We start from the raw sequence: 72,089 nt of genomic DNA, 5'->3' as shown, positions 1-72,089 counted from the left end.
GGCAGAGGGAGAGAGAGAATCTTACACAGGCTCCATGCCCAATGTAGAGGCTGATGCGGGGCTCAATTTCACAAGCCTGAGATCATGACCTGAGCCGAAATCAAGAGCTGGATGTTTAACTGACTGAGCCACCGAGACACCTCTATTTTATGATACACTTTCATTTTTTTTTTTTTTCAAGAAAATGTGAATAGGCCTGCTGAGTGCTTAACACAATGTCTGGCCCAGAGGAAGTATTCGGTAGTGTTAATCTCACCTGAAAAATGAGTCAAAAGAAATCATCATCATTATTGCCATCATCAGTAGCAGCAACAAGACAGAGCCTATGGGTCATCACCATATGTGACAGCAGCTGCAGGGAGTGAAGAAAACTGGTTTGAATTTAGGGCATGTGTTGTCTGATACATTCTGCAATGTGTTGTTTCTAGGGGGTGATTACTAGAACCCTGATTCTTTCAAGCAGGACTCAGGCTAATTCTTCCTGTGAGCTATGCAGGAAAGGCTCTCCCATCTCTATTGCTCAGCCGAGGGTAGTGAAGCCTCAGTGTGGGTTGGGGTGGGGGGAGGGCATGGTGCTGAGGTCATTTGTCCATGAATACAGCTGGTAGAGGCAGAGTCAAGAATAGAAGGCAAATCTCTACACACTAAGATACTTCAATCTGTTTCAAGAATTTCTTTCAAACTATTTAGAGATTTTCATTTCTTAGCCCTGAAAGAAGATATAAAAACTGGTTCTTTTTTTATCTGAAAGAGTTCTTCCACAGAGAAATAGACCTCCCAGTTATGAATGAACAAAACTAAGCTTAAGTGCCACCTGCAGCCTCTGTGACATCCAGTGGCCATAGAAACAGGAGTCTGAGGTCTGAGGCATAGTCAGTGTCATAGTTCCCACTGCCCCCGGCAGGTGCAGCAGCGGGTAGGGTCATGGGGGCAGGAGCAGTGGTAGGAGACATACGTGGTCTCTGAAAAACTCTAGAAGGGAAAAGACTTGGTTCTACCATTAGGTTCAAGAGTAGAGAAGTGTAAGTTCCCTATGACTTCAGGCTGATCTGGATAAAACAACATTCTGAGGCCTTCTACCTTGTATCTAGCACTGTTAAAGGAGGTCAGGATACACAGCACTGCCCAAAACAAAGGCAGATCCTGCCCTTATTAGACTGATGTTCTAAGGGGAGTGATAGATAATAAGAAGTAATATAACAGAGAGGGGGTGGTACAATTAAGTGGAATAAATAAGAATGGAGCAAGTTAAGGAAATAGAGTGATGGTGAGGGCGAGATACATAGGGCATTCAGAAAAACCCTCTCCAAAGAGTTGATATTCAAACAGCAACCTTTCATAGGGCAACCTGGGTGGAGTTACAATTCCTATGGGAGCAGCCACATATACATATGTTGGGTCTCATAGAACAAGTTTTCTTCTGGTCCTGTCTAACTACATCACTGAAAACCAATCACACTTTATCATCCAAGCATACCATTTGCAATTAAATCCAATTCACTGGGCTATGAAAAAGTTATATCTCTTTGTTATATCATAGGTCTTAAAGGTTTCAAATAATTTAGTCACAGTTACCAGACTAAAAGGAAAATGTCCTTTACAAAAAGGGTATATGCCTGGAGTACCCATGTCCCTAGACATCTACCAATACTAGCCTATGTTTTTTCTGTTATGTCACTAATATATGCAGAGAGACTGAGAGACAAATGAATGAGACAGCTTCTGCCTTTGAAAAAAGACAGAACTGAATAGATGGACCAGTCACATGCACGACTACAAGAGTACGTCGTAGAAAGTGCTATAATTATATGTATCAACAGTGCTGAACCAATGTAGGGTTCATATTTTGTCCTAAGCCAAGCAATGCAAAGATAAGGGTGTCCATTCCAAAGCACAAAAAAGTCAAAATCTAGGCAAGAAGATGGAATGCAAGCTAGAAATAAGTTTTACCACAAAAATCAGTATCATAGTGCTCAATGAGTCTTAAAGAATGGAGTCTTCTTTACCCACCTATGTAAGATACATTTACTGAATGCCAACAATGTGCCAAATACTTAATGGGTGCAATGATGAAGAGACCAAGGCCCCTGCTTTAGGGAGTTCAAGTCCAATAGAGGGGAATGTAGTTAGACATTCACAATGTATAGTCATGAACATATATGAGAGAAGCCTGGGAACAGGGATAAAGGGATCTTATTTCTAGGATTTAGCAATGCTTTAAGGCAGAGAAGATAAGTACCTGGACTTTGCATTTTAAACAATAGAGATAATTTTATTCAGAATCACAGAAGTTTAGAGAGAACCTTAGTAAACTGTGGTGTAGTTAGAGTACAGAGGAACTAATGGGGAAGTGGAAGAGAGGCAGTAATAAAAGCTAACATTTATTGAATACTTACTGAGTGCCAGACACTATTCTCAGTGATTATATATACATGTACATAATATAATCATATAAAGTCATCTCATCTTTTGGGTAAATATTATCATCATGTCTATTTCACAGAAGAGAAAACTGAGGAGGTTAAGTAACTTGCTCAAGGTTTCATTTATTTGGACATGGGGATCCACTTAATGCTTCTAAATTGGGAAATGACATAATCAGACTTAAATTTTAGAAGGATTGGACTGGCTGCAAAGTGGAGAATAAGATTCAAGGGGTACAGAAGCAAAAGCAGTTAGAAGGCCTTACAATGGTGCAGGGAAGAGAGGTTGAAGACTCAAAGATAAGAGGGCTCAGTTTATCTTTCCTTCTATCCTGAATGATAGCCTTGCTGGTTAGACTATTCTAGGTCATAGGTTTTTATCTTTTAAGCACTTTGATTATATCATGCCACTCCCTTTTGGCATGCAAAGTTTTTGCTGAAAACTCAGCTGATAGTCTTATGGGGTTTCCCTTGTATGTAACCATTTTCTTTTCTCTTGCTGCTTTTAAGATTCTCTTTCACCAGAAACTAATATAACACTGTATGTTAATTATATTGGAATTTTAAAAAGAAGTAGGAGGTATCAAAGGGTACAGAGGGGCTGAGACAGGCCATTTAAGGGGAAGAGGTAATGCCACTTAGTGACAGACATGATGCAGGGCATCAGAGAGAGTATGGTGTAAAGCGATCCTTCAAAGTGCAGATTTAGCCTTGACAGGCAGATCGTGCCCTTAAAATAATGAGAAAAGAGGATAGCCTTATCATGGCAAAGAACAGAGTTATACAAGACTGATGACATTCTTGTCAAATCTCTGAACCCAGGTGTGTGAATTCAGAAGGCTGATCCTTAAACAGCCTCTCAGTCCCACAATGATGTTTTTTTTTTCTTATTTCTTCTTTCTCCTCCCCACTCTCCTTCTTTCTTTTTCTTTCTTTCAAATGAGTACAACCATATTGTTTTAAAAAATGTAAAATAACAAATGCACATGCAGAAAATTCAAGCAATACAGAAAAATACAAAAAGAATAAAAGTTGCCTGAAATCCCACCACCAATAACACCTTGGTTAAAGCCTTTCCAGGCATTCATGACTGCATAGCACATACATGGACACACATTCACATACTCACATGTGTTGCAACCCTTATTTTTATTTTGGAAACCTGCTTTTTTCTTTTATTTTCTTTTCTTTTAAGATTTTATTTATTCATTTGACAGAGAGAGATCACAAGAAGGCAGAGAGGCAGGCAGAGAGAGAGGGGGAAGCAGGCTCCCTGCTGAGCAGAGAGCCCGATGCGGGGCTCGATCCCAGGACCCTGAGATCATGACCTGAGCCAAAGGCAGAGACTTAACCCACTGAGCCACCCAGGCACCCCAAGGAAACATGCTTTTTTCATGTATACTAGTATGGAAATATTTCAAAGTCAATGAATTTGGAGCTAAGTCATCTTTTTCAGTGGCTAGAGAGTTTTCCACTGCCTATATGTTTCACAGTCAACTATGAGTTCTAAAGGTGGCCCAAGTGAGGAAATGGGTAAATCCTTTTCCTCCAAACCACTGATAAAACCAGACAGAATTAACAAAACCAACCATTTAAAGCATTCTGGAAACTGACTAACAACATGTAACAATCTGAGAAATATTTATGCTTGAAAATTTGCTGAACTTGGAATCACAACAATGGGAATCTGTTGCATTCTTATTGGGAACTGTCCATTCCTACCACACCTCAGGGTCAGTTATCATGGAAGTTCTAGGAGGGCAAGGCAAGCCTCAAAGATCAGCAGCTTCTATCTTGGGCAGAACAGGGCTCCCTGGATTTGAAGTGTTGGAGATACCTATGCTCAGGGTATTTTCAATGGAAGCAATGACCCATGAGGAAACCAGCAGGCACAGTTAGTGGTTCCAATAATCTGATATTATAGTCATGTTTGAGAAAAGCATATTCCTGCCTGGCACTGCTTACATGGCCCAACTGTTCACACACTCTTGGCTAATCTTGAGACTGAACACACACACATACACACACACACACACACACACACACACACACACACACAGGTCACAGGAAAGGGCAAAGGAGAAAGTCAAAGCCAGTGCAACTTTGAAAAAAAACCCGAATCTGAATGTGCTCTCCTCCCAACAAACAGTTAGTTTCTAGGAAGTCTTCCTGTCTTGAACTGAACATTTGTGTCTAGTCACTGGATAACCACTAACCTATGCAAAGACAGAGAAAGCCTTGGGCTTAAAATTAAAAACAAGAATGAAAACAAAAATTACACACACAAAAGAGTGAGCATAAACATAGTGGCTGTACAGTGCAGGACAGGGAAGGTAGATTTAACCCATGCAAGTTACTAAATAAATGACTAAAAGGACAAAAACCAAATATTCAGAATTTAGAGTTGATAAAATATATTACTGAAAAAGTCCATATTTCAACAGCAACAACAAAAACATAATCATGAGATGAGAAAAGCAATAGGAAAGTACAACCCAGACTTGGGAGAAAAAAAAGCAGTCAGTAGAAACTGTCTTTGAAGGTCTTAGATGTTGGATTGAGCAGAACAAGACTTCAAAGCAGAAATTATAAATGATCTAAGAATTAACAAATTTCAAAACTTTGTAACACATCTCTAAGCAACAGTGAGCAGAAATAACTGCTTACATTTAATTTCTTCTCTAGCTTCCAAAGTTGGCTTGGAAGGGACTGAAATTGGTGGTGAATTGTATAAGTAACACAGGAAAGAGAGAAAGGGCAGGGAAAAAATATTTGAAGAAATACTGGCCAAAATTTTCCCCAATTGGTGAAAATCTACAAACTTAATCTACAAGCGTCAAGAAGCTTAATGAATCTCACGGAAGATAAATACAAAGAGATCCACACATACACATATCATAGTCAAACTGTCGAATGGTAGAGACAAAAAGAAAAATCTAAATAGCAAGAGAAAATCTATTATGAGTCCTCTGCATTCTAGCATGTATTATATTTCCAATATTTTATTATCATAAGCAATGCTGGGGTAAATACTTGTCTGATTATCTGCCAAGGAAAAATTCCTTGAACTGGAATTTGTGAGCCAAAGGTTATCCTCATTAAACAATTGTGTTTGCTTTCTGACCCAGGGTTAGCCCTCTTAAGTGGTACTTGATATTCTCTCTACTTTTTTCTTTTAAGTTTCAGACCCATGCTGTTCCCTCTACTTGGAACTCTCCACCACATCCTTTCTTTCATAGCTGATTGCTTCTAGTCCTCCAGGTCTCAGTTTAAACATTTTCCTGAAGAGAATTTCCTTGATCACTCAACCAAAAGCACAGTCTACCTACCCAGGCTATTTTTCACTCTTACGGAACTCATTATTTCTTTTATACCATTCACCATATTTTGCAATTGTCCATTGTATCATTCCTTATTTAATGTCTCTCTACACCTATGAAAACAAGGATATTGTCTTTCCTGTTCACCACTGTATATGAATATTTAATGCAATTCCAGGCATATAACAGGGACTTAATAAATGTTCATAGAATAAATTTGCTTTCCCAAAGCAAACACATGCTAGAATTTTTAGAATAAAAATCCCCGCTTCACCCAGCATAGTCCCAACCCCACTATCAGTCTCCATCTTTGTTTTTATTTGCTTACTTCTTGTCCTTCCGTCTTTGACATGAAATGCCTCTTCTCATCTCTCCTACTATACTGGCAATAATTTGACCCTACACCCGGGTTTTGATAACCTGCTTTGGACACAGCATCTTCTGTTGGATATACTGGCATGCTCCTCCAACAGACAAGTCACTCTCCAGCAAAACACACCAAGTCTCTGATTAGTAGTAATCTGAGTTTTTCCTACACCAGATCTTCAGGTCAACTAGCAGAACTCAAGACTATAAACTCAATGTGTTGAATAATGCTAACTCCAAGGCTGGGACTCTCACTGGTCTATAGGAGAGATCATCCTTCCTGCAGTGCAGAAATTATGCATGTCTGGAAGGTTTGAGATAAGAGAGGAGGCTATACATTACCAAAACTGACATTAAAGAGTGCGTCATTTTTTAAAGAACAATAGCAGATACCAGAGTGGGTTTATGAATAGACATGAGCATTTATGTGTGTCCACTGTTGGCATCGACAAGTGATGGCATAGCACCAGCTGAGGGCTTCATTTCTGTCATTAGTTTTATGAAGTGAAAATGGGACTCTATGAAGAGGTATGTTAAGAATCACAAGAGCAATTTTACTCTCCTTGCCCATGAAGGTGTAGTAAGTAAAATCACACTTGTTCCTCCTGATGATGATGATGATGGCTGCTATCATGCATCAGAGCATACCACGTACCATTTCAAACTGGGTGTGCTTCTTGAAAGCCCTACCTATCACTCAGAAGTCACTCAACTGTTGACTCAACAGAGTTCAATTTTAAAAAAAGATTATAAGTGACCAAAGATGAGAAGAACTGATTTTCTAAATTCCAAATGTCATATCCAATTTCAAAGCTTTGCAACACATTTCAAAGCAACAGTGGATGGAGATAACTTTAATTAATTCCACGTAAGTTTTTTCTCCATTTTGCAAAGTTGGCTGGGAAGATATGAAAATCAGTAGTGAATGTGTGTCAGCAAAAATATGCCAACAAGCTGATAAGATTTCCTCAAAATCATCTCCCTAATCTGAAGTACAGGTGAGCACATCCATTCAGAACAAGCACTTAATGCAAAGGCTTTTCCAATCAGCTCTGATTTTTCAAAACCCTTCTAAGTTTTGTATTTTATAATAACCTTCTTTTTTATTTTTCATCTTGTCATTATTAAAATATAGCATGCTAGTAAATGGAAAACTAATATAATTCTCATGCACACATTAAAACTGACATCATGAAAAGCTATTGGTGACCTCGCCTTTTAGGGACTGCCAGAATATGACTTCAGCCTTGGCCCTGGATGCTACTCGTGGTCCTCTGATATCACAGAAGAGGGAGAGAAAAAAAGAAGGAACCTTAATAATAGTCTAGCCCACACTCTACTAAATGTAGTAATCCCCTCTACTTCATCTTCATGGGCTCCTTTCAGCTTCTGCTTGAATACCTATAATGAATGCAGGAAGCTTACTGGGGTCATGTCCAACTGGTAGATATAGTTTTTGTTACCTTTTTAAATTGTAAGTAATTTTTTAAAATTAGGGGATTTCAAACAAAAACCTCAATGTCTAACTGCTTCTCAGGAAACTTATTTCTGACCCCTCTGGGCCCTATTCCCACAGGAAGTAACAGAATGTGGCTGATGAATAGATCCTCACTTTGAAGGGAGCATGGGCCCTCTAGTTTACCACAGTCCCTACCACTCCCTGATGTCACCTGACCACATTAATCACCGAACTCACACTGTTGTCTTTCCTAGTACAACTAAAAAAAAAAAAAAGCACATGTGTCCCCAGACATCTCTGAGGGAAGAAAGGCAACCCGAAAGAGCTCTGATTTCTTACACTGAATCACTCACTTCAGTGAGACTCTCACTCTGTGAAGAGACCCGAAGGGCCTCCTTCCCATCAGTTACCTCTCTCCATCAGTTTGCCATGCAATTCCTGCAGATCTCTTCAATTCTCTGTGCATCAATTTACCAGTCTGCAAAAGGAGGCTCTCTCCTCCATCCTTGCTCCCTCCACCTGACAGGAAAACTGTAGGAACCATTTGATAATATCTGTAAAAGGGTAGTGAGCTTCCCAGATGTAAGTATCCGTACAACAGAGTATGCATGTTAACACGGTACGTGCTACTAAAGTTGCTTATCTACCTCCAGGTGACACTCTCATGGAAGTGGTGAGACACCCATGGCCAGATAATGCTAAGCAGTATTTCAAGCCCAGACTCTATTGTGGACCAGTAAGTCAACTAAATTCTGTAAAGAAAATGCCACAATTGTGTGGGGAGGGGGAAGGGGAGGAGGGAAGAAGAACTCTATTGTAACTACTGTTGCTAAGGGTGAGAAATGAACAGATAGGAAAAGAGGTATCTGGAAAACAATGCTGCTATCACTTACTTGGTGTTTACTCTATGCTGTATACCTTTTATGTGTGATCTCATTTAATTATTTTTTAAAAATCTATAGCTATTATTTTCAGTTTTCAAATGAAGAGCCTGGGTTTCTGAGGGGTCAAGTAATGTTGCCAAGGGCACAAAACTAGTAAGTGAGTGAAAAGGCCAGAGCTCAACTTTGGGGCCTGAATTCTTAATTGCCTTGTGATTTAGCCTCCTTGTACTTAAGGGAGATGAGAAGAATTTACATTTATTAAGTAAATACTATGTGCCAGGCTAGGACTTTTTTTTTTTTTAAAGTTCTATTGAATTATATTCAAATGCCATAAAATTCACTGGTTTTAGTATACAATTCCAGAATTTTTAGTAAATTTCCCAAATTCCACAATCTACTTTTAGAACATTCCCATCACCTCAAAAAGCTGTGTCTGTAGTCAATCCTTTTTCCCAGCCCCTGCTTCTAGGCAATCATTAATCAACTTTTTTTCTCTATAGATTTGCTTTTCTGGGTCTTTCTTATAAATACAATTATAAAATATGTGGTATTGTGCATGTGGCTTATTTTACTTAACATACTATTTTTGAGGTTCATCTATGTTTTAGCAATTACTGGTATTTAATTACTTTTTATTCCACTGAATGGATACATTACATTTTGTACATCCTTTTACATGTTCATGTGCATTTGAATTTTTTTTAATTTTTGGTTTTATAAATAATGTTGCCTTATACATTCCCAAATAAATATTTTGATAACATATTTTCATATAGATAGATACATGAGTGGGATTTCTGGTTTGTATACTAAATTGCCATTTAACTTTTTAAGAAATTGTAGGCCGTTTTACAAAGTGGTGGTACCATTTCACATTTTTGCTGGCAATATATGAAACAATGTATATTCCAGTCTCTCAAAATCCTGGCCAACACTTGTTAAAATTTGACTTTTTGACTGTAGCCATTGTTTTCAGTATCAGGTAGAAGTGAATTTGGTTTTAATTTACATTTCCCTAATAACAAATGATACTGAAAATCTTTTCATGTACTTATTATCCATTTGTACATTTTTTCTGGTGAAAAATGTACCTTTTGCCACTTTTTAAATTGTTTGCCTTATGGTAGGTTTTACCCATATCTTTTCTTACGACTTCACTGGGAAGAGTTAATACTATCTTCATTTTTGTAGATAGAGAAACTGAGTCAGATAGAGGTTAAGTAACATATCCAAGATCATTCATCCAGCTAGTAATGGAAGGGGTTCTTCTAACTTGAAAGCCTCAGGGTTTTTTTTCCCCTATTAAAATTACGGTCTTGTGGTCAGTGGCTGCTTGCAGCCTACAGTCATGTCTGTATGATCCACACCATGAAAAAAATACAACCAAGAGAATTGGAGATCAAAACAAATATAGAAATCCAGATTTCTGGCTTCTTGTGAAATGATAGCATTTCTAACAGCACTGACCAAATTCCTGAACAAAAGCCTTCTGTAAGAGCTGAGTAGCCTTCACCAGCTTCAGACAGACCATGGACTCACCAAGGAGACACATACAGCCCACAGGCCACCTTATTCATTGACATTCCCAGCCCTATAGGCACTCGAGTTTGTAACCTTCACCCTGAAACAGGCTGTGTTCTGTGCCGTCATGGGAAACTCTTCATCACATGGGTAAAGAAAACCCAACTCTACTAGAATATATGCACTTAAAAACTATACAAAGGCATTTGTGGCAAAAAGGGTCTATAATTTGGGACATTCACTGTAGAACAAAGTTCCCCTGGGACGGTGGTAAAAAAAAAATGGCTTCATATACAATACATAAAACAATATTTAAAACTGGAGCTGTTCTGACTGAAAAAAGATAAGGTTGGAGTTGTGTTATTAATCCTATATTACAGAAAAAGAAACTGAGGCTCAGAGAAGTTCAGTGATTAACCCAGAGTCACACAGCTAGTGGGGAAATGATACAGATAGAACTCAACCTCAGGTCTTTGAGAACTGAGGTCTGGGCTCTTCACTATCCTGGAGCTGCCCTCTGGGAGCCATTTTCCTCATTTAGAGTAAATCTGCCTTTTTAGCATCTGTGTTTCCAGTCCTGGCACAATATCTGACACACAGAAGATGCTCCATAAATATCTGTTAAAGGAATAAAAAGACTCCATAAATACATTTGTGATAAAAAGGTTACCATTTAACTTGGTAACCAATATAAAGGTTGAGGTGAAAGAAAAATAAAATAAAAATAGTTCAGTATAACTATTTTACTGTAGCTGAGCATTCAAGTAGTATTGGAAGGGAAAAGATCAGACATTGACTGAGCAAGTTCTAGGTACAGAGTGTTGCGTTTGTTGCTACTCAAGGGGGTACAAGTCACAATGCCGGATGCACACTGGATTAGAGAGATCCTGGGAAGGAAACTGATTTATTAAGTGCCTAGCTGCCCCACTTACTCTGTTTCCCTTAAGCCCTCCCAACCTGTAATCTATATATAACCATTCCCATCTCAGATCCGGAAATGAAAATACAAATGACCTGCTCAAAGTTACCCGTACTTGGTGAGGCCCACTTCTTGGTGCTGTACCACAAAAGACTTAAAATTTATATTTGTGACCCAAGAACTAAATAAGAACAGAGGAAAACAAGGCCTGAACTATTAAGGCAGTTCAAAATTCACTTTAGACGTTCTGTTCTGTGAATTGAAAGGAGAGGGACTCTCTGAGCCTCGATGCCCTCACCTATGAAATGGGTCATAAATGTGCTCTTGTCCCAGTGAGGCTGTGAAGAGCAGCTGCCTCAGTGTATGTGGAGGGACTTTTGAGATAGAAAATAGAAGATGTGTTGTCCCAAGCCTTTGTGCATGGCCTCTGTCCTCTCAACATTTCCAAAGCCGTTCTTTCTAATACCACCAGTGACCTCTTACTAATCAAAGCAGTAACATATTCTCAGTCTTCCAAACATCCTCACCCTGCAATCTCTCAGAAATATATTTGATACTAGTACCCATGCCCCCCCACTTTATTTTTCTGAAACAGATTCTCTCTCCATCTCTCTCTTTGCCTCTGTCTCTGTCTCTGTCTCTCATGTACACACACACACATACACACACACACACACACACACACACACACACACACACACACACACACACAGAGTTACGGGTTGAATTGTGTCCCCTCCCCCAAGTTCATACATTGAAGTCCTAACCTCTAGTACCTCAGAGTACTGACCACTTTCGAGAATAGGGTTTATAGACATAATCAAGTTAAAATGAGGTCATTAGTGTGGGTTCTAATCCAGTCCAACTGACACCCTTATAAAAAGGGTGGACACAGGGACACAACTGTATATAAAAAAAATGCCATGTAGAGACCAGGGTTATGCTGCTGCTGGCCAAGGGACTACCATAAGCTAGGAGATAGACATGGATTAATGCAAACTCATTGATCCCAGACTTCTAGCCTCCGGAACTGTGAGAGAATGATTTTTTATCGTTTAAGCCATTCCATTTGTTTAAGCCACTCCATTTTTTAAAAAGATTTTATTTATTTATTTGACAGAGAGAGAGACAGGGAGAGAGGGAACGCAAGCAGGGGGAGTTGGAGAGGGAGAAGCAGGCTTCCCAAAGAGTAGGGAGCCTGACGTGGGGCTCAATCTCAGGACCCAGTGATGATGACCTGAGCCAAATGCAGACACTTAATGTTGGAGTCACCCAGGCACCCCTAAGCCAAGCCATTTGCAGTGCAATCCTAGCAAACCAACACGCACTCACACACACATCACATCTCCTCAGATCATGCCTTTTCTGGCTCTTTTTCTCTCCCCCAAATTTTCATATACCTCTTCTCCAAGGAGATGCCTCCTATCTCTGATTTCCCTCTATACTTTCTCTATTCTGTGCCTGATAATCCAGTACCATTGCTCCAATAATCCATTTACATGAACAGCAAATTTATTTCTCTTATTTGATATTTTCATTTCTAACAAGTATTGTCAAAGAGCCTTTAAAAGCCCTTCCAACAGGTATCTGAGAAAGTTCTAGCATATTTCATCAATAGTTATGAAATAATAACTTCCCTCTTGGGATCCTTTACAGGAAATGTGGATCCTTTACAGAAGCCTGTTGAAAATTTTGGGCTTTGAAGATAATCAGATCCAAGTTCCCAACCTGATTAAGTTTCTTCAACTATAAAATGTAAATTAAAAATAACTTTCATAAAAATTATTATGAAAAATTATATTATTATTATTTTCATTAAAACTATTATAATGACTGAAATAATGTACTCCAGGGGCTCATCCTGGTATCTGATTTATAGTAAGCACAGCAATTGCAGCTATTATTAGTTAATGTAAGTTTTCACATGTACTATAATCAGAGATCAGCAAACTTTTCTGTAAAGGGACAGCAATAAATATTTAGTCTTTTTAGAACACATAAGGTCTCTGTCATATTTTCTTCTGTGTTATTCGTTTGTGTATTGGTCAAGGTTCTCCAAAGAAAAAGAACCAAACGGAAAGAGGGAGGGAGATTATAAGGAATTGGCTCATGTGATTAATGGAGTCTTGAGAAGTCCTAAAATCTGTAGTTGAAAAATTGGAGACACAAAAGAGCCAAGGTATAGTTCTAAGTCTAAAAGTCAATGATATATGTTCCAGTTGGAGACCAAATCAGAAATCTAGAGACTTATCCCCCAGCTTGAAGACAATCAGGCAGAGAAGGCAAATTCTCCTTTACTCAACCTTTTTCCTCCATTCAAGCCTTCGACAGATTGGATAAGGCCCACCGACATTGGGGAGAGCAATCCGCTTTACTCAATCTGTTAATTTAAATATTAAACTCATCCAAAAATACTTTTACAGATACCCAGAGACTGTTTAACCAAATATTTGGACATTCCATGGCCTAATCATGTTGACATATAAAATTAAACATCACAATTAATTTCTTTGTTTATAACCATTTACAAATGTAAAATCCATTCTTACATGGTAGGCCAAATTTAACTCTTACCACTTCCTGGGCTAGAACCTCCAATACAATGTTGAATAGAAATTGTGAGACCAGACTTCCTATCTTTTTCTTGTTCTTAGGGTGAAAGCTTTTAGTCTTTTACCACTAAGTATGATGCTAGCTATAGGTTTTTTTTTTTTAGACACAGTTTACCAACTAGAAGGAATTCTTTCTGTACCTAATTTTTGGGAATTTTAGTCATGAATTATTTAATTTTGCCAATTTTTTTTTGGCATCTATTGAGATGATCTTTTTTTTTATTTTATTCTATTAATATGGCATGTTACATTAATTAATTTTTCAATGTTGAACCAAGCTTGCATTCCTAGAATAAATTCTACTTGCTTGTGATATGTAATCTTTTTTATATGGTTCTGAATTCAACTTCCTAATATTTTCTTAAGGATTTTTGCATTTATATTCATGAGGAATATTGATCTGTAGTTTTGTTTTCTTGTAATATCTTTATGTGGCTTTGGTATCAGGTCAATACTGGCCTCATAGAGCAAGTTTAAGGGTGTTTTGTCTTCAAGTATATTTTGGAAGAGTTGGTGAAAGATCGGTGTCAACTCTTTTTTTTTTTTTTAAGATTTTATTTATGAGAGCAAAAGAAGGAGAGAGTGGAAGCACAGAGGGAGAGGCAGGAGGAGAGAAGGAAGCAGACTCCTCACTGAGCAGAAAGCCCAACACAGCATTCCATCCCAGGACCCTGAGATCATGACCTGAGCCAAAGGCAGATGCTTAACCAACTGAGCCACCCAGGTGCCCCATGCTGTTAATTCTTCTTTAAATGTTCGTTACAATTTGTCAGTAAAACTATCTATGTCTAGGCTTTTCTTTGTGGAAAATTTTACTAATTCACTTTACCTGTTAAAATCTACTCACATTTTCAAACTCTCTTTGAGTTGGTTTGTTAATTTGTGTCTTTCTAGGAATTTATCTATCTCATGTAAGTTGTCTTATTGGCATGAAGTTGTTCACAGAATTCCCTTAAAACCTTTTAATTTCTGTAATCTCATTAATAATTGCAATAGACTGAATGTGGCCCTCACTTCTGCAAACTTTATGTTAAAACTTAAACCCTGATGTAATGGTACTTGGAGGTGGGGTCATTGGAAGGTGAGTAGATATAAGGGTGGAGCCCTTATGGATGGAATTAGTGCCCTAATAAAAGAGACCCTAGAGAGCTCTCTAATACCTTTTGCCATGTAAGGATACAATGAAAATCTGCTATCTATGAACCAGAAAGTAGGCCCTCATTGGACACTGAATCTGCCAGCACCTTGACCCTGGACTTCTTAGATACCAGGACGGTGAGAAATAAATTTCTGTTATTTATAAGCCACCCAATTTATGGTATTTTGCTATAGCAGCCAGCACCAATTCAGACAGAACCAACCAACTACCTCTTTCATTTCAAATATTTGTCAATTTTCTCCCTTTTTTCTTGATCAGTCTAGCAAAAGATTTATAAATGTTGAAAATTTCATTAAGCTCTTAGTTTTGTGATTGTCTCTATTATTTTTCTGTTTTCTGTTTCATAGTTTTCTACTCTATTTTTTAAAAATTTCCTTCCTTCTGCTTGCTTTGGGTTTGTTTTCTTATTTTTTCTAGGTTTTTTTTTTTTTTTAAAGTAAACACTTAAGCCATTGATTAGAAAACTTTCTTCTTTTTTCCCTAATATAGATATTGGAAGATATAAATTTTCTCATAGGCATTGTAGCTGTACCATACAAATTTCTGTGTTCTTCATTTTCATTTTCTTTCAATGCAAAATATTTTCCAGTTTCCTCTGGAATTTATTTTTTGACTCATGGTTAATTTAGAATTGTATTATCTAATTTCCAAAGATTTGTTGATTTTCCAAATTCTTTTCAGTTGTTGATTTTTAATTTGATACCACTATTGCTGGAGAATGTACTTTGCATGATTTTGATTATTTTAAGTTTATTAAGACTTGTTTTATGACCTAGCTATGTTCATCCTGGAGAAAGTTCTTTGTGTGCTCAAAAAGAATATTTTTTCTGCCATTTTTGGATGGAGTAAAATTGGCCAAATTAAGTCAAATTGGTTGATAGAACTGCTCAAGTCATCTATATAATTGCTGGTTTTCTGCCTAATTCATCTACCAAGTATTGAGAGTGGGCATATTAAAGTCTTCAACTACTGTTATTGAATTGCGTATTTCTCCTTTTAGTCATTTCCAGTTTTGTTTAATATATTTTGGGACTCTGTTGTAAGGGGCATATATATTTATAATTATTATATTTTCCTGATAAATTGTCCCTCTTTGCCTCTAGTAATACTTTTTTTCTTAAAACCTATTTTGTTTGATATTAGTTTAGTGACCCCAGCTATCTTTTGGTTATTTGCATGGCATATCTTATTCTATCCTTTTGCTTTAGAACTATTTGACTTTTGAATCTAAAGGGTATGTCTTACAGACAGCAAACAGCTGGATCTTCTTTAATAATCCAGTTTGATCATCACTTTCTTATAAAAGTGCTATTTGTATTTAATAGGAGTACTTTACATTCAATGTGATATTTACACTCAATGTACTTATTGATATGGTTAGATATATACCTGCATTTTGCAATTTGTTTTCTATGTCTCATGTGTTTTGTGCCTCCTTCATTTCCTTTTGTGTAAAGTAGATATTTTATTTTTCTTTTCTTTTTTTAATTAAAATTCAGTTAGCCAACATATAGTACATCATTAGTTTAGATACAGAGTTTAGTAAGTCATCAGTTGCATAGAACACCCAGTGCTCATCACATCACATGCCCTCCTTAATGCCTGTCACCCAGTTATCCTATTTCCACACCTACCTCCCCTCCAGCAACCCTCTGTTTCCTGTAGTTATGAGTCTCTTATGATTTGTCTACCTCCCTGATTTCTTCCCATTCAGTATTTCCTCCTTCTTCTATGATCCTGTGCTATTTCTAATATTGCACATATGAGAGAAACTATATGATAACTGTCTTTCTCTGATTGACTTATCTCACTCAGCATAATATCCTCCAGTTCCATCCATGTTGATGTTGATGTAAATGGTTAAGATTTCATCCTTTTTGATGGCTAATATTCCTGTGTGTGTGTGTGTGTGTGTGTGTGTGTGTGCGCGCGCACGCGTGTGTGTGTACCACATCCTCTTTATCCATTCATCTGTTAAAGGACATATGGGCTCTTTCCATAGTTTGACTACTGTGGACACTGCTGCTGTAAACACTCAGGTAAGATGCCCCTTCAGATCACTACATTTGCATCTTTGGGGTAAATCCCTAGTAGTGCAATTGCTGGGTCATAGGGTAGCTCTATTTTTAACTTCTTGAGGAACTTCCACACTGTCTTCCAAAGTAACTGCACTAGCTTGTATTCCCACCAACAGTGTAAGAGGGTTCCCCTTTCTCCATATCCTTGCCAACATTTGTTATTTCCTGACTTGTTAATTTTAGCCATTCTGACTGGTGTGAGGTGATATTTCATTGTGGTTCTGACACTGATGCCAAGTGATGTTGACCATTTTTTCATGTGTCTGTTGGCCATTTGTATGTCTTCTTTGAAGAAATATCTGTTCATGTTTTCTTCCTATTTATTGACTGGATTATTTGTTTTTTGGGTGTTGAGTTTGATAAGTTCTTTATAGATCTTAGATACTAGCCCTTTATCTGATATTTCATTTGCTAATATCTTCTCCCATTCCACAGGTTGTCTTTTAGTTTTTTTCAATTTCTTCCTCTGTTGTGCAAAAGATTTTTATCTTGATGAGGTCCCAATAGTTCATTTTTGCTTTTTTCCCCCTTTCCTTTGGAGACATGTCTAACAAGAATTTGTTGAGGCTGAGATTGAAGAGGTTGCTGCCTGTATTCTCCTCAAGGATTTTGATGGATTCCTATCTCACATTTAGGTCTTTCATCCATTTTGAGTTTATCTTTGTGTATAGGTGTAAGAAAATGGTCCAGAAAATGTGGATCCAATTTTTCCAATACCGTTTGTTGAAGAGATTGTCTTTTTCCCATTGGATATTCTTTCCAGCTTTATCAAAGATTAGGTGGCCATAGAGTTGAGGGTCCATCTCTGGGTTCTCTATTCTGTTCCATTTATTTATGTGTCTGTTTTTGTGCCAGTACCATACTGTCTTGAGCAATCTACACATTTAATGCAATCCGATCAAAATACCATTGACATTTTTCACAGAGCTGGAACAAATAATCCTAAGATTTGTATGGAACAGAAAAGATCCTGAATAGCCAGAGGAATGTTGAAAAAGAAAACCAAAGCTGGTGGCATCACAATTCTTGACTTCAAATTATATTACAAAGCTGAAATCATAAAGTAGATATTTTTTAGTGTATCATTTTAGTTCCTTGTTTGATTTTATTTTTTACTGTATCTTTTGTTTTCTTAGTGGGTTTTTTTTTTTTGAGAGAATTCAATATGCAACTTTCAGAATATACTCTGGGTTAATACTAACTGAATTACAATAAAATGTAGCAAATTTTTTTCTAATGTATCTCCATTCCCTTTCTCCTCCTTTGTTCTATTATGATCATAAACATTACATTGTTTATGTTATCAGACCCAAAATAGTTTGTTTGTTTTCAGTTTTTTAATTACCATTTTCTGCAATTGTCTTTTAAGTCAGTTAAAAGAAAAGTATATATTGACTTTCTTTTGTATTTACCTACATAATTAATTACAGGTACTCTATTTCTTCATGTGAATTCAAGTTATCATCTGGTGTCATTTCTTTCCAACTCAAAGGATTTTATTTACTATTTCTTATAAGGCAGGTCTGCAGGCAACAATTCTCTCAGCCTTTGTTTATCTGAGAATATCTTTATTTCACCTTCTTTTATGAAGAATAATTTTGCTGTATATAGAATTCTCAGCTGATAGGTTTTTGTCTTTCAGCACTTTGAATATGTCATCATACTGCCTCTGGCCTCTACTGTCTTTGATGAGAAGTCAGTTATTAACCCTACTGTGGTTCTTTGGTATTTAATGGGTTGTTCCACTCTTGCTGCTCTTATATTGTCTCTTTATATTTGGTTTTCAACTATTTGACTATGACATGTCTAGATATGGATTTCTTTGTATGTATCTATCTTACTTGTAGCTCACTAAGGTTCTTAGATGTGTAGAATAATTTGTAAATTTAATTTGGAAAGTTTTTGGCTATTAGTTCTTCAAATGTTTCTTCTTCCCCTTTCCCTCATCTTTTTCCTGGGACCCTGATTAAATGTATATTGATATGTTTAATAGTCACCCACAGGTTTCTGATGCATTTATCTTTTTCCTTCATTTTTCTGTTTCCAAATTGGATGAATGCTATTTATATATCCTAATGTTTACTAATTCTTTCTTCTGATGTCTTGAATCTGCTCTTGAGTGCCTTTAGTGAATTTTCCTCTTTGATTATTGAATTTTTCAATTCCAGAATTTCCATGTTTCTTTTTTTAAAATAACTTCTATCTCTTCGTTGATACTATCTACCTTAATGAGTCATTGTCAACATATTTTCCTTTAATTTTTTAAACATGGTTTCTTCTAGCTTTAACATTTATAATAGCTGTTTTGAAATCTTTTTCTACTAACTTCAAATTGAGGTCCCTCATAGATAATTTCTATTGACTTCTATTTTTTTTTTTCCTATATCCACAGGGGTCACACTTTCCTGCTTCTTTTCATGTCTCAATTTCTTGATTGAAAAACTGACACTTTAGATAACATGTACCAGGAATTCTATTTTAAATATTTTTCATATTTCTTTATAAAATTACTTGATTATTTGGTTATTGTTAAACATTTTATATTTCAGTTAAAATAGTTATTCTTCTTTTATAAATATCATGATACAGAATTAATGAGAGAAAACATCTAACCTAAAATAAAAATCTTTGTATTCCTTTATTAAAAAAAAAAAAAAGTAACAGAAATGAAGCAGGGGGTACCTAGGTAGTGCAATCAGTTAAGTGTCTGACTCTTGGTTTCAGCTCAGGTCATGATCTCAAGGTCATGAGACTGAACCCCATGGAGTCTGCTTGGAATTCTTGCTCCCTCTCCCTCTGCCCCTCTTGTCTGTGCTCTCTCTCTCTCTCTCTCAGAAGGAATAAATCTTCAAAAAAAGAAAGAAAACAGATTATTGATATACTAGCACAAGAGGACATTCTTTTTTTTTTTTTTTAAGATTTTTATTTATTTATTTATTTGACACATAGAAAGACAGCAAGAGAGGGAACACAAGCAGGGTGACTGTGAGAGGGAGAAGTAGGCTTCCCGCCAAACCAGGAGCCCGATGTGGGGCTCAATCCCAGGACCCTGGGGTCATGACCTGAGCCAAAGGCAGGCACTTAATGACTGAGCCACCCAGGCACGCCACAAGAGGACATTCTTATAAAACTAAATGGCATAAGAGAAACTTTCTGTGAAAGTTCATATCCAAAATAATGCATATGATATATTCTTAGAGATATGGAAAATAAAGACAGATTTGCCCTTTACATGAATTGCTGAGTATGACTAAAGACTTCAGATGCAGGAAAAACAAAATTCTTTATTCCAATTCCCCCCAGGGGTTATTTTGTTGCCAGAGTTTTCGTTTTAGTTTATTTGTTTAGTGATTACACTGGACTAATTCTACAGAATTTGTCTCTCCCAAATTGCGCAATTACTAATGTTTCTTTTCAATTTTCCTTTATTTACATTTTCATTTTCAATCCTGGCTTGCTAGAGTTTGCTCCAGGTGGCATAGCATAATAATCAGCCATTGATTGGTCAAAAGTAGTACTTAAATATTATAATTTAGTAAGATTTCTGCCCTTACTCAAATGCAAATTGGTGTAGCCAATGGGGAAAACAGCATGGATGTTCCTTTAAAAATTAAAAATAGGGGTGCCTGGGTGGCTCTGTGGATTAAGCGTCTGCCTTCATTTCAGGTCATGATCTCAGGATCCTGGGATCGAGCCCTTCGTGGTGCTCCCTGCTCAGCAAGGAACCTGCCTCTCCCTCTTCCTCTCCTTCTGTCCCTCTTCCTTGCTCACTGTCTCTCTCAAAATGAATAAATTAAAAAAAACTTTAAAAATAAAATTAAAAATTAAATTGCCATATAATCCAGTACTTCTACAACTGACTATTTCCTTAAAGAAAATGAAAACACTAAAAAGATATATGCACCCTTGTGTTTACTGCAGCATTGTTTACAATAGTTAACATATGGAAGTAACCAAAGTATCCAAAGATAAATCAATGTATAAAGAAGATGTGATATATACACAATAGAATATTACTCAACCATAGAAAAGAATGAAATTTGCTATTTGCAACAACATGGATGGAACTAGAGAGTATAATGCTAAGTCAAATAACACAGTCAGAGAAAGACAAATAGCATATGATTTCGCTCATGTGTGGAATTTAAGAAACAAAACCACAAAACAAATGAACAAAGAAAAAAAAAGGCAAAGGAAAAACAGACTCTTAAATATAGAGAATGAACTGGTGGTTGCCAAAAGGGAGGGGGGGCGAAATAGATAAAAGATATTAAGAGTATATTTTTCTTGATCAGCATGGATATAAGATTGTTGAACCATCATATTGTATATCTGAAACAATATAATCCTGTGTGTAAATTTACTAGAACTTAAAAAAAAAAATTTTTTTTTAAATTTCCATCCTGGCTCCATAGCTCAGGGGTTAGAGCACTGGTCTCATAGGATTTCCATTCCTTGCCAATGGATCTTTATGTGTGTTGGAGAACACATTCAAAATTCAAGCAATTTCTAAACCTGGCCAGTTTACTTTTTGATGGGCCTTCTTACGTCTCCTCTGTAAATTCACTAGGCCTCGTATTCCTCCTCTCTAGTGTCTGCTCAGTGTGCCTGTAGCCCTGCATGTATGGTTAGCCTTCCAGAACAACGAGGATGTGTGTCAGCTTATCAAGGTCCCTTACAGGCTACCTCATTTCCTGGAACTCCCTGTTAAATATCTTGCCCATCCTCTGACCTTTGGCTCGCCACAACCAGTATCGCAAGTTGGCTCTCCTATTGTTTGCCACTGAAATGGCTATTGTTTTAAAAACGCCCCTGGATATGCATGCTGCCCCAAATCAGAGCAGTCTCCTCTAGCAACAGAGCTACTGGCTTCCAGTTTGCTCTGCTATTATAAATCTACCCTCTAAAGTTCATAGAGGTAGTCGTTGCTCTTAGAGGAGTAGGAGAGACCTGCCCTCCTGTTGTACTAGCCTGGGATTATAGGGGAAGTCTTTCGTATTCTATAACTCAGTATTAAGGACCCACTTGCCTACAGATATAAACCACATTCACCAACATCATATTTATTAGAAGTAAAGAATTTTAAAAAATGTAACATCTTCTTTTCCTACATAACTAATCTCAGAATTGATTAGTTATTATGTGGAGAAGCATTCTCAGTAGTTGGGATTCAAAACCCAGGCCCCTGAATTCTGGACTGAAAATCTTTCAAATATTTTTTCATGTGTCTGTTAGCCATTTGTTAAAAAAGAAAAAAAAAAAAAGGAAAAAAGAAAATCTTTCAAATAGAACACTCCCCTAGTCTCCTATTCAAGTCTCTTATTTTGAATGATAATAACAACAAACAAAATGGAAAAAGCAAGCGCTCTCTGATCTCTAAGTCCACCATCCAAATACATGGAAAAGCTACTTGATATAAACCTCTTGAAACACAGTAACATCAGCTAAAAACAATGCGCTGTCTTTAATCCAATTTGATGCTCATTCCAACTGGCTGGAGCATGAATTCTAAGAAATCACTGGTTGTTCACAGCAGGTGCTAAGGTGAGCACATGTTGCGAGGAAGGCCATGTTTTCTCTGGCTAGCAGATGTTTTGCTAGCTGACATTTAGAAATAAGTCAAAGTTGCTCTTTGTTATTATGCATAATAGATCTCAAAGAATAAATGAAAAGCCTCTTACTCTAAGTCAGAATGCATTCTGCCTCTCTGAAGGCTACATTGGTTGAGCTCTTAAAAGCTCAGGCGTGGGGACACACAGAAGAAAATGATATGACTGAGTCTGTGTCTATGGGAACAGTCAAAGAGATTGGTTATGTTTAGCATGAAGAAGAGCAGACTGCACCCAAATCAGCCTGTTACACTAAAGAATGGAAAAGGCTCCTTATTGTCCCCTCAGATGGGTAAATCCTCTTATCCCATATTCTGAGGCGGGGGGGGAGTCAGTTATCTTTTCTATCCCCTGGTTATAACGTAGGAAAAACCATTTGGTTTGATGAGACCTCACTGCTCGTTTAATGAGAATTTCTAGATAATCACCATATTCCAGTTCTGGTCCAACTCATCAATCTCAAAGTTAGCCCATACCACTGGTCTGAAAAATGAGAGAGATCCAGGAGAAGAGAAGGACAGATAAAGTGCCATGGGCTTATAGTCTCATTATCTGCAGAGATCTGTGGTTTCCAGTTGTGTTGAGGAAACACATAAATGAAACCCAAGCAGTATTTTCCTGACATTATCTCTAGGGCCTGCAGTAAATTCATGCTGGGCAGGCATCCTGCTACCATATAACATGGCGGTCATACAGATTGAATTCTTCCAGCATGAAGCCCTACTGACGATTCAGGAGACAGGAATGCTTTTCTAATTGGGCAACTGGCCTGGCTATAAGGTCTTGTTTCATGCTGGTCCCTGAGGTCTACCACGGCCTTTTTGAAGAACTTGAATTTCTTCTGTATGGTTTCCCTCTGCCAATACTTCTTGCAAAGTGGCTTCATGCTGGAACTTCAGTCTCCTGGAAGCTCAGACCAAGCCAGCTGCGCCTCTCACTTTCTCAGCTGGCAGTGTTGATAGCACCTAGACTAGGCCATCCTCCAAGAGATGAGGGAAGTTGCTGTGCTATAGAAAGGACAGAGCTCTTGATAGCTGAAGGCTTATGTTTGCTTTGGGCTTCCTTCTAAAACCTATGACTTTGGACAATCATCGAGTTTTTGTGAATGTCAAGTTGCTCATCTGTGAAGTATGATTGGAGTCATACACCCCAGAATTTGTGTGTCAGAGACTATGGTTTACCTCACAAAGCAATCCTTTAAATGCATTCTAGCTTGCATTCTGTTCTACAAGCAAAAGCTGCATTTCCTGTACTCTTCCAGCATGGGTACAGTCATGTGACATAATCCCTCACATTTATACACAGCCACACAAGATGCCTGTACAGACAAAGAGCCACATGAGACAGTGGCTACAAAGGGGAGAGCAAATCTTCTGGCAATTGAAGCGACAGAGGCCTCTGGTTCTTTTAAAAATTGTTTTATTCAAGTATAATTATTTATAATTACAAGTACAATATTAGTTTCAAATGCAAGTATAATGACTCAACAGTTCTACACATTTTTCAGTGCTCATCAAGATAAATGTACTCTTAATCCCCTTTATCTATTTCACCCATCCCTCCGCCCTCCTCCCCTCTGGAAACCACCAGTTCAATCTCTGTATTTAAGAGTCTCCTTTCTGTTTGTCTCTTTTTCTTTGTTCATTCGTTTTGTTTCTTAAATTCCACATATGAGTGCAATCATACGGCATTTCTCTTTCCCTCACTTACTTCACTTAGCATTATACGCTCTATCCACGTTGTTGCAAATGGCACGATTTCATTATTTTTTTATGGCTGAGTCCATCCATTCATCAATCAATGGGCACTTGGGTTGCTTCCATAGCTTGACTACTGTGAATAATGTTGCAATAAACACAGGGGTGCATATATCTTTTTGAATTAGTGTTTTCATTTCCTTTGAGTAAATACCTAGTTGTGGAATTACTGGATTATATGGTAATTCTATTTTTAATTTTTTGAGGAATGTCCATATTGTTTTCCACATTAGCTGTACCAATTTGCATTTCCATCAACAATTCACAAGGGTTCCTTTTTCTGGTGTAAAAAAGTGGTCAAACCCCATTCTTTTGCATGTAGCTTTCCAATTTTCACAACACCATTTGTTGAAGAAATTGTCTTTTTCCCATTTTTTTAAAAAAGGTTTTATTTGTTTATTTGACAGAGAGTGGGAACACAAGCAGGGGGAGTGGGAGAGGGAGAAGCAGGCTTCCCACAGAGCAGGAAGCCCAATGCAGGACTGGATCCCAGGACCCTGGGATCATGACCTGAGCTGAAGGCAGACGCTCAAGGACTGAGCCACCCAGGCGCCCCACTTTTTCCCATTTTTTATTCTTGCCTCCTTTATTATAAATTCATTGACCATGAAAGTGTGGGTTTATTCCTGGACTCTCTGTTCTTCTGATCTATGTATCTATTTTTGAGCCAGTACCACAGCTTGGATTACTACAGCTTTGTAGTACATCTTGCAGTGTGGGATTGTGATACCCTCTGCTTTGTTCTTTCTCAAGATTGCTTTTGCTGTCTGCAGTCTTCTTTGGTTTCATCCACACTTTAGGATTATTTTTTGTAGTTCTGTGGAAAATGTTTTTGGTATTTTGATAGGGATTGCATTAAATCTGTAAATGGCTTTGAGTAATAGGAACTTTTTAACAATATTGGTTTCTTCCAATCCATGATCATGGAATATTTTTCCCTTTTTGTGGTGTGTCATCTTCAACTTCTTTCATCACTGTTTTATAGTTTTCAGAGTACAGGTCTTTCACCTCCTTGGTAAAGTTTATTCTAGGTATTTATTATTTTTGCAATTGTAAATGGGACTGTTTTCTTAATTTCTCTTTCATTATTAGTGTATAGAAATGCAACATATTTCTGTAAATTAACTTAGTATCTTGCAACTTTACTGAATTCACTTATAGGTTCTAGCAGTTTTTTGGTGGAGTGTTTAGGGTTTTCTGTATATACTGTAAATCATCTTCAAATAGTGAAACTTTTGCTTTTTCCTTACCAATTCGGATGTCATGTATTTCTTTTTCTTATCTAATTACTGTGACTAGGACTTCCAGCACTATGTTGAATAAAGGTGGTTTTTTTCCTGATCTTATAGGAAAAGCTTTCAATTTTTTTTTTTTTTTTACCACTGAGTATGAAGTTAGCTGTGGGTTGTTCATATATGGTCTTTAATATGTTCAGGTATGTTTCCTCTAAGCCTACTTTGTTGAGAGTTTTTATCATGATTGGATGTTGTACTTTGTCAAATACTTTTCCTGTGTTATTAAGATGATCATATGGTTTTCATCCTTTCTCTTGTTAATATGATATATTACATTGACTGGTTCGAGAATATTGAACCACATTTGCATCCCTGGAATAAATACCACTTGATCATGAATGATTTTTTAAAACGTATTATTGATTCAGTTTGCTAGCATTTTGTCGAGGATTTTTGTATCCACGTTCATCAGAGATATTGGCCTATAAGCCTGTAGTTTTTTTTTCCTTTTTTTTTCCCCTTTCCTTTTTCCCGGTTTTTGCATCAGGGTAATGCTGGCGTCATTGAATGAATTTGGAATCTTTCTTTCCTCTTCTATTTCCTGGAATAGTTTGAGAAGAATGGGCATTAACTCTTCTTTAGGGTTTATGGGCAAAATACAGCTAGAAGCCTGTTGCTGCTGTTTTTCAAAATGTTCTGTGAGACAGCAATGGTTTTTATACTTTTAAAGTTTGTAAAGTAAAACAAAAACAAAAAACAAAATACATGCAATACAGACCATATATGACTAGTCTGAAGCCTAAAATATTTATTAGATGATCTTTCACAAAAAAAAAAAAAAGTTTGCTAGAGAATGGACGCAATATATGACTTGTTGATCCAAAAGCTACACTTTGGACCAATGTGTAGAACTTACAAGAAACTCTCTATTAATGACAATTCTCCCCAAACAGAAAGGGCTGATTCTTCAGGTCCTGAGTTTCTCAACACTGTAAATATTCAAGTATAAAGTGAACATTCGTAAGAAATAGCACATTTCTGCTTTGAATAGGAATAAAACCAGAGAACACCAAAGGCCTGTCTAATGTTAAGATCACATGATTCTAAATCATGGAGCTAGGATTTGATGCATAAAGGGTGACTACTAGAAGATCTAGTTGCCCAAAGATGAAACAGTCTCTCCAGCAGAAATGTCATGGTCCAAAAATAAACCATCAAGCCATGGAATATCTTAACAACTTGGAATTATTCAATTCTATCATTAACATGTTAAAAATTGAAGGTGGTGCTCATATATACCTGTCACCATCAAAGACTAGGAAAGGTGTTAATTCATTTTTGTTTTTCCCCGTATGCACACATACAACCAGAACTAAAGGTAGCTTAGCTTTCAGTAAATGGAAGTTTGCTTGTATACCTGTGAATTTCATGGGTCTTGAATGTTCCACAAGGGAACCAAGCACAGCAAAAGTATTTATACACTAGGACCACTAATCAGGGTTTAATTAGCCTTATAATTAGAAGGGTAAACAGAAGTACAATTCCCAAATTGCTCATTGGTTTTTTTTACATGTCTATGGAGCACTATTTTATTTGCCTTTGCACCTCCCAGCATTTTAACACAAAATTAATCACTAAAATTTGTTAAATATTGAATGAATTGCTTGCTTGCTTTTTATAAAATTCAGCTTTATCATATTTGCTTAATTACAATGTCCAAGTGTATCAACCAGAGGCACAGTCTGTGAGTGCTACTGAAAGAAAGGAAAAGAACGTTTTTATTCCTGGTCATACTGTGATTGTTCTAATGCAAAATAATGGTACAGATTTGTATAGATAGCTATCATTGGAGTAGTTTTTCCATGACGTTTATTTAGTTTTCTCTTTAGGAAAGTGGGCTTAAATATCTTTTTCTCCATTTTACAAACAAACTGACATACAAAGGAGTTAAGTGTTTTGCCCTAGATCACTCAGTCTAGGACAAGGTTTCTCAAAGTATATCTCAGACCATTCTGATCAGTATCATTTAGGGTTTATATCAGATACCTTGTATGTATCACTAGAAATATACTTGGCTTTGCCTCTCACATTTCACCCCAGCCATCCCTGCAACAACCAGTTCGCCCACGACCCTACAGAATTCCCATGAATGTAATCTGATGATGCTTTGGTTATGCCAATGGCCTGTGCCTTCATCTCTCACTTACTGCCGTGGTTGAGGCATAAGACTTCACAAGATCCACTTGTCACCTAGACATTTTGAATCTGGAAGTACAGGAGAGTTCATGCTCAATGGGGCAAGATTTTAACCCATGGGAATGGAAGATAGTAGGACAATTCCCTGTTCTTCCCTCTGGTCTGACCATCCTGAGGCATAATGGGTCCATGAACTACTGGAAGACAGAACTGTTAGAAACTGTTTTCACAAGAGAGCTCAATAACGTACCCTTCTCCTAGTAGTCCTTCCTTGCCTTCCTTACTCCTGTCGCTCTCCTGGTACTTCTCTAGGATTGCAGTTCCCAAGTAAGTGGTAGGATACAAGCTTTTGCCTCAGGCTTTGCTTCCCGGAACCCAGGCCAGATATTCCTGAATTGGAATACCTGGGAGTAGGACATCCGATTAAGATTCCCAGATGATTTTCAAACACCCTGCAATCTGAGAACCACTAGATCTAGAATGTCAACCCAGTGCAAAGGTTTTAACCTCAATCATCTTTCCATCTTCACATATGCTGGATAAAAGGAAGGCAATGCTATTCTTAGGCTGAGTCAAGGAGGGAGAGAAACTCCTGACTAACTGCACCACATCTACCCCATGCTTCAACTGGCTGCTGAGTGGCTCCTGACCCCTGAGAATACCCGCTCCCACATAGCGCACCAACTCATCTGCCCATCAGGACATCTGGTCCACCCTGTCATGTCTGTACTGATTTTTGATGTCAGATAGGCTCCACTCTGTCTTCCTTGCTGGGTCACAAACAGTCAGACATACTTCTTGGATATTTTGTCCACAGCCATCTCTGTACCTTACTCTCACTCTCGCTCTCTCTCACACACACTCTTTCCTTTTCCTTTCTTTCCTTCCTCCATACCTCTCTCCTCCATAAACTACTCCAACCCTGAAGGCCCTAATTGCCATCCATTGACTCTTCGTTGGGAAAATGTCATGTTAAAAATAATAAAAATAATAATAAATAAATAATGTATAGACCTTTTTGCCCCCAAAGTGATTGAGACCCAGCAGTCTCTGGTGCTTTGTCATCATTGTTTTCACCCTTAATATCACATCTTTGAGGCTGGATTAAAAGGGACATGGCCAGAAAACATCTTTGAGAATGCTATAAATAGCAAATCAGCAAGATCAGGGAACAAAAGAGAAGCACAGTCAGTGTAATTAGTCCATTTACTGAGCAAGTTGACTATTCTGAGGCTGAAGACTGTGTTCCAGCTGATGAGACTGTGGGATGAGGAGGAAAGAAAAATCAACTTCCTGCACAGGCTGAGGGAAGGCACAGTGATACCTAAGCCCCACTGGAATCTCACAGTCCCCATCCCAGTGTATGAGAGTAGCCCACGGAAGTATGGGGGGGCAGGAATCCAAGGACTGAGTATATGAAAAACATGAGAAGGAAATCAAGAAGTCTAATGCCAGAAAGCAAAAAGAAACACAGGACACAAGGAAAACAATGGATGACCCAGGTCATCACATAAAGGGACCAAGAGATGTTCTTGTTCAGTGTTTCCTAAATAATAAAGATAATAGTAACAAAATTAGCTGATGTTATTACTGATTATAAGCACATTTAATCTTCCCAGAAACTCCCTTAAGGAAAGTACTGTTATAATCTTCATTGTACAGGAGGGGAAACTGAGGTGTAGAAAGATTAGGTACTTTGCACAAGGTTATACTTCTAACTGCAAACTTTCTGAAGCAATGGAATGTTTTCCCATTTTATAAACTCAGAATCTGAATAATGAAAACAGATGAAAGCAGAATGATGGAAGAAAGGATCCCAGACCACAGAATTCCAGCATCTCTCAGAGTTTAACTGGAAAAGCATTCCCTGAGCATAAGCAGAGGACCACTGGACTGAGAACTTGGTTCTGTACATGTAGCACCTACTATAACTTCCATCTCCTAAGTCACTTATAAGGTCCTTCGGAGCAGGACTACACCTGTTTAACCTTTGTAGCTCCCCTAGGGGCTCAGTGTGAGATTAGCACACAGCAGGAACTCAGTAAAGTTTATTGGATAAATAGATGTTTTGATGAACAGAAGAGTGAATGAATGAATATGTGAAGACCTTTTAATGTGTTATAAAAAATAATACTGTGGGGAATACAAAGTACTTCGGTGCCTCATCATCTTTCATTTTCAGTACCAGCTGAGAAGGGGTATTAATATTCCAATTTCAGAGATGAAGGACCTCAGGCACCTAAAGGGAAATTTCTTTTCCAAGGAGACACAGTGAGGAAGTGGAGGAGCTAAGATGGCACTTAGGTCTTCTGACTCTTAAAAATCCTTACTAAAGGACAAATGAGGTGCCTAGAGTAGTCAGACTCATCAAAACACAGAGCAGGATGGTAGGTTCCAGGGGCTGGGGTTGGGGTCTGGGGGAATGGGGGCTGCTATTTGATGGGCACAGAGATTGTTTTCCCAAATGAAAAGAGCTGTGTGGATGGGTGGTGGTGATGAGAGCACAACAATGTGAACGAACTTAATGCTATTGAATTGTACACTTAAAAATGATTAAAATGCTACATTTTGTGTTCTTTGTATTTTCCTACCATTAAATTTATATTAAAAATCCGCAGCTAGCCTTTGCTATGCATTTGCTGTGTGCCAGCATGATTTTCAACACTTCATCTCCTTTAATCCTCTCAACAACTCTGTCAGGTAAATGCTATTATTATCTCCATTTACAAATGAGAAAACTGAGTTACAAAGAGGTAAAGTATATCAGCCAAAGTCACAGAGCTTGTAACCCAAGACCCAAACCCAAGGAGTTTGCTTCCACACATTACAGTAAACGAGCAAACGGAAGGCAGTTTGATAAGGAATTTGCTGCCAGAACAGAAGCTGGGGATTAGTCAAATGGACATATCTCTATTTAAATCTCTATCTGTATTAAATACTTTGCCATCTTCATTTAATTGGGGGCATCTGAAGAATATGTTTTTATTTTAATTCACTTCTCAGACTGAAAGTGACCAGTCTGGTTAGGGAAGGCCCATATACTCAAAGAGCAGTGGCTTTGTATCAGAGTTCAAATCCTGGCTCCAGCACTAATTGCCTACATGATATTTGCCCTTCATGTGACCTCTCTGTACCTGTAAAATAGAGATAATAATGATAATAAAGGCCATACCTTTGTGTCTGGTTCAACAAATATTAGTTCCCATTCTCATTTAAAAAAAATACTAAGGAAAAAAAAATCTCGTCCTAAATTCTTAACTTATCTAGTACACTCTTCAGCTTCTGGGCATGAGGATGCTCTAATAGTTCCAGGAAGATTAATATTTGTACTACTTTTCAAGATCTACATGGTAAGATTCCTTAGTAAGTCCAAATATGGTCATATGAAAGAAAGTCTCTTACCAGTCACCTAAGCCCACTCTAGTGCTGATGGCTGACTCACCCTCCTGTGCTGAAAGCCCGTGTGTAGGTTCTGGTTACCTTCTTCCTGCAGCCCTTCATTCCTCAAGTTGAGTAATTTCAACTCCATGCGTCCACCTCCACTTTCCACATCATCACTCAACACATGGTATTGGTGCAAACGGAGCCCTCAGGGCGTGACTGGGGCTGAATGGAATCAGACAGTTATGCTGGACCCAAATACTGGCCTAATAATTGTCCAAGTACAGCCTAGAATGCTGTTCAACCTGTGGTTCATACTAGTCCCAAGATCCTTTTCTCTTTTTATTGCTCTCATTCTTCTCATATAAAGACAAACTCCATTCTCAGTAAATAAGAAGTAATGATTTAGCTATTTCTGTGTCTTCATCTTTCATTTAGCTCTTGAAGAAGTATAAGACATCAAGGTGAATAAAATTATAACTCACACTTGAATCCTGTCATCCAGGTGCCTATATGCTAGTGGGAGAAATAGATGCCATGTAAGAGGAAAGTTACAAAGGCCATAGAAGGTAGAGATCATGAAACACTTACCTCATTGCCTAGCATACGGTAAGTACTCAAAGCATGGTAGTTTTTTTATTTGCGGGGCCTGTAAAATTAAAACTACGAAAGTCACTTTTGGTTGGGGGAATGGAACCGAGAAAAGCTCTACCGGAAAGATAACTGACTTGAGGATGAACAGGATTTGCTCTCCTAACGAGAAGAATGGAATTCCGGGGATTAGCACAAGGAATGCAAAAACAATAAGGCACATAGACAAAGGGACATAGAGAAAAGAGAATTTTAAAGGAATGGAGTCGGGAGAAAACAAGAAGAAGAAGAAAGGATAGAGGTAAAGGGAAGGAGGAGTTTGGGACATATATAGGACAAAGTACATGCCTGAACCAAGAGTTCTAGGGAGACATTTTTTTTCTCCCTTAAACTAGAGAGGTAATTTTTTGGAACAACTGCATAAGTCATTCATTAATTCATCCATTTATTCAACAGTCTTGTCTAAGCATATGGTACAGTGTTGGAATATATCAAACAGGAAGAATAGTCCCTGTCTCCAAGTCACTTGGAGTCTACAATGTGAGACAGACATGAAACCAGCAAAAACAATAATAAGACCCTATGTTGACTGTTTATTATGTGTCAAGTATAATCATCCTAGAATAAGCATTATAGTTATCCATATTAATATGAGCAAACAAAAGCTTAGAAATGTTCAGTAACTTTCCCAAGTTTACTAGCATGTAGTAAAGTTGAGATTGAAATTCAAACCTACAGGCTAATTCCTTTACTATTGGGATCATGCAGGTGTGCTCCCAATATAGTATTATGTTCTTTACAGAGCATAATGGACAAAGGGGAAGAACGAAGACAGGTGCGGCTACTTCTACTTGGAGACAGTGGACATTGTAAAAGGCTTCACAGAGGAACTTAGCTGAATCTCAAAAGAGGTAGACGGGTATTCAACCTGCAGATAGGAAAAGAGATTATATATATATTTTTTATACCTTCTTGTTTTAAGTGGTGGGTTCTTTGGTGGCAATGATGAAATGGAACATGTTTCCATTCAGCAAATTTAGCACTTTACCCAAGAAACCTAGCCCCATTAACACCATCACCTGTTGACACTTGCAACAAAAGCATGGGGTCTATTAATGAATAATCAGCCCAACTCAAAGATTGGAAGCAGCATATGCAAACCCAGGAAGTGAAAAAGCCATCTTCTGGAACCGTAAGAAATTGAGAGGAGGTGGAGCAGCAGATGTACAGGAGGGCTTTATGAGAAAATAAGGTGCAAAGCAGGGTAAGATCAAGAAGGCTTCTGTGTGCCTTCCTAGATAATTTGGGTTTTCTCTTACAAGCATAAGGCAATTCTAAATGTAGACTCTGTTATTTGGAATTTAGCTGGGGCATTTTATATACCTCTTGTGACACTGTAGTTAAACTATAAAGATACCAGTTAGTTTGGTGAATGCTGCAGTATTCCGAGTGTGGTGAAGATGTTTCCTTTGTCCCTGGGCACACAGCTAGACTACACTTCTGGTCTCCTTTTACTTGAAGCCCAAATGACTGAGTGATAGCGAGTGAGGATGGGAACAAAGCACTTCACCTCCAGGTCTGGCCCCTGAAAACCTCTCATGAGATTCTCATACTCTCTCATCCCCATCTTCTGCTACATATAGAGGAGAAGAAGGCCCTTGGTGATGGTGGAGTCTCACAATGGAAGGTGCCTGGGTCTCTGAATGACTTACTCTACAGAGGAGGAACTCCCTGCACCCTACATTGACCTACAGCACAATTTTATTATATTAAACCACAATAAACTATTACAAGGTCTGTTGAAGGCGATTAGAACTGGAACAGGGCAGAGAATGGATATAACAGACATGCAGAAGTAAACTAGACATGACCCGGCCACAGACCAGGTCTGAGATAGCCCCTTTCTCTTTATGGCCTTCAGAAGTTTAAAAAAAAAAAAAAAAAAAAAAGAGAAGTTCAGTAGAAGAATTAATCATCTTTTGAGGACAGAGATAGAGACATACAAGAAAGGCACGATCGAGGTTCTAGCAAAATTCAAAATTATACTTGAGCTCTACCTCTTCCTTAATTTCTACTTAACAACTTCTGAGAAAATAATTGTGTGGCAAAATCTCACTTGGAAATTAAACCCCAGGCATAATGTTAGTTCAACATGAGTGCATTAATGTTGCTTTGTACTTGAAAGCTGTAAATGTAAATCCATTCCCATCGTCACACGTTTGATTGAGGTTCCCAAGTATAATGGTTCACACTGCATCATATTTTCAGTTCCAATACTACCAGCCATGGAGTGACTCTTCAAAGAAGGATCTGTCTGTTTCATATCATGGCAGACAGGACTAATCAGCAATGCCAACATTTTACTGAATTCCCTGTTTTTGCTGATAGAGTTAATCAAGAAGTGGTGAGAACTGCATCCAGGGGAGAAAAGCCAAAATAGAGGCAGCTGTCCCAACATTCAAAGCAGCATTTCCTTTGAGAAACTCAAAGCCACTTTCTACAGCAAACAGAAATTGCTTATTAATCTTCCAACAGTATAAGGAGCACTTTGCCACCTCCAGAGATATCCCATGGAAAGAGTACTAAGATGTAGAGGCAGAAGACATGGGTTCAATTTTCAATCATATAATATTCATTCATTTCTTCACTCAAAAAGTGACTTTGCCAGTGTCACTGTACCAGGTAGTGGAGATGTAAAGGTGAATAACACAGATGCATTAAATATAAGTTATTTCATCAAACATGTTAGCTGTGTAACTTCTGGCAAGTCTCTTAACTTCTCTGGTCCTTGGATTCCCTACAAAGGCCATTAGCTATATTTTGGCTGTCCAATGCTCATGCCCTCTTTTTGGTAAAATTAGCATATTTTCCTCTTATAACCAACTTCCTCTACATTATCAGTCACATACTCTGATAGAATTGGTTCGGACTTCTGGCTCTGAGTTTGGACTTATGACTCAGCCTGGCCAGCTGGGCTATTAGCATTCCTTAGCTATAGTGATTAACTCAATACTGAGTGCAAGACACAGTCCAAGGAAAGGCAGGACTTTTGTTTTCACTACAAAGAAACCCAGAAGCTCTCTTACTTCTCCTAACTGGGAAAAACTTAGAGAACACACATCTGGAGCCACCAGCAGCCATATTGATCCCATAAGAAGTTTTGTAAAAAAGCCATCCCAAAGAAGTAAGCCAGAAATGTGATAAAGACTGGTCCTGGTGATGTCTTTTGAGGTCCTGGCTCGAACAGTGCGCAAAGCCAGAGAATGCAACTGCTAGGCTGTTTAGTTATTGAACCCTTCATTACCATTTTGGCTTAAATCAATTTGAGTCAGGCTTCTTATAGTTCTCAGTAAGAAGAGTTCTAATTGATACATTCCCCATTCATAAATTGACAGAAATGACAATGTAGACCTGCCTAATTTCCATGGGACTCTAGTAAGATAGACTTGATCCATACTAGCTGTGTGTCCTTGGGAAAGCAACTTAGCCTCTCTGTGTTTTGGTTCCCTTATTTGTAAAATAGGGATAATAACAGAACCAGCTTTTAGAGTTGTTCTAAGGATTAAATGAGCTGAAGTATGTCCAGTTCTTAGAAGAATGCATAAATGCCATTTAAGTATTCACTATCATGCTAATACAACTGATAACACATTAAATAAATTATATTTAATAACAAAAATCATTATAAGAAAGGAACTTACCAGTAATTAGAGTTTCATTAGAAAATAATGATATTTTTCATCTCCTTACACTAATCAGGGCATATTGATCATTATACTACACAACCCCAAATTATCAATGGGTTCACACTGCACAATGACACAATATAATGAGAGTTGGTGGGATGGTGGAAGCTCTGCTCCCTTCAGTTATGCAGGGATCCAGTCTCCTTCCACCTTATGGCTCAGCCGAATGATGGGGGAAGATAGCAAGGGGTGAAGTGGAGGTTTTTATGGCATGCCTGGAGGTTTTACATCACTTCCCTTCATACTCCATTGGTCAGAATTTAGAACCCTGGCTATATGAGGGGAGAATGAGAAATTAAAGTCTAGCTGTGTACCTGGAGTCAAGGGAGACCAGAGATACTGGGGAGCCCTGATGACTCCTACACATCTGGTAAGTATTCAAAGCGTGGCTGAATGAGCATCTCTCAGGGAGAATATTGCTGGGACTCAAAATGGCATTATGAGAGACAAAAAGCCCCTAAGAGATTTTCAAGTCCAACTAGTATTTTATATGAACTCGTCCGAGGTCACATAGCTAGATATGGACAGGGCTGTATATAGAATCCACTTCTCATTATCTCATTCTTTTGTCCACTAAATCACCTCCTCTATAAGCTGTCCTTGCCAAATCTAATATAGTATTGCCTTTTTGCTCACTGGTTTAGCTAGCTGTTTTTCTTTGGAAGATAATTCACTCTTTTTCAGATAAATTACTCTTCTTACATAGATTTCTTAACCAAGTACCTTGTTTTATGCCATCTGCCTCATTCCATAAAACATGGATGTGAAGGTAGGGAGACCAGAAGAGAGGTTACTTACTGTACATACATTTACCATCATAGTGACTACGTAGATGGCACAAGTAAGGTAAAAGACTGACTGTAGTGGTGAAAACATTTGGAATATCTGGAAGTACAGTTCTACTGACTATGTTTTTTCACATATTCTTGCTTTTAGTGGTGGGTTCTTCAGTGGCAATGAATAACATGAACCACATTTCCTTTCAGCAAATCTAGCATTTCACTCAACCAAGCTCTATTCATTCATCCACCTACTGACACATGAGGGATACTAAAATTAACTAATAATTAGCACAACTCAAAGAACTATAAACAGTGCCATAGAGTGTTGCCAACTTCTTTTCTGATTAGTTTGGTTTAGTCCTTATTAGATGCATGACCTTCATCACTACCAATCAGTATCTACGAATGATGTATTCTATTTTATTTAATTAACTCAGTTGTCTCTTCTGAAAATTCAGGTAGCAAACTAAAAATGCCAATTGACAAGTGCCCTTTTAGAATACTGATTTTCTGGACATGTTGATCTTTCCAAGTTTTTGCTCATGACTTGCTGAATACCAAAGGTCCATAAACAGAGTTAATGAATAATTCAACTGCCTCCCCATCTCAATGCTCCTCACCCCATGGGGAGAAAACATTAGGAAACTCTTTCAAGGATGTCTACAATTCTACAAGTTGACAAATGTATACTTAAAAGTAGATGAAAAATGCCAAGTCTCAGGGTTTCACAGAGAGAACTGTTCAATATTCTATGCCCACTGTTAGCTCTAGTACCAGAGGAGGTTTTCCAGAAAGAGGCAATTACCTCTTAGAAAGCAGTAAGGAGCTCCTGGCAGAGGTCCACAAGGACCCTGAGCAGATAGCTGATCTCCTGTTTTTTCAAATATCTCAGTTTTTAAAAAAATTTTAGCATTTCTTTGGGGAGTCCAAATTTACTCTATTTTAAAACCTTGGACAAATTATGATTGAATTCTTTGTTTACAAGGTAAGTACCCCTGTCCTGCAATGGAAGGAGTGACTTGATGTATAGGTAATTTACTAGAAAGGCAGCAGAATATGAGAGTAAAGAACACAGCATCTGGATAAACACGCTGAACTCTACTTCCACTGCTCACTTGAGCAAGCTCTTTGATCGCTCCTCATGCCTTAGTTTACTCAACTGTGAAATGGGAATGATAACAATCCCATTAACCTCACAGGTTTATTGTGAGGACTAAACAAGCTAATTAAATATAAGCCTAAAATAGTGTTTGGCATATAGTAAATGCCTTATAAGTGTTGGTTTTAAAGGAAAAAAAGACCTGGAAATTAGACTGTACAGTGTTTAAGACCATGGCAGCCAAAGTTCTTACTTAAGCCTCGCCTTCTTACTTTTATTGGCTGTCTTTCCACGTAGCCGTATATTATGATCAGTTGTGCTCTTCTAAAAATGAATCAAATATTTTCCCCATGGTTACTGATAGCAATTGCCATAATCTGGGTGCCTATATGACCCTTATGATGTCAGTGTAATCTGCATTTTACAAATGGTTCTATGGCTTAGAGAGGTTAAGTACCAAGGTCACTGTAGTGGATTAAATATGGTGCAACTCCTTTGACATCCTCCCATGACAGCTGGGGTTTATTTCCCCTCCTCTGGAAGCTGGGCTTGTCTATGTCTGCTTTAGCCAACAGAATACAGCGGAAGTGATGGTATACTAGTTCTATCCATAGCTTCCCCTCATCTGAGAAATAAGGATTCTAATAATATCTGCCATGCCTGATTCATAAAGTTGTGAGGATCAGATGAGGTAAAGGGTAGGTGTGTTTTGTAAAGTAGAAGGCACTATATAGGCATAAAAATTACTATCATTGGTACAAACTAATTATACTCTATGTTATTACACAACAATAAGAAATCACCAGCACTCTAGGGTTGCTTTGTCGATATGTGTAATTTGGACTCTGGGGACCCTAAAGAACAACATGTAACACCTACACCTCCAAATTGTTCTCTGCCGGTAGGTTATTTCTCCACAACAGCAAAACATCTGTTCAGTTCAATTCAGCCATTTTCATTCAAAGTCACCTAAACCAATTGCTTAGTGGCATGTAGGCCAAAAGAAAAGAACATGGACAGACGTGTCTTGCACCATGTGTTTCTGGGAAATCAAATCAATAAATACTTGCTGAGCACCTATGTCCTGAGCATTATGCCTGGTTCTTGTTTTTAAAAAAAGAAAATCAAGTCCAGAAAATTCTTCTCTCAGGAGGTTTAAAATCATGAGGGAGGAGTATCAGAAAGGGGCAGCACTTCAGTAGTTCCCTTGGTAAAACAGAGGATCTTCTATCATGTCAAAAAGTGTTCCACCCTGCTTGACTTAATTCGCTTAACATAATCCCCTCCAGTTCCATCCATGTGGATGCAAATGGTGGGCATTCATCGTTTTTGATGGCTGAATAATACTCCATTGTGTATGTGGACTGCATCTTCTTCTTTTTTTTTTTTTTAAAGATTTTATTTATTTATTCAACAGAGAGAGATCACAAGTAGGCAGAGAGGCAGGCAGAGAAAGAGAGAGGAGAAAGCAGGCTCCCTGCTGAGCCAAGGGCCCGATGCGGGGCTCAATCCCAGGACCCTGGGATCATGACCTGAGCTGAAGGCAGAGGACCTAACCCACTGGGCACAGTCCCAGGTGCCCCTGGACTGCATCTTCTTTATCCATTCATCCGTTGAGGGGCATCTTGGTTCTTTCCACAGTTTGGTGACTATGACCATTGCTAATTTGAACATTGGGGTACAGGTGGCCCTTCTTTTCACTACATCTGTATCTTTGGGGTAAATACCAGTAGTGCAATTGCTGGGTCATAGGATAGCTCTATTTTTAACATCTTGAGGAACCCCCATACTGTTTTCGCTGTACTAGCTTGCATTCCCACCAACAGTGTAAGAGGGTTCCCCTTTCTCCACATCCACGCCAACATTTGTTGTTTCTTGTTTTGTTAATTTTTGCCATTCACAGCAGCTAACTGAATATAAAAAAAAAAAAGAAAAGAAAAAAGTATTCCTTAAAGTTTCTACTCTATGGTTATAAAATTCTTAAAAGTGATTTGTCTTTAATTAAGACACAATTGTGATAAAATATTTTACTTGGTTTTGATCATTTTTTGGAATATCTGGGCTTTAAATTACTGAAGTCATCTCAGGATGAGTTTGCACTAAGGCAAGTCGTAGTCAGTACCCTTATCCCACTGCTTCAAGACTTAGCTCAGGGTTCACCTAATCCAGGAAGCAAGCCCTCTTTGATTTCTCTTCCTATATACACCCAACTCTCTCCATGCACATATATAAACACACATTGAGATATTCCCAGACCTTTGTCTCTTCTGCAAAGAAAGTTGCTATTTCTCTCTCACACAGTCATACTCAACTCTAGGGAGCATCCAAATCACAGAGGTTGTTAAAACACAGATTGCTGCCCCCACAGCCAGAGCTTCTGATTTACTAGTTTTGAATGGGTGGGGCCTGAAAATGTGCATGTTTAACTTTTCGACTGATGCTCATTCTGTCAGTGCAAGGACCACCCTCTGAGACTACTGCTACGTCACATATCATTGACCACACTGCACCATGATAATTTCTTTGCATGTCTCTCTCAGTCTAAAAAGATGTATTAAGTGTCTATTGTGTCTCCCAGGAGACTATGTTGAACTTTGCAAATGCAGGCATTTGTCTTCTTCAGTTTTGTAAGCCCAGAGCCTAACCCAAAGCCTGACACATAGTACTTGACGAGTGTCTGTTGAACAAATAAGTACATGAATGTTATAGCTTGAGGTCAAAGGGCATGCATACATAAGGCATTTGAGAAAGATTCAAGGGTTTAGCCTGTGGATATAAGGCATGGCCATGCATTTATACCTAAGGATTTAAAACGTTGCCTGCAACAATTACCACACCATTCTTCTGCAGAGCAAGTACCAAGTTTATTACGGGGCTCACCTTCTAACTGCTACTGTTTGGGTATATCACATGAATGCAGAATCCAGGATGGAGGTCAAACCCAAAACCAAATCACAACAGAGAATTTTTTAAAAATTAGAAATGAAGCTTTCGCAGAAAATAAAATGGGAGGTGGGAAGTTGGTCATGAAGGAATGGAGTTAAAGGTAGGCTGAGATAAAGAACTGTCATGAGACGAAGAGAGCTGACTGGAACCTCAGATAGTGGACCTTAAACACACACTTCATTCAATAAACGTTATCAGTGTTCCAGGATTGAAGTGCTAGCATCTAGAAATGAATCAGAGTTAAAGATTTTTTTTTCCCTGAGACAAAGATTTAAATGCAGTGTGTTGGCTTATTTGGGAGGCAATGCCCAGAAGCACCTAAGGGATTAAGATGCGAAGCATGGAAGGGAAGAAAGCCAATGCCATAGGTGACAGTTCACAGGTGATTTCTCTGGACAATGGCAGGTCAGTCTTATCAGGGACCTCTAGGAGATGATGAAGACTGCTTCAGCAATGACCCATCCGAACACAGTGAGAAAGACAAGGTATTTACCTTTCACCTCCCCTTTGCAGTTGGTTGAGGGCTACTCCTGGGGACATTAATCCCCAAGTACTTCCAGCATGCTGCATTTGTAATAGGCAAAAGCACCAAGATGGCCTCCAGCAAAATGAAGAATGCCAGTGGATGTGGGTGTGGGGAGTGGGCACCAGCAGCATCTACTACACTTACACTTATGAGCAAGGAGAAGGTAGATCTAAGTTATCATCTGTGATGAACTTCCATCTAAGAACTAAGTTTCCTAAGTACTAACCATGAGATTCTCAGGTTCATCATGATAATATTAACAACTAACACCAACCTGCAGTACATATATGATATTACTAGACTGCCAGGAGCCCAAAAGTAAGAGGCACTATTATAAAGACATTATCCATTTAACCAATGAAAAATGAGGCTAAGATTACTGAAGTGACTTGCCCAAGGTCATACAGCAAATTGGAACTAGAACACAGATTACACAGGAACCTGCCTAGTCCCTACTTAAGGTTCTCTGCTTCTGACCCAATGGTATCCATTGGGCATCCTGAATCCACAGCCCACAAACAGACTTACATCTGAGTCAGGTTTCTTCTGGACGACTCCTTCCGGCAAGCCTTGTTTTTTTTTTTTTTTCCCTCTCTCTCTCACAGGCTCTGGTTTAATAATAGCACTGTTCTGTTCTGCAGAAACTGCCTGAGTTTAATTCATCTGCCTCTCTCAAATCACCACCCTCCCAGGCCTTTTTACTCTATAGCTTATGACCTGCTTTATTCCCACGTCCACAATAAACCCCAGTGCTCCCCTGCAAAGGCTTGTGATTTTCAAACAACATGTGTTTCTAAAACTGCAGCGTACTGCTAGTGTTTGTCTGAGGTCTTCTCCCCCAAAGCCCCTTGAGGCCCCGAGATCCTGTTTGTGCTAGTTAACTATATAAAGTGGCCCTAAAGTAGGTTTTAATTAATTCAGCTGTTTAGTTCATTGAACTAAAAAATATCAAATTAAATAGCTCCTTTTTAGCCTAATGCTTTTGTTTTCACTGTTTTCTACTTCACCAGCTTTTGGGGCCAAACAATATGATTTCCCCAATGTTGTCATTAAAATTCTTTAATCGAATGATGAAAGTGCCGGCAAACCTGATGAACATTGGTCCTTAGAAGTGGCATAAAAACACCAAGACGATGCACAGTTGTAAGGAGGTATCCTTCCCTCCACGTTCTGGAACCCTCTTTCTGATGCTCCTTCCTCTAATGCAGAGTCTACCCAGTTTGTCCTAGACTCTCAGGAGGAACCCAGACAGTTAATGTCAAGATGATATCCCTTTGTGAGGTCAATTTGTGAAACTTTCTAAAACTGACCACCTGACTGTTGTTGGTTTGTTTTTTTTTTAAACAATTTAGGGTATTATTTGTATATATCACTTCCCAGTAAGAACCCTTCATCATTGTATTAAGACTGTGTTATAACCTCCCATAAATAGTATACCTACTTGCAGCATACACTTTCCCCAATTTCTAGGTCCCATCTCTCCCAGATCTTGCTGTTTTATGTGACTCATAATGTCTGCTTTAAGCGTAAACATTTATTATCAGAACTTTGTGTTATATTAGTAATTTAAACATGACCACAACTCTTACACTCATTCATGTATTTTTGTCTTTTTTTTAATGTGATTTTGCAGCTTAAGTGGTGGCATTTATTTCCCTTCCCCTTAAACCTGGGTTGACATTGTGCCTTTAATTGGCCAATAGATTGCAAAAGAAGTGATGGTGAGCCAGTTCCCAGCCCAGACTCTAAAGGCTTTGCACACTTCTACTTTCTCTCAAAACCTTGTCTCCACGACGGGAATAAGCTTGAACTGCCCTACTAGAGGATAAAGGGGCCACGTAAAGCAAGGCTGAGTTAACCAGTTCCTTCCAGCTGGAACACTAAACACGTGATAGAAACCAGCCAAGACTAGAAAAGCCTCAGCTGATCCATCAACTAACCCTGCAGATATATGAGGAAAGCCATCCCAGATGAGTCAAGCTCCCTACGCAACTTCTAGGTTCATGAGTTAATTAAATACTTGCTGTCATAAACCAAGTTTTGGAATGGTTTGTTATGCAGCACTAACTCACTAATACAGTGATTTTTCTGCGGTACAGATGGAGGTTAGGGAGGGTAGTATGATTGACTGAATGTTTCTGTCCTTCCACAATGCGTATGTTGAAACCCTAACCCCCATTGTGGCTGGTTTGGGAAATGGGGCTCGTAAGGAAGCATTTAAGGTTAAATGAAGTCATAAGGATGGGGCCTTGATCTGATAAGATTAGTGTTCTTACAAGAAAAAATACCAGAAAACTCATTCTTTCTCTCTGTACACACACTGAGCAAAGGCCATGGTGTGGACATAGGGAGAAGGTGGCCCTCTGCCAGCCAGGAAGAGAGCTCTTGTCAGACATGAAATCAGCTGAAACCTTGATGTTGAACTTCTAGCCTCAAAACTGTGAGAAAATAAGTTTATTTTGTTTAAGCCACCTATTCTATGGTATTTTGTTATTGTAGCCCTAGCAGACCAATATAGGTAGAAAGTACAAAGGAATCTACATGGTATGAAAACATATATACATGTTTGGGAAAAATAAGAAATCTCCCATTAACCCACTCCTACTACTGCAAGTTACTGCTTAAAAAACAATGTGCTCAGCACTGGGAGTACAAATATTAGAGGTCTGAGTCCCTACCACAAAGCTGCTTATGACAGTGACTGTGGCCAATCAACCTGGTTTCTGCGATCATCTTGGTTTTAACACTGAAAACTCCATATTCCAGGAATCCTCTCAGTGCTAGGAAACCTGAGACGGTTGGTTGCACTAGTCCAGTAGGAGAGGCAAACATGTAAACTGATAGTTTTGGCATGGTGCTATAAGTATTTTTGACATTGGTAGTTGTAGTAGTATTACTAGTAGGAGAATTACTAGTAGTTAAGATCACGTCCAGCATATATCGAATGCTTCTTACATGTTATGCATTGTTTAAAGTGTTCAATATGGAGTTCCTTACTAATAGTCACATCTGTTCTATAAAGTCATCTCAGTTTACGGAAGACAATGAAATCTCAAGGAGAGTCAGTAACTTGCCCAAGATCATGAAGAACATAATTAAGATCAAAGTCAGTCTCAGGCTAACTCCAAAACTTACTTTCTTTTTTCAAATTTATTTTTTAGGGGTGCCTGGATTGCTCAGTGGGTTAAGCATCTCCCTCTGGCTCAGGTCATGGTCCCAAGGTCCTGGGATCAAGTCCCACATTGAACTCCTTGCTCAGCAGGGAGTCTGCTTCTCCCACTCTGTCTGCCCTCCCCCCGGCTTGTGCTCACTCTCTCTCTTTTAAAATTATTTTTTAAAGATTTTGTTTACTTATTTAAGAGAGAGGGAGAGACAGAGAGCACAAGCAACAGAGAGGGGCAGAGGCAGCAGGAGAGGGAGAAGCAGATACCCCTCTGAATGGAAAGACTGGCATGGGGCTCGATCTCAGGACCTGGAGAACATGACCTGAGCTGAAGGCAGATGCCCAACCGACTGAGCCCCTCAGGTCCCTCCAAAACTTATTTTCTTAAACATTAAGCTGAACTTCCCCCACCACGTACATATTCCCATCAATGCAAAGAACAGGGCTGGGAGAGAGAATAATGGGAAAGAACACAAATAAGATCAGGCCATTCCAAGAAGTATTCCCGGAGGAAGGGATACCTGAAGTCAACCTTGAGAGATACCTGGGCATTGGCTGTAAGTGGTGTGAAATACCCTGGGTGCAGAGAAGAGCTTGGACAAAAGTCCAGAAACATAAAACTGCATGGGATATGTGGGAAACTGTAGCCTGATCAGTTTTGCTGAGGTATGGAGTGTGAGTTGGGGTTTGCTGGGAAATGACGCTAAAGAGACAGTTACCCGCTAGAGTTCCAGCAGTTGAAGCCAACCAGAATTCAATGATAGATGGGCTTTCTCCCATTTCAAAACATTTACACAAGAAAAACAATTAATCCTCTTTGTTGTAGAACATTTTCCACGTGACAAACTGATTTGAGAACACCACTGCACTTGCAAATCTGGAGCAAAAACATTGTAGTATCACATGCTGAGAACCTGAGGCTGAGAGAAAATTAAAAAAAAAAAAAAGGAAAACATCTACCTTATGAAAAGTCATTGGCAAATGTGCGAAGTAGCTGTTTTCCAATGCAAATACTGACGAGAATGAAATAAAGCCACCATTTAGCCATCGCATAATGTTTCCTTAACAACCAGAAATGTCAACACTGTGTAGACCTTTCTGCACAAAGGCTAAAGATGTTTGATTGACATATATGCAAGACACGTGAACAAATTAAAGAGCCAATAAAAACCTCCAGTCCAATTCTCCTAGCTATACTGAATGTATTTTTTTCTAGCTGGTTTAGAATTAATTCATCTATTCTTTCATGGAGAGGTATTTATCAAGCACCTAGGACTGTGTTTGGTACTGTCTTCAGAATGGAAGCACATTTCAACCATGTCTTTAAGTGCCTTTACAATCTGATGAGAAAGTGGATATGCAGACAATTAGAGAATGATGGCATACAAGCTCGCACAGAAGTATACATAAAATGCACTGAGAAAGTTTCCTTTAGTTTGGCCAAGAGATGGGAAAAGGCTTCCAATGACCTTTGACCTGAGTCTTAATAAGAAGAGTTTTTCAGAAAGCTGTAACAATAATCACACTAATATTTATTGACCATTTAATTACCACTCAAAGCAATAAACCCTTTATCTACATTATCAAATGCAATCCTCACAATAGCTCTGCAAGATAAACATTATGATGCCAATTTTTTAAATGGAAAAACCGAGCCTCAAGAAGTCCAAGATCTGGCAACTAAGCAGTAGAACCAGGATTTGGATCAGTAGACGTTTGACTCCAGAGCTGGAGTTCTTGGCCATATATCAAATGTTTTCCCACCTGGGGAAAGGCTTCCAGGTGCGGGAAAGAACACAGGCAAAAGCACAGAAGCTGAAACTGACACAGCGTGTTCGTGGATCCGTGAGCAGGGATGCGTGGCAGGAGCACAGGCTATGAATGGAGAAACACCATCCAAAGCCACATCGTGGAGATTTTGGTATGTCAGGAGAAATAGTCTGGACTTCATCTCACAAAAATATGGGTTAATAGATAAAGATTATAACAAAGCATTTTTCCTGATCAGGGTTTTCTTTCTGAACTGAGAAAATGTATTGTCATCCATATCCAGCTCATTCCCACTGCCAGGAGGAAGATGAACAGCATTAGAACCCTCTGGTCCAAAAGGCTTGTGTTTGTGAAGCTGCGTTGCTATAGCGAATTTATGTATTCATCTATTCATCATTTGTTTTTATTAGAGCTGTTTCTCAGTACCTACCATGTGCCAGGTCTTACTCCAGGTACATGGAATTGTTGGTGAGCATAACAAACATGGTCTCTGTTCTCAGGAGCTCATATGTAGAAATAAAACTAATTAAGTAAACAATGACCAAATACTTACTCACCAACTGAGATAGGTTCCCAAGACAGGAAGGGTGCTATGAGGAGGAAAGCAGAAGGAATTTAGGGGTTCTGACACTTTCTTTGAGGAAATGTTATTTAAGGTGAATTCTGAGAAGTAGAAATTAACTAGGAAGAGAGGAAGTTCAGGAAGAAAGCATTCTAGGCAGAGGGAATTGATTTTGCAATGGTACTGAGGTAGGAAGTGTCATGGTTTGATGGAGAAAAAGAAGCCTAGAGCAGAGAGAGCAAGTTGGGGAGGAATGGAGATAAAGCCAGAAGGCAGGTAAAGACCAAATCATGTAGGGTCTCATAAGCCATGGTAAGGACACTGCTGTATCTGGAACCTTGTAAAAACTTGAGTTGTGTCTACATTTAGGATTAGTCCTAAAAAAGAAACATCTCTGGTGTCTGACACAGTTATCTATATAACTTCTAGATTCTCTCTCTTTTGTCCTAGTTGCTTAAAAAACCAGAGCTAAAATTATTTTAGACATTCCATTCAAATCGATATGGTGATATGTGGGTCTCTTCAGTTCTTCCAGAAATCTCTCCTGAAGGGATACTGATTTTTCACATTCAGAAATTCATTCTAATGAAATAATTTATCCTGAAGATCATGCTGTACCTGCTCTTTGCTTTGTGAGTTTTGCAATGGGTTTTAGCCAAAGCATAAGTAGTTGACAATTGCTAGAAATAAGTCATATGTCTACTATCCCAAGCCACCAAATGAAGAGGACAGGGAAGGTTAATATATAAGGGAGTAAGGAAAGATACAAGTTTAAATTGCTACAACTATAATACGATAATACTTCCCACCGCCTCGGACTTTAAGATTAAAAAAATATATAGTGTCAATGTGTTTTCTCTTGTTTCTCTAATTTTGCCCTCACGCAACTCATGATTCTCCCCATTTTGTGGATGAGAAAACTGAGGCAATGAACGATGAAAATAACTTGCCTGTGGTCTCATTGCTAGTTGTGATAGAAGTGGAATTCCCAGTCAGGTCTAAGACACCAAAGTCAATGCTCCTTACCCTCTACCTCACTGCCTGCAATGAATACCGAAATGATTTTTAGATTCTCTGTCCTTAGGAATGATCCACGGTGCAGACACAGCAAGGACATAATCCTTCTGGCATTTCACAGCTGGTCTACCTTAGAAAATAGCTGTGATCTCCTGTCCCCAGATCCCACCAAACCCCTTCCCTCCTACTGGGTTAAGCATCACCTCACTGTGTGGCTCGATAAAGGAAACCCTGGGAAATTAATGGCCTTGTTACCACCATTGGTGCTTAATGACCCCGCAGTTTCCTGTGGAGTGTATTCTCCCTGGGCCAATTGTTAATGAACCACTTCTTCATTCTCTGGTTCCATTGTAAGTCTTTTATAGCAGCATCATGTTTTAAAGCCAGAAAAGAACAGGCTGAAATACCCACTAGGTGCCAAGCATTGTACAGTGGGCTTTGCGTGCATTATCTTGTTGACATCTCACTTAATCTGAAAGTTATCCTGTGGTGTAGCCATTGTTGTCCCCATTTTACAGATGAGCAAATTGAGTGAAAGATAAGTTAGCTAACAGGTAAAAACCATACAGCTAGGGTGGTTGGGTTATGGACATTGGGGAGGGTATGTGCTATGGTGAGTGCTGTGAAGTGTGTAAACCTGGCGATTCACGGACCTGTACCCCTGGGGCTAATAATACATTATATGTTAATAAAAAATTAAAAATTAAAAAAAAAACCATACAGCTAGTATATAACAGAGTCAAGATTTGAATCCACATAAGTGAACTGCAAGGCTTACATTTGTAACCACCAGTATTGACACCCTCAGGCAATTCTGCCTGAAGTCCTGACATTGAGGTCATCTGGCCGGTTTGCTCTGGGAAGTTTGCAAAGAACTTACTACATTTACAGCCTCTTCTCTTAGGTACATCAAGGGTTACAGAAATACCACCTCCCCCACTCTTGAAGCTCCTTGAAATTAAGATAAATGTAGCTGGTGAGCAGAAACTTAAACCCATCCCATCTTATATTAACTTACTGGAGTACAACACCTCTAGGCTTTTATTTCTTCCCATCATGCCCCCAAATTAGGAGGGAAACTTCATCATGAAGATAGAAGGAGTGAGCCAGGGTACTTTGATTAGAATGATTTCTAATTTCCACTGATTCAAGTTCCATTCAGGTACACATCGGGTTGGTTGTTGAGAGCTTTTAGTTATATAAGACAAACAGAGCTGCTTGGAGATGGTCGGGTTATTGCTGCTTCAGATCCAGCATGGTTTAGAAACACTCAAACCTCACCTAGTATTTTGTGGCTTTTGGAACGATGGTTCTTGGAGTCAGTTACAGAAAAAGGCTAAAATACTCACGAGATATGGGGCACCTGGGTGGCTCAGTGGGTTAAGCCTCTGCCTTCGGCTCAGGTCATGATCTCAGGGTCCTGGGATCGAGCCCCGCATCGGTCTCTCTGCTCAGCAGGGAGCTGCTTCCCCCCTCTCTCTGCCTGCCTCTCTGCCTACTTGTGATCTCTGTCTGTCAAATAAATAAATAAAATCTTAAAAAAAAATACTCACAAGATATATTGTGAATTACTGAAGCTATATTTTCAACATTAGTATCTTCAGGTAAGTATCTGATGCTAGGCAAGAAGAACCTGCAGCCATCTGGTAATTTTTAGAGGTCAGATTTGATAAGATAAGGAATGAGAGTAAAGAGCTTTGGGCAACTTCTCCTTTTGTCAGTCTCAATTTCCATACCTCTAAGAAGAGGAATTTTAAGAACCACTGAGCGCTTTTCCTACCTAACCTCAGAGAGAGATTTTAAGCCTGAAGATCAAAGGGAAGGGCCATGTAAGTTTGACTAAAGCCAAGTTACTTTGTTGAACTGCTGAAGGGTCTAGAGTCTGCCACTTCATGCTTTCCTAAATCAGAACTTCAATCCCTGCTCTCCTTCTCCAATGATCTCTATGTCTAAGGATTTCACCTTCTAAATTACTACTCATGTCCATACACTGGAGTCCAACTGTCCTGCTCTGTTTCCGTAGCTATCACCTTAGGCCAAGCCACCATCATCTCTTACCTGGATTATTCCAAGGGCCTTTTAATTATAGCCCGATCTGAGTCGTGCACCCAGTTAACTCTATCCTTTACACTGCAGTCAAAAGAATCATTCAGAAATGCAAAACATGTCACTTGCCAGTTTAAAACATTTCACTGTCTTGGGGCACCTGGGTGGCTTAGTGGGTTAAAGCCTCTGCCTTCGGCTCAGGTCATGATCCCAGGGTCCTGGGATCGAGCCCCACATTGGGCTCTCTGCTCAGCGGGGAGCCTGCTTCTCCCTCTCTCTCTGCCTGCCTCTCTGCCTACTTGTGATCTCTGTCTGTCAAATAAATAAATAAAATCTAAAACATTTCACTGTCTTATTATAATATACACAAATAAGAGGGGAAAAAAAAAGACATTCCCAACCTACTTCTGCTTATATTTCCAGCCTTATTTCTACTGCCTTCCAACTAAATTCTGGCCATGCCATGCCACTAAATTCTCTGAGCTTTTATTTTGGCTATTCTCTCTGCCAGGGATGCATTGGACTCTGCTTTCAGATCTGTAGCTCTTACTCATGAACCCTCCGAGCCAGCTGACCTTAGGACCCCCTGTTTGGAACAAGTGTCCATACTATGTGCTTTCATAATATCCTGTGCATACCTTTTGCTTATTATGGGCTGAATCACCTGTAAGCCATAAGGAGCATCAGCATTTAGAGTCTACACCTAGGATTAAAAGCTGGTGACAGAGACAGAGAAGGATAAACCAAGGAGGATGAGCCTACCAGGAGACTGTGACAGCAGAAAAGCCAAAAGAAAAAAAGAGATTTAAGAAAGATGGCATATGTAAAGAACTCCTAACAACAACAACAACCACCACCACCATGTGACACAATTCAAAAATAGGCAAAGGGCTTAAATAGACATTTCTGCCAAGACAATGGCCAATAAGCACATGAAAAGATATTCAATCTCATTTATCATTAGGGAAATGCAAATCAAAACTACAGTGAGATATTACCTCATATCCGTGAGGATAGGTGCTACCAGACTAACAAAAAAAAAGAAATAAATGTTGATAGAACCTGGAGAAACTGGAACTTTTGTGCACTGTTTCTGGGAATGTAAAATGGTATTGCTGCTATAAGAAAACAGTATGGCAGTTCCTCAAAAAAATAAAAATAGAATTACTATATGATCCAAAAATTTCACTTCTGGCATATATACAAAAGAATTGAAAATAAGGACTCAAACAGAGATTTTTTTCATGACAGGATTATTCACGATAGCTGAAATATGGAAGAAACCTAAGTGTCTGCCAATGGATAAATGGATAAAAGGAAATGTGGTCTACCCATCCAGTGGAATATTAGTCACCCCTAAAAAGGAAGAAAATTCTAACACATGCTACAACATGGATGAACCTTAAGGACATTATGCTAAGTGAAATAAGCCAATTACAAAAGACTAACATTCCATGATTCCCATTACACAGGGCACCCAAAGTGGTCAAAATCATAGGGTCAGAAAACAGGATGGTGATTGCCAGGGGCTGGTGGAAGAGGGAATAGGGAGTTATTGTGCATGGGGTACAGAGTTTAGTTTTACAAAATGAAAAGAGCTCCAGAGAGAGATGCTGGTGATGGTCGCAGAATAATGTGAAAGTACTTATGCCACGGAACTATATACTTAAAAATGATTAAAACTGTAAATTTTCTGTTATGTATATCTTACCATAATTTAAAAATGGAAAAAAAATGGAGTTAGTGTCCTATGTAACATTCTGCCTGGACATCTAGTAAAATGAGTTCTGAGGAGCGACTAATGATTGAGCAAAACAGAAATCCTTGGTGCTCTGAGAACCCCGTTTTTTTGCATGAATACCGAGTGAGCACATGGATTTGTTCCCTTAGTGATCTTAATTATCGCTTATGAGCTTGCTGGTAGCCTTCAGAAGCTATAGGCTTGTAGGAGCACAAGGTTGGCAGGTTTTTCCAAAGGATGAGATTACGTCTTACATTGGAACAAGGTTTTTGACGGAGAAAGCCCTTCCCAGATGAGCAGATTCAAAGTGACTGCTCTCAGGGTAGTCCACCGTGGCTGCAAAAGGGCTCCTCTGGTTTCTACTGCAAGTGAGTGATCCTGGAAAATAATCACAATAGGTAGGGAGTCAGGACTGGGGTTTTCTTTCCAGCAGTAAAATTTCTAGTAAGGGCAAGTTTCAGAAAGTCTCTGTAAGGGAAGCCAACATATCTAAGGCCATTGAAAGAGCCAGAGCCTCTGTTTCCCTCCGCTCCTTAATACAGCTGCAGAAATGGGCCTTACTGAGACTATCTGCATAAAAATCACATGCCTACAAATTTTAAGATTATCTGTTCTAGCTCTGCGAAAAAAGTTGATGGTATTTTGATAGGGATTGCACTGAATGTACAGATTACTCTAGGTAGCATAGACATTTAAACAATATTTGTTCTTTTAATTCATGAACATGGAATGTTTCTCTATTTCTTTGTGTCTTCCTCAATTTCTTTCATGAGTGTTCTCTAGTTTTCTGAGTATGGATCCTTTGCCTCTTTGGTTGGTTTATTCCTAGGTATCTTAATGGTTTTTGGTGCAGTTGTAAATGGGATCGACTCCTTAATTTCTCTTTCTTCTGTCTCATTGTTAATGTACAGAAATGCAACTGATTTCTGTGCATTGATTTTATATCCTGCCACTTTGCTGAATTCCTGTATGAGTCAGAATGGCTAAAATTAACAAGTCAGGAAACAACAGATGTTAGCAAGGATGTGGAGAAAGGGAAACACTCTTACACTGTTGGTGGGAATGCAAGTAGGTGCAGCCACTCTGGAAAACAGTATGGAGGCTCCTCAAAAAAGTTGAAAATAGAGCTACCCTATGACCCAGAAATTGTACTATTAGGTATTTACCCCAAAGATACAAATGTAGTGATTCAAAGGGGAATGTTTATAAACACCCCAATGTTTATAGCAGGAATGTCCACAACAGCCAAACTATGGAAGGAGATTAGCGGTCCATTGACATATGACTGGATAAAGAAGATGTGGTATTTATATGTATGATGGAATATTATGCAGCCATCAAAAAGCAAAATCTTGCCATTTGCAATGACATGGATGGAACTAGCAGGTATTATGCTAAGTCAATCAGAGAAAGACAACTAGCATATGATCTCACTCATATTTGGAATATAAGAAACAAAACAGAGGATCATAGGGGGAGAGAGGAAAAGGTAAAACAAAATAAAATCAGAGAGGGAGACAAACCATAAGAGACAGTCAATCATCAGTCAGTCAACAAACTGAAGGTTGCTGGAGGAGAGGGAGGTAGGGGTATGCAGTAACTGGATGATGGACATTAAGGAGAGCACGTAATGTACTGAGCACTGGGTATTATGAATCACTGACCTTTACCTCTGAAACTAATAATACATGATAGGTTATTAACTGAATTAAAATAAATAAATAACATTAGTCATCCACAACAACAATAATAAAGAACACAAGCCTTGCAAGAGTCTCTGAGGCTGACGGCTCTACTTTCCTCTCCTGTCACCCTCTCCCTGGTCCTATAGGCTATCCTGGCTTTCTTCACGCCCCATCTCTGAGCCTCTGACCTTGCTGTCCCAGTTGCCTCAAATTCTTCTTCATGATCCTTGCAAGTCCTTTTTCTCCTTCAAGTCTCAACTCAAATGCACCCCCTCCTCAGAGAGGCTTCTGTTATACCATGGTCAAGGTAGCCCTTTACCCCAGTTGACGTCTGGCCTGCTGCCTGACGGTATCTTCTTTACAACACTTGTATCTCCAAGAAATAGCCCTATTGCTCTGTGCATGTGGGGGATCATTATCCATCTCACTTCATTACACTGTCAGCCTCCTGAAGGCAGGTGGCTCATCAGTGCTTGTACCAGTATAACTTCTTTAACCAAACAGCACCTGAAACAGATTAGGCACTCTGTTCAATGACTGCAAGGATGAAGGTGTTCCAATGACCACAAATGTTCACTCATAAGCCAAGTCCTTCACCTTTCCACATCTCAATTTCTCCTTAAGGCTCCCAATAGGCTAGCATCTGCATTCCTCAGAAGAATATGATCCAGTGAGTGGTTCTCAAGCTTTGGCTGCTGTAGAACTACTGGGGTACTCGCTTACAATACTACGTTTCAGGGCCTTATCCCCCAGAGACTCTATCTCAGTAGGTTGGAGTGGGGAGCTCTGTCCTCTGCAGGAGACCACCAGACCACACTTGGAGAATGCCATTCCATAATTCAGCCCCTGCACCTTTCGTACCTCATAGATCTTACTGTGGCAATGATAACCTTGGTGTGCACTGGGATGGACAAATGGATGGGTGGACAGATGGACTGTAATTCTTACAGGCCAGCCAACACAAAAGGAAGGAAATAGATCATCATGTTCATTACACACTTTCTAGGCAGAGGCTGCGGGAGAAACTGAGGTTGAAGAGATATTCAGGATATCCGATGGAAGTATCATGGCCTCTCAAACACAACATAAAGGGGCTGGGTTCAGAGGCATGCTCTCAGGGCTTCCAGAATTGGGATTTAATTCTGGATCACCAGAAGTATGATCTGGACAGTTATATTTTGGCAAGTTTTGGGTTTTGGTGTCTGTGTGTGTATGTGCAGAAGGGAGAGGAGGCCGGTGGCTCTCTGTACATGAGTGTGTTGTGTTTCATCTCTATGGCTACCTATATCTGTTGGTTCCTCTATCCCGGGACTGCATACTCCTGGCCATTCCATTTTGAGCTCAATTGGGATACTCTCTCTGTTTCAGTTAAAATTAAACAACAACAACAACAACAACAACAACAACAACAACACATTATCCTTAAGAACACAGTGATATGAGCACTAGAGTAAAGAGAGATGGGCTCTGAAGCCATGGCTCAGATTCCCAAGGCTCCTTCTCTGGGTTTCTGTGTAGACTCCTTCCTTCCCCTGCCCACATAGGTTTCTCCCACTAGGATCTACTGATGTGCTGTCTCCAGTTCTAGCTCCCCCCTTAGAGCACATCTGTAAAAGAAGAAAGGAGGGTAATTCTTCTCACATGTAGAAATGCAGGAGATTACAGAAGGTAATGGAAGAAGACACATCCATGTCACCTGGAAAGTGCATGGAGCACTTTCCTTCTCTGTGGCCTTCCACAAATAGCTGTCCCCTGCACAACCCCATCCCTTCCTTAGGCAATTTCTACTTGTCCTTCAGGGCTGAGCCCAGAGAGCACTCCACCTGGGAAGTTCTCTCTCATCCCCTTGCACCCACACAAGGCCAAACCCACCTTTGGCAAACTCTCATTGCGCCTGGCATTAGCTGGCTGGGCAACTTAGTTTTTCACAACCATCTTTCCCAACTAAGGAAAGCTCCCCGAGGGCTGGAGCCATGCCTGTCTTATACATATGTGCGTGTCCAGTGCTTGTAACAGGCTTGTCATTTAGCAGCTATACATGCAGTAAATATTTGTTCAGTGAAGGGATAAATGAGCCTCAGGTTCCTCTTCTGTACAGCAGAAATAATTATAAAACTCTGTGAGGATTAAATGAGGTAAGAGACGTGACACTGCCTGACCCATAACAGGATTTTGTTGTGTTTCGTTTTGTTTTTGGTTGTTTGTTCTCTCGATAGAGGACCCCCAAAATGAAATCAGCTGCCTCCGATTGTAAGCTTTCTGCCATTAAGGGCCTTTGAACAGAAGATGGATGAAAAATCTGCAGGGATTTGGTAGAAGGAATGGTCAGTGAGTTAGGATGAGTGGTTCTCAATTTTGGCTTCACATTAAAATCAACTGGAGAGTTAAGACCGAAAAAAAAAAAAAAAAAGACTGATGACCCTAGAGATTCTGATTTAATTGGTCTGGGATGGGATCCAGGCAGGAATATTTTTGAATCCAGGCAATTCTAATGTGAACTATGGTTGTGAACCACTAGTTTAAATAGATGATCTTTAAATTTTCTTCTAACCATGAGAGGCTGTCACAGCAGGAAAGCAAAAAGACCACTGTTTCTTCGGAGACAGGGAGAGAGGGAGTTGGAGGAGAGGAGGAGGAGGAGGAGGAAAGACCAGGAGAGGGAGGGAGAGGAAGAGAGAAAGGGGAGGAGAGGGAAAGAGAGGAAGGAAGAGAACCCCTATGGCATAGTAAATTTTTATTTATAATTTTAAAAAACGGAGGGGCACCTGGGTAGTGCAGTTAGTTAGATGACTCTGGGTTGACTTTTGGTTTGGCTCAGGTCATGATCCCAGGGTCCTGGGATGGTGCACCACTTTGGGCGTCACACGGAGTGTGGTGTCTGTTTAGAACTCTCTCTCCCTCTCCCTTGGCCCCTCCCCTCCCTCAAATAAATAAATCTTGAAAAAAAAAAAAAAAGGAAACCTATAGTTGTGTAATTCTAGAATCAACCACATGGCAATTTAAGGAACACTGGCTTTGGAGTCTCAGATCCTCTCTACTGAAAAAATTTGGGACTTTGTCTAGCCGTATGGTTTGGAGAGAATCACTTGGCTTCACTGAATCCGTTTCCCCAATTTAAAATGGAGATAATGATAATATTGTTAGAGATTCTGGGAGAAATCAATAAAGTAAAAATATTTTAAAAGGGTCCAGAAAGTGTTAGCACAAAGCAAGTCCTCAGTAAGGATTTGAGATATATCTATATATATATCTATATATATAGATATATCTCCATCCTTTATTATTGATGTGAATACATTTTGTAAGCCAACATGTAGTTATAAGGCATTATCATTGTGATTACTGGGCAGCCCAGGTGGAAAGCGCTGGAATTGATTTTTTTTCTTTCTTTTTTAAGCCCAGAAACATTCTCAGAGAGCTGTGGTTTTCTCTTGTGTGCCGGTGTTGGTTAAGTCTTCTTAATAATACACACACACACATACACACACACTCGCATGCACACAAGCATATGCACATACACACACATACATACATTTCTCTTCTCTTCCAAGGCCCCACTGAACTCCAGCATGCCTCAGAAAATATGAATCAGAATTTATCGTGTTGTGCTGCTATCCCCCGGGGCGGGAGGGTCACATATATATTGCTAGAAATGACCCACCCACTCGTTGCTCTCCGGGTCCTTATAGAACTGAACAACTGACCCTAAACAATGGAGGACAAGATTCAAGGGACTGCGCTGCAAGGGATGGAATTTTAAACAGACTCTCCGTATCTGCTTGTAAGATGATACCAGTTCCTGGGCATGTCCTCTCTGAAAGAATGGTCACCGGCGCATATAAGCAAGCCATGTCACACTTCCTTGCGCTGACACAGCCTCTAAGGTAGGAAACAAGCCCAGCGCAGGGAATCTCCATACCAGCTGAGCCCTGGGTACGCTCCTCGCTATCTGTGACTACAGACATGCCCCCTCACCTCTCTGGAAACCCTCCTTTGCTCTGTGAAATGTAGCAGTAATAGTTGTTCTGGTGACACCACCGCCCCGTGCCTCACGGGGTTGCCTGAGGGTCACCAGCACGGACAGCACGCAAGTGCTTTCTGTCCCATGGAGAGCTGTACAGATGCGATGGGACGTCATGAGCACAGGACAGTGGCTGGGATCGCCAACGGTGCCGGCACAGCGTGGGGGATTAAAGAACCTTCAGTTCTAACAGGACTCTGAAAAACCCGGTTTGCTCATGAAGATGTGCCTATTTCATTGGTCCTACGCATTCCACAGCACCCTAATTCAAACCTCTAATCTTCCTCGGTTCTAAAACTGCCCAGGGAGCTGGATACACCACGTAGAATGGTAGAGATGAAGAAGCCAAATATAGAGACCAAGTGTTTGAACCACTGGAACAACCTTTTAGCACAGAAACAGGCTAATGTGCTAAAATGGCAATGACAAGAGGCAGAGAGATGACGGTTCAACATAAAGTGGGCTTTACGATGCTCTTTAAAAGTGTAGAACTCAATTTTAGGGAAGAGGGGGGAGTTATCAGCTTTTGACAAATCCATGTCACTAACGTCTACTGCAGATCCTGATATGCCTTGGGCATTTGGGTGGGATGGGGTGGGGAGAGGAGCTGTAAGCATGCACATTCACATTTTGGAAAAATGTCCCAGGTAGTTGTTATATTGTCACTCTCCCCTCCCATCCTCCCCATGGTTGAGAACCCCTACTTAAAATCATGTGCTCCACATTATTTACAATAGCCAAACTATGAAAGCAGCTTAAGTCTCCATCCACAGATGGACAAAGAAGAGGTGGTGTCTCTGTGTGTGTGTGTGTACACACATACACATGGAATGGATGGAATATATATGTGGAATATTATGCAGCCATAAAAAAGAATGAGAGCTTGCCATTTGCAACAACATGAATAGAGCTGGAGAGTACAACGCTATGCAAAATACATCAGTCAGAGAAAGACAAATAACATATGATCTTACTGTGGAATTTAATGTGGAATTTTTTTTTAAAGATTTATTTATTTATTTGACAGACAGAGATCACAAGTAATCAGAGAGGCAGGCAAAGATAGAGGAGGAAGCAGGCTCCCGCCTGAGCAGAGAGCCCAATGCGGGGCTCGATCCCAGGACCCTGGGATCATGACCTGAGCCGAAGGCAGAGGCCTTAACCCACTGAACCACCCAGGTGCCCCTTTAATGTGGAATTTAAGAAGTAAAACAAATGAGCAAAGGAAAGAAAGAGCGACAAACCAGGAAACAGACTCTTAACTGTGGAGAAAAAAACTGGTGATTACCAGAGGGGAGGTGAGTGGGGTGATGGGAGAAAAGGGAGATGGGAGTTAAAGAAATGAAAAATAGATGAAATGAAAATATAAATAATTATATTTTGATGATCATAATGAAAAATAAAATGAAAATGAAAAAGAAAATAAAATGACAAAAAAAATAAAATTATGTGCTCCAGATAGACATTCACTGAACTAAGCTTGAGGCTTATTTAACCTCCAATTCAACTCCCAAGGACCAGACATCCTATTATCTGCAGAGCTGACTTTCCCACATGGTCTATATCTATTAGTTAGATGACAATGATGACAAAACAAATGCCTTCTAGATGCACAACACCTCACAGTCCATGAAGCCCTTTCCATTTAACTATTTTATTTGATCCTCTCCACCTTATCACCATCTCACAGAAAGGAGCTTGTGGCTCAGAGGAGGGAAGTGACTTGCCTAAGCTCACACAGCTAAGAGGGACTTGAGTTAAATGCAGGTCTCCCAGATCTTTCTTATACACAGTTCTCTCCACTTCTGCCACACAAATAGAAAGAACTTCTGGTGCTGTTATTCAACCTTTTGTCTGTTTTAAATACTCCTAGTTACTATGCAGTAGATACTGAGCTAAGCATTTTATGGATAGTACATAGCTTGTTTCCCAACCAGCTCTTTGTGGTACAAGCCCCTTTTACAGCTCAGGCATTAAGAGACTAACCCAAAAATGCAGTCAGCTTAGGCATCCTCTCCTCCCAGATGTCTGCTCTGAGTGGTGTGTCTGCACCAAGGATCTGCTCTGTGACCCCATAGCGCTCTCACACTGTGCTGATAACCGCTGTTCAGACATGTCTTCTCTCCATGAGACTGTGGTTTCTCCAAATGCAGGGTGATGTCTTAATCCCAAAGTCCCCTGCACTAATTCCAGGGCTCACACCTACTACATGTGTGCATAAGTATCAGAGAGCACAGGGAATATGCCTAGGACTGGATTTTGAACCCAAATCTCTGTGACCCCTGAATATCTTCTTTGGTTCTATCAAAAATTGCCCACAAAGATGTCAGGCATAAACCTGGTTTCTGTCCAGAGAAAAATGCCCTTCTTTTTGAAGTGACTCTAGCCATTCCTCTGGCCAGAACCAAAGATGTAATTGGCTTTTGAACGAAAGAATGCCAACCCTGTCCCCAAAGACAACAGTGCCTGGGTGAGACCAGAGCTGCCTAGGCATAATTAGCAAATCCTTCCTCCAGTCTCTGCATTAAGGAAGATGAAATTCCAATTACAAATGTCCTGAGAAAATTGCTACTCAAATGCACAGAGTGATTTTCAAAGCATTGACACCTCCCTGGTTTGCTTGCTTATTAGATACAGGGGTTGAGGAGGATGGAGGAGTAGTTAAAAGCTAGTTTTCAGACCAATGAATCTCAAGAAATTCTCTTTATTGGTCTGCAAGAGAAGGTGGGGATGGGGGAAGCAGAACCAGATCTGATAAAGGAGATTAAATGGCCTTATACATCTGACAGCGAAGAACAGTCCCCATGGGAATCCCAAATCCTGCCGGTGCTAATAAAGTGCACGATATTACTCCGGTAATATAGTGTACAATATAAGGCGTCCAGATGCCGGGGCCAGAGCCACGACCTACATCTTCCGCAAACCAATTTTCTGCTGGGTTGGATGTGTAAAAAAGAATCCAAATACAGATTTTTTTTTTTCCCCTAACGTTGAAAGAATTGCTTCTCTGGCTCTTTTACCTTGGCCTGTCTGCTCCTCCCACCCCCTGCGTTCTCAAAGTGGGAATTACTTCTAATCCACTCACAGAAGAAATCACTGCCTCCCTCAACTGTGGGCTATTACAGGACAATTGGGCTGCTTGTGGGCTTCCCAGTAGCAATGGGGTATAGGGGAACAAACGTAGAATTTGCAATCACACAAGCTAGGCTCAATTCCTTATTCTTCCATTTATATGTCTCCTTGAGCCAATTTCCCCCTTGCTTCTCTAAGCCTGGATTCCACGCCTCCCTCAGAGAAGCGCCCTCAGTGCCAAAGAGACTACATATGAAGGGCTCAGCACGAGGGCTTGCAACATAGGAGCTGTTTCATTGGCAACGACAATTATTAGCAGTAGTACCGGCAGCTTCCATTGGTAAAGCTTAAAGGCAACCTCTTAGAGGAAGAGCACTTTTTTTTTGACAAGGAGTTTAGGGGGTGAAAGCATGGAAGCTTATTAACTAGATGAATGGCGACAGTGCTTTATTTGTCAATGACCAGCTCCTGAATATCTGCTGAAAGTGATGTGGTAGGTACTATCACAAGCATCGAGAAAACGCAGACGACACCAAAACCCTGCAGATGGCTGGGGAGACTGAGAAAGATCACAGCACATGCTGCCTACTACCCTGTCCCCAGAACATCAGCCTCTCATCTGACCCTCTCAGGATCTTGACAAAGTGGGCAAGACATGCATTGGTCATCCCCATTTAGTAGGAAAACAAACAAACAAACAAACAAACAAAAAACCCCCAAACAACAACAAACAAAAGACAACAAGGCTCAGAGAGATGAAGTGCATTAGCTAAATCCACACAGGAGGCAGAGCCAGCGTGGGACAGGCCTCTAAAAGCTCATCTCCAGTTCTTGGACCTGAACTACTCTGGGATGGCCCTGGCTTGGCCCGTGACTGGAGCGCCAGCTCTGCTCATCTCAGAATTCACGGCATTTCCACCGACCACAATCATTCTGCTCAAAAAATGTCGAAGACGTCTCAGACCCAGCACAGTGGGGCGTATGAGACATGCTCGACTAGTGTTGCTCGGCTCATTAGAATAAGGGTGATGACAACAGGTATAGAACATCCTTCATTTGTAGCACAATTTCTAGTTCAGATGGTGCTTTCATCTATTCTGGCACTAGTGAGGAAGAGTGTCTGTGTGTGTGTATATGTTTTACTGTGTAAAAGTAGATGTTGTTATGAATCTTGGAACACTGAAAAAATAAAATTAAATTTTTTAAAAAGTAGATGTTATCCCATTCCTCAGCTGATGAAAAGGAGATTCTGACAAGTTTACTTTCTTAAAGGCACAACTAAGTAAGGCACAGAGGTCAGGCTCAAGGTGGGTGTGTGTGTGTGGAAGTCCAAGCGTGGGGCTCTTCTTGCTAGCCTGCGGTCACCTGACTCATCACAGGTATGACGCGAATCCCGGGAATCTACAGAGTGGGCCACAGTTCCCTCATCAGAGCAGCTTGGAATGCAACGGATCGGTTAAGAACACGCAAGAGAATGCTCTCCACCTCCTCAAAAATAGCTGACATTTACCGAATGCTTGCTCAGTGAAAGGCATTTGGTCAAATGCTTCTCATGAACTATTCTGCATCATCCTTAAGAGGCAGGCTCTATGATCAGCTTTACTGTACCAACAGGCTTGGAGGGGTGGAGTAACTGGCTCAGGGCATAGCGTGGTAGAGCTTGGATTTGAACTCAGGCAGCCTGGCCCCACAGACACTAATGACGTCATCCTTTGTTTACTCCCTGGCACAACCCTACCAGGGTCTTCTGGAAAAACCCAATGTTCACAGATGATATTGGTTGACTGCCACTAACTGCCAGACACGGGCTTCAAAGCTCGTTATATTGACTCATTTAATCCTCATAAACATTCCATCAAGTAGACATTGCTACCCCATTTTAGAGAGGAGGAAAACTGTAGCTAAGAAATGTTGACTGTTTGCCGAGGATTGCAGAGCCTGCTCAAAGCAGAGGCATCTTCAGACACAGAAATACCTGGGGAAATGTTCATTCTTCCTTCAATAACTCTGGAATCTCTTAAAAGTAAGTAATCTGGAATACCCAAGAGGAAAAGGGGCAATGCAGAAAACTGGAGGCAACAGAGCCAGAGGCCTGTAGGGTTCTACGGGCACAGCCATCCAAAATCAGGGAGTACAGAGTTTGCAGAAGACTGGATTAGTCTGGGAAGGCTCTATGGAGGAAGTGAAACTCCAAGTCAGCCTCGAAGACCAGAAGAGATTTGGACGAGCTAGGTAGTTCGCGTACTCCAGAAAAGCATATTCAAAATTCAAGTGGGGGCTACAAACAGATCCAGGTAGCAAAGGGCAACCATGGTAAATTTGCAAATGGTGGCAGAGGCCTCTGTTGCTGGGTTGAAGTTGGTGTCCATCACTGTCTGTAAGCCCTATGCCCACAGCACCTTAGGATCTCTTTGTTCGTCTTTAGCTTGCAGCCCATCAGGAGCCAGAGTGACAACAGAAAAATTCAGAGAGAAAATAAACCAAGAAGGCAAAGATAACATACACATCTCATGCAGGGCCTTCTGAGAGGAATGAAGAAGCAGGATATGGAGGGAGAGAATTCAAGCCACCCTCAGCACTCCCTTTGCTCATTTCTCCCCCCTTCTTTCTCCTTCCCTCCCCAGTATTCTGCATGCAGCAGCAAATGTATGAATGCTTGGATGGCTTGGCAAAATCCTCTCTAAGATTTATTTCTGTTGGACAATCTTGCATTCTTTTTTTTCCCCCTGCTGACAACTCTGTCAACAGCAGGCTCCTCTGCGAGGCTGTGAATCTGGAAATCACATACTTGATGTAGATATTGTTGCTTAAAAATCAGACCAAGAAAGCAGACTCCTGAGATCAGGCTGACTTGTAGACCTACTTTGGTTCATTACCTAGGAGTCAGTGAGGCCTCAGAGCTTGGTGAAGAGACCATCTGGAGTGGGGGAAGGGGTAGCCATCCTGGCCAAGGGGTCAGTTCAAGGCAAGAAGATGGTTCCAGTAGTTCAAATACTAGATCTTTTTGGATGAGATCCAACAGTGGCTTTAAATTATTTTGAAGCTCGCGTGTTGATAAGCCACTAGGTGGTAGGGTACTAGGTAATAAATGTGAAAAATGTTTTGTCCAGTGCAAATTTCTATACCAGTGTAAAGGATTGCATTTATTGCCTTTTTGTAAAAGGAAGAACACCATGTATTTTATGTCTGTTTTTGGAAATCAGGCATACATAAGGACAAATAAACTTAGAAGCATACAGTTTCAGAGCTGGAAAGAAATTCATTCTATTCCATCAGCAAGTGTTCACAGACAGCATCTGGGAATCAGGCCCTGGGGAGATGGAGAAGAAGCAGCCCCAGGCCCCCAAGTTCCCTACAGAGAGAGGTAGGTGCAGTGGCAGGGGCGGCACTGGGGATGATGGGAACACGGGTTGGGTGCGAGGGGTCGGGGCATCTCAACCAGCCAGGGCATCAAGAAAGGCCCTTCCCCATGAAAGGAATTCAGGTCTGAACACCAAAGGAAGAATATAGCCCGGCAGAGATGCAGAGATCAGGTAGAAAGGGGTTATGGGGGCACTCAAAGCACAGGATGAACAAAGCGTGGTCTCCGAGATCTTCATTTTACAGATGTGAAAACTGAGGTTCGGAGAGGTAAGTAACTTACTCAGATCACTCAGGCCTTCAGTGTTACAAATAGGAGTGGCTCCAAAGTTTGCTTTTAACCACTTCACTGTACTGTTTACATATTAAACATGGAATACGATACCTTCAATAGGGTCAGTAACTTACCCACAACCACACAGTTAGTGGCAGACCTGAGATTCGAGCCGAGTCTTCCTCTTCTGGGCTGGGTGCTCATTCCATGGTGCTATGCGGATTCTACACATCTCCCAGCCTTGTTGAGACCCGAAATTCCCCACCACTTCCCTGCTCCTGGATCCTTCAGTCATCAAGACTGATGCTTTCATTTCTTTTTCATTAAACTGACAAAAAGAATGAGGTCACTCTTCGTTCCTGTGGCCTTTCCCACCCTTGGAAACTCCCGAGGTCAGAGGTCATCAGACATTCCCACTTTCAAGCCATCCTCTTAAAGGCCAGCTGGTCTGGGAATAAAACACCTCAGTGTCAGGCATTTAATTTTTAAAGAGAGAGCAAAATGGCGAGAAGACTTTAAAAATTGCTCTCAGCTTTGTGTGTAATCGCCAGCAGGCTGGAGGTCACCACCAATCCCCATGTCTCCCAAGACCCACTAGCTTAAAGGAGCAGGCAGAGTATTTGTTCCGGGAGCCAGAGAAAATTGCAGACCTGACCTCACCTTCCTTGTGCTCAGAGTGGACCCACCTCTACAACAAAACCAACACCTTATTCAATGTGCAGCTCCCTCCAATGGATCAAGGACTGACAAAGGACCAACACAAAGGACAAAGAGGCACCCACCTTAGGATTCTTAAGAAGGGGCTGATATGTTACTCATGAAATGGCTTCAGGTAAATGCCTGCTCCCAAGAATCACAGTTGAATTGCAAACAGACATGCAGCCAAATGCAGCAAGAAAGTAAGTATTTATTAGTATATGTGCTGCCGAAGCGAGCACGAAAGTAAGTATTTATTAAACTCAGGCTGTGCTAAGCTCCAAAGAGGTGTAACATAATTATACTAATATTGTTTGGATATCTACAATATCAGAGATCTTCTCCATATAGTCTTTCTACACTTCACAACAGCTCTGCCAGGGAGGAATTATAGTGTCATGGTTGGCAATATGATGTGATGCTTAAAACTGGGCTCCAGAGCCAGACAGTCTGGGTTTGAATCCCACCTCTGTCTCTTATTAACTGTGTGACCTTAAGCAAGTTACTTAACCTCTCTGTGTCTATGTGTCCTTAGCTGTACAATAGGGGTGACTATAATAGCAAGTTCATGGGAGCATGTGAGGAGTTATAAGTTAATAAAGAGCTTAGAAGAGTGCTTGGCACACGCTGTGTTTTGGTGTGTATTAGTTGTCTTTCTCACCTCCATTGTGTATATGAGGGAAGGGTCCAGAGAGAGTGAGTGAATTACTTGAGGTCACCGAGTCATGGGTGGAGGACCAGGGAAATTTGGGGCTCTTTAAACTATACCTCAGCTCCTACTGCCTTAGAATATTCTGATTTATAACATAATTACCCCAATATTCTATATCACTGCCAGGGCAGAGGACTTTTTCAAAAGTAGGGAACTTGAGACTCAGCAAATGGAGATGATTGTGCCAAGGCCACATACACGGCAACTGTCAGAGCCAGATACAGAACTCAGGTCTTAGGCTCTCTCACCCATCCACCACACAGCGGGCGGGGCAGGGGTGGGGCAGGGAAGGAGCAGAGTGGAGCTGGGCAAGTGAAGTGGGTGAGAAACAAGATGGCAGACTTGGCAATACTGAGCAAGGTGATATATATATATATTATATATTATATATTATTATTATATATATTATTATATTATTATTATTATATATTATACATATATAATATTATATATTATAATACTGAGCAAGGTGATTGCCAAGCGCAAGCCTTGAAACAGCGTTTACTGTGTGCGATGTGACGATTACTCTGTCTGAGAGAGGCTGGTTAGCCCTGAGAGCAAAGTGTACATCCCATAGCTGAGCGGGCTTCCCCAGGACAAGCTGCAGCCACCTGCCTGCCCCCCGCCAAGTGTGGTCAGCATGTGCAAACATCTGAGTCAGTCCACTACCTCCATGACTCTTTCGGTGCACCAGGAATGAGCTCATTCTGTGCCCAGCACTGTGCCTGGCACTGAAGCTGAAAGAAAGAAAAACCCATGACCCTGAAGAGCCGGAGTCCAGGGGAGGAGAAGCACGTTACACATGGGAAGTACTGACTGATGGAGAACAAGGCATTGTGGGAGCACAGCGGAGGGAGAGACTAACTCTGCCTTAAAGGGCAAGCAGAACCAGCACTCAGAGCATGAGACATCTGAGCGGAGTTTTGATGAATAGGACGCTCCTGACAGGAGGAGAGTGACAAGGGAGAGGGGTGGCATTGAGGTAGCGAGAACAGCAAGAACAAAGGCCCTGCGCAAATGCCGCCTCCTCAGAGCACCTGTCCCTGACCATTCATTCGTAAATAGCAAACTCTCCGTTCCCTGCTTTATTTCTCTTCACCTTTACTACTTACGCCATCATATTATCTATCTGTTTATTACCCATCTCTCACTGGACATAAGCACCATCAAAGCAGACCTACTGGTTTCTATACCGCTGTACCCTACTGCTTATACCTCTACTTAGCACACAGTAGGTACTCAATAAATATCTGTCCAGTAGATGAGCCTGTTGCAGGAGGGTGTGGCTAAGAGCGCTGAGAGAATGCTTGTATGCTTGCATCTTTAATGTGAAGCAGGATTTAGGGACCATTTTCTCTCTTTCTCTTTCCATTCTCCTAACATAAAATATGCGTATTAAAACGCAGCAAGGAGGAGGAGAAAGGAGTTGACATTTATTGAATCCTGACTACGCCGGTATTCACATAATTTCAGTCTCTGTAACAACTTGTGAGTAAGTATTACTCTCTCTCATTTACAGTTAAGGAACTCTAGGTGCACGTGATTTACTCATTCTCCCAGCTACTGAAGGAAATGGCACGGCTGGGGTTTGAACGCGGGTCTGCGGAACCCCAGGGAGCCCTTTCTGGAGCCCCGTAGGCAGCGAGGTACTGTGTAACCTGCAGGCAGTGTGGTAGCTGGCAGGAAGATCCACTGCTTCCAGGGTGCCTGGTCCAGGTCTTTTCCTGTGTCACTAATTCTCGATAATCTCTGGTGCAAAGTATTCACATCCCCTTTGATTGTGTAAGAAACCGAGTGACTGAGTCAAGGTCACCTGGCTGGTGAAGTGGGTGGGGAAGCACCGTGTTCAAACCTGGGGGGTCCAGGAGGTCTGACTCCCAAACCTCTGATCCTACCCCCCAAGCTACTTGGAGCCGCAGACCAGAGGAATTTGAAATCTCAAAAGAAATCTCCATTTCAGTTCCTGGAACACATGACAGTTTCTCACCCCAGATTGTTCTCAGCTCAGTATGAAAACATATAACAGGGTATGAATGCCTGAGTGAAAGAAAGACCTAAACTTAAATTATTCCAGAATGGCACGCTATTGTCAGTGATTGACAACCAGTCTCGACTCTCACCAGTGACAGCCACACACAAAGTAAGCCTTCAAAAAGAGCTTGGTTCTCTTCAATTAGCAGAGCTGAAATGAAACCGCTTAGAAAATTATACTATTGGGCAACTGGTGGGTTTTAAACATAATGAGAAAAATAAAGGCTAGGCTGATGTTTACCATCAGCTGCGCTAGAGACGTCGGATGTGCCAGGCCCTGGGCCCACACATTCTCCCTGTTTGCCTCTCGGCCACACATCCAACCCCAGAGCCATTCTTTCGTTCCTGTGGCCAATCCATACTGATTCCCTACTGCCACAGACTGCAGCTACGATGGGGAGCAAAACAGACACAGTCCCTGCCTCCTGGTGCTCCCAGACAAATCAACAGGGTTGCAAATGCCCTGTGATAGGTGACATGATGGGGAAAGGCAGGTTGCTCAGAGGCACTGCACAGAGAGAGGGCTACAAAACTGAAATTTCACACCGAGTGGAAAACAGTCCTGTGGGGCAGAAAAGCCTGCCCAGCAGGCTGTGTGCTCAGCCGCTGGGAGAAGGACAAGGGTGGCCAGGGCAGGGGCCGGGCAGCCGTGGAAGGCATGGGCCCTCCTCCGGCTAGGCCCATCTGTCTATTCCCTGGGAGGGCTAGCATCACAGCTCCAGAAAGCTGGAAGAACTGCAGGTCACGCAGCACCATTCATTCAACAAACCATGTCCCAGATAGACAATGTCTTGGGAGGAAACAAGGACCTGCGAGGGATTCCTGGGGCCCAGGAGTCCCAGACGGATCAAACACGGCCAGGGATGGGAGAGGTTTGCACTTTACCCCGAGGCAATGGGCTTGAGGCAGAGGAAGTGACACCGTCAGATGTGGGATTTGCCAGATACCGCTCAGAGAGCAGGATGCGGAGGCTGAGCCCTGAGCTCTGAATGACTAACCCCGGAGCCTCTGACCTTAACCCAGCCTCACATTTGTGGGGTTCCTACAATCTGAAGGGGCAAGACCTGGAAGAAATGGACAAGAAAAAGTATTCAGATGGCTGAAGGACAACTCCAGGATAGACTTCTCAGACCTGGATCTCAGTGGAACAGGAAGACAGTAAAGATTAGATTCTATTTCTGCCTCAGTCTATAATGAGCTGTTCGGTGGTGGACCAGTCAACGTCCCTCACCCAAGCCTCCACATCCGCAGTCTGTGTGATGGGTGGAGAGCGAGGGAGCTAGTTACAAATGACAGTCACCAACCTTCAATGAAGTGTTACCGTCAGCCAAGTGCTCACCTGACTTGTTGCCTACACACCCCCTGTGAAGTAGACCCAATTATCACCGTCTTCACTTTACAGCAGTGGGCCCTGAAATTTGGAGATGTTAAGTAGCTCGATGAGAGTCAGACGCGAAGCCAGTTGTAGAAACAGGATTTGAGGGGCGCCTGGGTGACTCAGTGGGTTAAAGCCTCTGCCTTCAGCTCAGGTCATGATCCCAGGGTCCTGGGATCGAGCCCCACATCGGGCTCTCTGCTCAGCAGGGGGCCTGCTTCCTCCTCTCTCTCTGCCTGCCTCTCTGCCTACTTGCGATCTCTGTCTGTCAAATAAATAAATAAAATCTTAAAAAAAAAAAAAAAAAGAAACAGGATTTGAGCCCAGCATTTCAAGTGCTCGACTGGGAAAACATAGTTTGAGGCCCTCATCCATTTATTTCACAAGGATTTTCTGAGCACCTGGGCTACGAGGGTGAAGAGAGGAGGAAGCAGGGTTCCTCCAGAGGCGACTATATTCTCTTGCTTGGTGGGAGCCCTGAATTCCAGTCCTGCCTGTGGCATTAACTTGGCCTCCACGTAGAGAGTGTGCGGGGTGTGTACAGAGGGAGGGGTGGAGGAAGTGGTTATGACAAAAATCCTCTCTCTTGGTCTTCCTTTCGTACTTGGGACTCACCCTGTGTCAGTGGGATGTCACGAAAGACCCAGGAATGAGATGGCCGATCTCTGGCACAGCTGAAACAACAGAATCCTCCCCTCCCCCCCCCCCCCCCCGGTGAATTTACCCTGAGTCCACCAGACACCCACATAAAGGGTTGGTGGGGCAGCTGGGTCCTTATTCGGCAGATAGAGCCACAACGGTCTGGATAGAAGCTGCCCCTCCAGCTCTCAGAGCCCAAAAAGCCAGTGTGAGAGAGGGGTCTCTGCCTTCTAGATCATGAGACTCGGTCAGGCCTTAGGCTGAAATAAGGGAAAGGTGTTCCTGGAAGCAAGCTCAGGTAAGCTGCCCCAAACCATGGACAGCAAAACACCATCCAATTAGAGCTAATTAGCTACCTGTGGAGCAGGGGCAGCAGAAAGGCCAGAGAGGGGCTGTTGGGAGGCCTGTGCCTCCCCTTGGGCCCCCCAACCCCCCGGCAGTGCCTGCAGGGGCCAAGGCAGGTAGACCTGCCCTCCTACCCCCAGTAACCCACCCTGCTCTGACTAATGAGTCGAATCCAGGGACGGAGGGTACGACCTGCTGAGAAACATTTTCTCCCTTCTTCTAATAAACTTTTCAAAAAGGCTCCTGAGATCCACGGTTGGATTCTCCCATGAACACAGCCCCAGGTGTCAAGGGGACAGAGGCACACAGTAACAGCTCATTTAGCAGGGAACAAATGGCCTCCTTTCAGGCCAGCAGTTGAAACATTATACACTCAGACAAGTGCTGGGGCCTAAGACGAGTGTCGGTTAGAAAGACAGGCAGAGGACACAGCACCCATGCCTTTGAGAAATCCCCGGACTGCTTTCGGGTGGAGGGAGACGGGGAATGAAAGATGATGTTCTCTTCAAACAACCCAGAAGGCAAAATGCAAAAGTGTTGGTTGGAATAAAATATTGAAATCAAAATGATTATTAACAGTAATAATAGCTTGTATGTGCATGTGTACAGTCCCTTGTCATTCATAATTCACTTTCACATGCATCACTTCTTGAAGTTTCACACCGATTTTATGCAGCAGGAAAGGCAATAGGCAGCATTCCCATTGTATAGAGAAGGATTTGGGGAGGCTGAGAGCTTAAGCCCCATGTCACACAAGCCACATGTCAATGCCACAGTTCAAATCAAGCCTTCTAATTCCAAATCCACTATACTTTCCATATTTGGACAGCAAATCCAAATTTTGTTATGTCCCCTTTACACTTTTTTTCTTAAATCATAATATATTAGGGCTGGAAAGGTCCTTAGAAATCACTGGAAACCTGCAACCCAAAAATATTAAACAACATATCCAAAGTCAAACATCAAAGTAGGATAGGTCCTTGGTCTCCACACTCCCTCCAGGTCAATGTTTTTCTGACTATCGTGTCCATTCACACCCAATAACAAGGGCTATTTCTACAAAACTAGCAATATAAATATTTTCTTTTATGTTGCTCCCTTAAGAACAGTTTATTTCTAATAAAGCAATGACATTAATGTGGTGGGAGAAACAAGCATAAAAGGAGAGAATCGGTAGAGTTCCCCGCATGCAGTAGGGGCTCAATAAATGTTTGCTGGATTGGATGCAGTGAAATGAGTGTGGACCCACAGGGAAATGAGAGAAAGGGGAGGTATTCTGCACACACACAGATGGAAAGACATTGACTCTGTGTAAGATGCTGTGCTCTTACAAATGACACAAAGAAGACATTTGCCATATTCTAGGCTGGTTTTCGACATCAACTTGATGCTTCCCCCCACCTTTTTTTCACTTAAAAAAATTTTTTTTGTTATGTTAGTCCCCATACAGTACATCACTAGTTTTTGATGGAGTGTTCCATGATTCATTGCTTGCGTATAACACCCAGTGCTCCATGCAATCCATGCCCTCCTTAATACCCATCCCCTCCCACTGTCTTAACATCGCACTCCCAGAGAGAGCACAGTGGGATGTGTGCTTCCAGCCAATGCCCTGGAAAATGTTTGATCTTCACTGAAGTTCTGACATTGCTTTCAGTGTCATCTCAGTGTCTTCTTGTTTCTTTTCTTTTCTATATTGTGGAGTGAAGAAAGAAGCATGTAAAGGGAGGTGACAAACCTGATGTCAGGAGGCATTCTCTCACTCTGTTACTGAACTGCTACACATGATTCTCCTTTGGAAACTTCTGTCAATTTCTGTCTATTTTTTACTCTTCCTCCCAGTCCACGGGAGGTTTTGGTTCTTTGGGAGGTAGGAAATATCACAGATCACCATACTGTGATCCAGACTATACTTTGGTCTAGAAAGTGTGCTAGTGATCACTACGGTTCATTGAACACCTGCAATAATGATTATCAGAAAATCAAAGGGATAGCTGAATTTTATTGAGTGTCTACTATGTGTTCCATGCTAAGCATTTCATGGGCATTATTTTACTTAGCCTTCATACAACCACCCTATGATGTTTAATTTGCCTAAAACTGTATTACCTATGTGGTGGCAAAGTCAGATGCTGACTTCAGAGACCATGTCCTTCACCAGAAGAGAACATTCATTCTTGTATTCATTTGCACAGCCACTATGTACCACACCTTGTGCTAGCTACTGCGATACAGAGAGAAAAGACAAAGACCATGCTCTCAGGCAGCTAGCACTAGCATGAGCAGAGAGATAAACCAAAGGTCACATACTATGTGCTAGGTGTAGTGACAGAAGGGATTACTGGGTCCTTTGAGCATAGCCAGGAGGGACACCTAATCCAGTCTAGGAGAGGACAAAGAAGATTCCCAGAGGAAATGGTGCCTCCTTCTTGAAGAGTAGGGAGAAGTCTGTCAAATGAAGGGGGACACAAAGGACAGTTTCCTCACGGTGCAGGGAGAGGAGCGCAGAGGATGTGGAAGCTTGGGAGAGCAGGAGCACAGCCAAGAGTCTTCCAAGCAGTTCAGAATGGATTACACCTGGAAGAGCGAGCCGGAGAGCAAAGAGAAAGGGGACTGGAGAGGAAGGAGGCTGAAATACAGGATACAACCCTGGGAGGGGCTTTTCTGCCACGCTAAAGAATTTGTTAGATCTTGAAGGGCACGGTGGCCCCTGAGGGTTTGTAAGCAAGTGTGTGATGTTCAAGGGGAAAGGCTTACTGCCTACTTACACGCTACTCCCGGAAGGGAAAAGCAGGGCAGCAACACTTCCATCGCCTCTCGTCAAAGGAAAGGGACTGATTTATCTTTTGGGTGAAATCCAGAGAGGAGCATAAACGTATGTGGCTCCCGCAGATATGCTCTAGACTCTCTCTCAGCACAATTTCAACCGCATGTCTGTGTTTCTTGCACTTCTGTGAAACCCAGAAGTGAC

This window comes from Martes martes, assembly GCF_963455335.1.
Source record: "Martes martes genome assembly, chromosome: 4".
Taxonomy (NCBI): Eukaryota; Metazoa; Chordata; class Mammalia; order Carnivora; family Mustelidae; genus Martes; species Martes martes.
Note: the sequence above shows the minus strand (reverse complement) of the source record.